The sequence below is a fragment of the Pteropus alecto genome, unplaced genomic scaffold (assembly GCF_000325575.1).
Source record: "Pteropus alecto unplaced genomic scaffold, ASM32557v1 scaffold3, whole genome shotgun sequence".
Classification (NCBI taxonomy): domain Eukaryota; kingdom Metazoa; phylum Chordata; class Mammalia; order Chiroptera; family Pteropodidae; genus Pteropus; species Pteropus alecto.
This window is the reverse complement of record NW_006442484.1, coordinates 4,141,866-4,213,954: the sequence shown is the minus strand read 5'-3', so window position 1 is coordinate 4,213,954 and position 72,089 is coordinate 4,141,866.

Sequence of the window (72,089 nt, the reverse complement as noted above, 5' to 3'; positions counted from 1 at the left end):
TCTGACTGGTTCTTTTTTATGTTTCTTATCTCTTTGTTGAAATTCTCATTGAGATCATTGAGCATCCATATAACCAGTGTTTTGACTCTGTATCTAGAAGATTGCTCTTCTCCATTGTGTTTATTTATTTTTCTTCTCTAGCTTCTATTCTGTTGTTTTATTTGAGACATGTTTTTGTGTCTCCTCATTTTGGCTGCCTTTCTGTGTTTGTTTCTATGTATTTGGTAGAGTTTCTCTGTCTCCCTGTCTTAGTAGAATGGCCTTATATAATAGGTGTCTTGTGAGTCCCATTGGTGCAATCTCCCTGGTGACCTGAGCTGGGTGCTTGAGGTGTTTCTTTTTGAGTTGTGTGTTCCCTCCCATTGTAGCTGAGTTTTGATTGCTGTTGGTACATCAATGGAGGGATTCTCAGGCTAATTGGTTGTGAAGAATATCATAACTACGGTGGAGGAGCTGTTGTTCAGGGTTTGACCCTACTCAGCGGGATTCACTTTTGTGTGACTCTTGTGCCTGCCCAGTCTTCCCTTTTGATGTGTTGTTTATCGTAATGATTAGGTGGTGCTCTGGGGTTGTCTGAAGCTGTACACCAAATGTGTTGTTTCTGGGCTTCTTGAATGGGGCTCTGGTGTAGGCCAAGTTCAGCCACTGCCTGGGGCCACTTGCTATAAGACACAAAGTGATCTGCAGAAGGTCGCCACTTGTGCTGGGATTGGAGGTGCCTGGGAGAGGCTAAGCTGCAAACTGAGGCTGGCTGCCCCTAGTGTCATGCCTGGAGCTGCTTAGCAAGAGATATTGGGCATGTTGAGGCCAGATGCTGCTTGTTTGTGGTTTATGAACATTTCAGAAGTTTTAGAAAATTCCATAGCTTGAGCAAAGACAAGCTATTTGTATGAAAAAGCCACTAAAAGTGGCTTGGATGAGCCTGCAAATTGGGTGGGGTGAGGTCTCAGGAAATCACCATAGCAGAGTGAAAGGATTAGGTAGGTTTATAGAGATTCAAATATGGCATCCTCTTTCATATATAGGATGGGTAGGAGTAGGCTCAACACAAAAAATAATGGCTTCTGCCAGCATTTCTGTCTGGGAGAAAGCTGGCCCTCCAGCTCTCTTCCTGAAGCCAGACAATGTAATTCCTTCCCATAAGTCCCCGGCACCTTTCAAGCTGCTGCCCCAGAATGAGTTCATCAGTGAATAAGTCTGTGAGTGGGTCCTTTATAAGGAATCCCTAGGACTCTAGCAGCACTCTATCTCACTCAGCCACAATCTTTGCTATTTTTCATAGCCAGAAGTCATGTGGACTTCTCTTCTTAGCACTGAAACCCTGGGTAGGGAGTCTGGTGTGGGAACTCTTTGCTCCTCAGGGAGGCCCTCTGAGATTGAGATATTCTTCCCGATTTCTAACCTTCACATGTAGGTGTAAGAATAGACCATTTGCATCCCCTCCCTTCCTAATAGTCTTGACATAGCTTCTTCTGTATATCCTTAGTTGTAAGACTTTTATTCAGCTAGACTTCAGATTTTCAATGATGGTCATTCTGTAGTTTTATAATATTGATTTAGTCATGGGAGGAGGCAAGCATAGCCTTTACCATCTTAACCAGATGGCAGTATTTATATTTCTCTCTTATTTATCATGTCCCTCTTTCATAAACTTCTAATCTCTACATTCAACGAAAAGTTCTTGTCATGGTTGATACTATATGCCAAGTCGGCTATGCCATGATACCATGTCTGAATGTTGCTGTGAAGATTTTTTTAGATATGATTAGCATTTAAATCAGTAGGCTTTGAGTAAGGCAGATGACTCTCTATAGTGTAGGTGGGCCTCTTTCAATCAATTGAAGCTTTTAAAGAAAAACTGACTTTATAGAGACAGGGAATTTGGCAAGCAGATTACTGCCTTTGTGCTGATATAAATAAATATAAATATAAATATAAATAATATATATAAAATACAAATGTAAATGTAAATATAAATATAAATATATATACACAGAATACACAGAAAATAAATAATACACTTATAAATAAAGAATAAATGATTTATCCTCTTTAAAGCAAAGAGCATTGATAAAGAGCACTGTAAAAGACTATTTAAAATTTTCTTTTACTTTTTTCTTCTCTTATTTTAAAAACAGTGGAAAAAAGTAATACGCATATAACATTGTTTGGTCTATAACATAGAGAAATATGACATATGTGTAATATACTTGCCAATAACAGCACAGAGGCAAATGAAAGCAATAATATATCGGGCTAAGAAAATAACTGCAGATGATAGTTATAATTATAGTAATATATCATTTGGTTTATAACATTAATAGATAATATATATAATATTAATATATGATATATGATATATGATACATAATAATATATAATATGCAATATACAACATACAATATACAATGTATAATATGTACTATATAAAATATACAATAAAACAAATGGGAAAATGTTATACAACTATATAGAAGTAACATTTATATTTTTGGAATTAAGCTGGCTAGCTTTTGGAATAAAGCTAATTCTGGTAAGTTAAAATGTATATGAAAAACCCTAGAGCAGACACTAAAAATAAAAATTAAAAAATATAGTGAAAAAATGAGTAAAAACTTAAATTGCTACACTAGAAAACATTAATAAATAAAAAATGTTGTAAATGTAGAATAAACAAAATAAATTAGAAAAATACAAAACAGAGTGAAACGACAGACATAATTCTACCACATCAATAACAACAGTTAATGAAATGTATTAAATAATTTAATCAAACAAGATTTTAAGACTAGAATAAAAAACATTATCTAATTATATGTTGCCCACAAGAGAAATATTTTATATTCTAAGATGTGAAAGATTGAAATAAATGCTTAGAAAAAGATATATCATGCAAAAGCAACCCTCAAGAAAGTTGAAGTGACTTTACTAATATCAGACAAAATAGAGTACCCTTATGCTTGAACTTCTTTACTCTCTGTTGCAAATTAAACCAGTTATTTTGGAAGAGATAAGGAGCTATGTGTTTTGCAACCTCTTTCTCCTGCAGCAAAATATTGAAACCAGAACTCTGGGGTAGGGTGTAGTGACAATGGTAAACTTTTCTCTGCGTGGCACTCCTGCTATAGGAGAGGGTTGGCAAGAGGTCTTTTCAGCTTTCTGCTCCTGGGATAAAGTGCTGCTTCATGCACCAGGGCAAGGATGATCACGTCCCTAGTCTTTTCAATATGTGCCCAAGAAGGCTTATAATGTAAGCATCTATCGTATGAATGGAAACTAGGCAGCAGGAGGGAATGCTCATCTTTTCACTACACTTACTCAGAACTTAGACTCAGAAATAGGAAGCTGTGGGCAGGGAAAGAAACATTGAAATTCTCTCTCTCCACCCCAGGAATAAAATCTTCTGATTGAGAGAAGAGGGTAAGGGAGGTTTGCGTTCTTATCTAAAGCAGCCTAGAGTGGAATCTTAAGTCATCGGGACAGAAGGGGAAAGAAAGTAGACTTGATTCAAATGCCACAAAATTTCACTTTTCTTACCATATTTTGTCAGTGTTCTTAAATAGATGTTTATTTTGGCTGTTCATCCTTAAGACCTTTTCCAGAGGCTTTAAGTTATAATTGTTTAAGATAGCTTTTATTAGTCCCAACAGGGAGAGAATCAGTGGAACCCTCAGCACGGTCATACCAAAGGTAGATCTATGGCTATATCTTTATAAACCTTAGTTTTACTACATATACATACTGAAATATTTTGGAAAAATAATATGGTGATTGAGAACTAATTAAAAATATTCTAGGATGTGTTTGGGAATGTAGGTGAAATAGGCTAGGTTTGGATATAATAAAACTGAGTAAATAAATTGTTTATCGAATTATTCTCTCTCTCCCTCTCTCTTTGTTCTTTTCTCTCCAAATGTGTGTGTGTGTGTGTGTGTGTGTGTGTGTGTGTGTCTTTGGTTTCAGACAGTATATAGAGGATATACAAGCAACCTTTAGCAGTAGCTGTCTCTGGTGTCTGGGGTAGTAGAGTGTATGAGAAAGCCTTATAGAACATATCTATTTCCCCCCAAAAAAAGTTTTAGATGATTCTATAGCCATATTTCCAATTTAGAGTCTATTAATATAGTGTAGTTTATTACTCTGTAAAAAAAAAAAAAAAAAAAGACCTGTATTATCTTGTAAAAGAGATCAAGCAGTAAGTTAGTTGCAGAGTTAAGATGAGGCTCTTGATCCTCGAAGACCTGGTTGCTAATCCAGAGTTGTCATGTTGCCTTCCTGATTTTAGGACAAGTTTATTCTATTCCTCAGATAAACAAGAAAGGATCCATTAACAGTTATTTGAAAACATGTGGTTATAAAAAATATTAAGAATATTTTGGAGGATCCAAATTAGTTTGTAACTGCTTCATGCAAAGTTGTAACTAAAGATTGACTTTGATTTAAATTACTTTGGAAGAAGAAATGTGGTGTGCACAAGGGCAGTAAATCATCTTATCAACATGAGCATACATTATGACATCCACTGATTGTGATCCATCTCTGCCTAGGTAACATATTTAACTTTGTCCTCCGGGGTAAAATAAATCTTTTTTTTTTTTTTTGTAATTTTTCCAATAATAGCAATAATAATGACATATATATTCATGAAAAATATAAATGAATTTTATGAAATCATGTATTATAAAATCACAGAGTGAACAAAAATAAAATGTTTAAAAACTTTAATAAATCTTAAATATTCCATAAAAGTTTTCATCTCTCTTTGCTCCTTAGACATCATGGCAGTGCTAAAATGTTTAACAATCAACTCTCTGGGTATAAAAAAAGGCTCTTATTTGTAGTGTTTACTAAATTCTGTGATATAAATACTGTGACTATGCTCAAGTTCAACCTATCAGTGGATTAACAAGTACCAACAAAATTGCTTAAAATTGAGCTATCAGGTCTCACATGATGTCAGTCCTAGCACACCCATTGAATATCACTGCCTAATGAGAGCATATGCATTTGAAATTAAACCAAATTTAGCACTAGATTTTTAAATACAAGCAATGACAAACTGAGAGTTTGAAGATATGATAACTAATTTTGTGTATCAACTTGACTGGGGCATGGGATCCCCAGATATTTGGTCAAACATTATTCTGTGTCTGTGAAGTTTTTTTTCTGGCTGAGATTACCATTTGAATTGGTGGACCGAGTAATTGACTTGATTCTAATGGGCAATTATAAGTACATAATGATGAAGTTTATTAATCAGGAGACATTTACTTTACCATATATTAAAATATAGAGATATAGGTCATTTATATGCAGACCATATTTTGAAAGATATCCTGTATATTAGTATATCTGGGAATATCTCATAAACTATATTTTATTTATATAAATGGAATAAATTCATAGAATGAGATCAGTGTATCTCACTTGCAGTATTTGTTTAGCAATATATTAGACAATATAAGAAGAGTAAAGAATGAAACTACAGTTTTTTGAGGCTATGACAATGAAAGAACTTACATAGGATAATCTTTGGGTCATGGATTTAAAGGAGCTGTACTAAGTCCATGTTTTTATATCATCTTGGATATGGCATATACCTGTTCTTTATTTTATTGGTAATGGCATAAATAAAAAATAAATAAAACAAAACAAAGAGTTGTGGACATATCTTGAATTGAGTTCTAGACTGTCAGTATTCCTGATATGATTGAACATCAAAATTACAGATTGATCACAGCAAGCTACTGCTTTAATAATTCTCCTTGACAATTGTCTCCATCAAAATTGTCTAGAGAGAGTAAGAGTTTAAAGAAGGGAGTTAAATACATAAACCCAGCTGTTCTAAAATTCACTAAGGTACTTAAAAATATTAATTTTTAACTTTGGTTTATTCTATAACTCATCTTCATTCATCTATTACTAGGGGAAAATAATCACATACATTTCTTCAAGTTATGGTGTAGATTTCATCATTACTGAGCAATCAAATGAAATTAAAGCGATTTTCTTGGCTTTGCAATTAGATTATATTAGCATATATTTCTCTCTCAGTAAGGTAGGAAAAATAATTTTTTATTCCATTTGACCTTTCATATGAGGTCATAAAAATAAATTGGAGCCAGTATTTACTGGTTTAAAAGCAAATGGAATAAAGAGAGGACTTTAAAGTATACAAAATATTTTTTCAATAATGTAGGTACCTGGTTGTATAAAAATATATATATATTCTTTTGAGCTAAAAAAGTTTTGAATTGGGCTGAGTGGGAGAAGTTAGTTTATAAATAAGACATAGCTTAGTGGCCATCTGAAATAAAATATAAAAATCAGTGAAAACTAATAGACTCACATTTTTCTCTCCAGATGTCAGTTCTGCAATGAATCAATGGCAGACTAGTCACTGACACCAGAGACTCATTGGTAGAATGTAGCTTAGGAGAACACATTCTAAATTGCTTTGTTGAAAATGTGCAAAGTGCCATATGTAAACATATGTTTTCATTTAGCTTTGGTATATACCTAAGAGTGAATTTTTGGATCACATGGTAAATTTATGTAAAACATTTAGAGAAATTTGTTGTGTCCAGAATAACCAGACCCAACTTGAGTGCTCTTAACCAGGAGACAGTTTATTAGCCGGCGGCTGTCCTTGCAAAGGAGCAGCCCCGAATTGCCAAGATACAAGGTTTTTAAGCCCCAAATCCCATTCCTCATTCTGTCTTAAACACAAAGGTCCATCTTTCTCCTATTCATTACCTGTCAACCCACTGGTCAGGTGTGCAAGCGGGAAGTACAGAAGCAGAAAGCTTGTTGTTAGAATGTTATGTTCCTATGGGTGATTGCCTATGTTCCCATGGGCAATAGCCAGTGTTCCCATGGGCGATGGCCAAACAGTAATTTTCAGCTTATATACAATTGATTATTTTTCATGCCACGCAAGCAAGCAGGGTTACACAGGCTAAAATTGGCAGTTAGCGTATGAGCTCATTGTTACAAGTTTCATGATTAACAGAATGTGGTTAGGGGTTCCAGAAACTAGGCCTAAGTTATAGACTTCCTTTGTCCAGTTTCAGGTTTTAATTATTCTTTAACCCTTTCACATTTCAGCGGGCTATTACAAAATTGTAGAAACAACTGCATCATTTTACATTCCCACTACCAGTATGTGAATGTTCTGACTTATCTGCATCTTTTGCAGCACTTATGATTCTGTTTTTTAAAAAACTTATAACCATTATAGTGGGTGTAAAATGGTATCTTCTTATGGTTTTGTTTTGCATTTTCCTAATGACTAATGATGTTGAGAAAATTTCATATGTTTATTGGCTGTTAGTACATCTTCTGTGAGAAATGTCTGCTCAGATATTTCACCCATTTTTTAAATTGCTATTTGTCCTAATTATTGAGTTTTAAGTACTCGCTATATATTCTAAATACAAATTTGATATTAGATATATATCATATGCAAATGTTTTCTCCAATTATATGTATTGCCTGTTAACTTCCTTTAGTATGTCTTCTGAACACAAATGTTTTTAATTTTGATGAAGTCCAACTTATCTATTTTTTTTTCTGTTGTTGCTTATGCTTTTGTTGTCAAATAAAGAAACCTTTCCTTAATTTAATGTCATAAAGATTTAAGCATATATTTTTCTAAGAGTTTTATAGGTTTTGCTCCTACAATTATGGCTTTGAGCCATGATGTGTTAATTTACTATAATGTCAATTTACTATAATGTGAATTAAGAGTCTAACATCATTTGCATATGGATCTCCAGTTGCCTCTCTATCATTTGTTATAAAGACTATTCTTTCCATATTGACTTTTTTTTGGTGACTTTGTCAAAAGTCAATTGAACATAAAGGGGAACAGCTTTTTTCTGAAATATTTTGGTAAGATTCCATTGATCTATATGTCTTATGTTGGAATCATTATTTCTTGATTATTGATTTTCTTGATTATTGTAGTTTTCACATGGGTAATATGAGTCCACCAAATTAGTCTTTGCTTATTAAGATCTTTGACTATTCTGGGTCCCTTGTTTTCCATAAGGATTTTAAAATCACACTGTAAATACTTATAAAAAGTCAGCTGGGATTTTATAGGGCTTACACTAAATAGACAAATCTTAGAAGTAATACCATGTTTCCAATATTAAGTCTTCCAATCCATGAATGCAGTATTCCTTTACAATTATTTAGGTCTTTAATTTTTTAATGATACTTTGTAAATTTCAATGTTAAAATTTAGAGTTTCTTTTATTAAATTGATCTTTATGTTAATTTAAATGTCCGATATTATTGTAAATATAATTTTTTTAAAATTTTATTTTCAGATTGTTTATTTATAGCATATGGAAATATAATTGATTTATATATACTTATATTTTATCATGCAACTTTGCTAAACTTTTTTATTAGCTTGAAAAGTTTCTAATTGGAAGTCTTAGAATTTTTTATATGTAAGAATAGGTCATCTACACATGGAGATAGATTTACATTTTCCTTTCCTATTTGGGTAATTTTTATTTCATCTTCTTGCCTAGTTGTCCTTTGCTAGAACATCTAGTACAATGTTGATTAGAAATGGCAGAATCAATATCTTACTTTGTTCCTGTTCTTTCTTTTACACTTAAGTATGATATTGTTTATAATGTACATGTACGGGTTTTTTTGTGTGTGTGTATGTTTTGTTGTTTTTTTTGTTTGTTTTTTCTACATGAACTTTATCAGATTAAAGAGTTTACTTTTTATTTCAAGTTTGTTGAGTGTTTTAATTTTAAAAGGGTGTTAGATTTTGGCAACTACTCTTTCTGCTTTTATTGAGATTATAAATAATTTCTAGTCTATTGATATGATTATAATTGATATTTATTTTAAATTTGACATTAATTTATTTTTGGAAGTTAAACCAACTTTACGTTACTATCACTTTATCATGGGAGATAATATTTTTATATTTTTTAGATTAAATTTTCCATTACTCATTTGAGAAATTTTATGACTATATTTATAAGATATATTACTTGGTAGTTCTTTTTCTTGAGATTGTTTTAATTTTGGTATCAGTGTAATACCAGACTATTGAATGAGCTATAAAGCATTTCCTCTTTTATTTTTTTAAAGTATTTGTAAAGACTTTATATTAATTCTTTATTAAATGTTTGGCAGAATTAACCAGTGAAGGTTGTTTTTCCTGGCCTTTTTGTGGTTAGTTTTATTACGAATAAAAATCTCTTTCTTCTTATATGTTTATTCAGATTGTCTCATTCCCTTTGAGTCAGTTTTTGTAGTTTGTTTTTTCTAGAAGCTAGTCCATTTCTTCTAAAATGTCTAATTTGTTGTTATATAGCTGTCCATAGTAAGTGTTCTTTTTAGTCTTAATTTTTCTGCATGATTGGTAATAATAATCCCTCTTTCATTTTTGATATAAATAATTTTAGACTTCTATCTTTTTTGCTTGGTCATTGTAGCTGCAGCTTTGTTTATTTTGTTGATCTTTTCAAAGAACCCTTTTGGTTTTGTCTGTATTTTTATACTTTATTTCATTAATTTATGTTCTGATATTTATTATTTTTTATTCAATTTTCTTCAAGTGTAGTTTGCTCTTCCTTTTTCCAGTGGCTTATGATTAAAGGTTAAGCTATTGATTTCAATTTCTTTTTTTTTTTTAATGTAGTGATTTACAGCTATGAATTTCTCTAAATCTAATTAGTTGCCTCCCATACTTTTTTAATAGTATGTTTTAATCGTAATTCATTTCAAAGTACTTTTATAATCTTCCCGCAATTTATTTTTTGACTTGTTGAATATTTTGAGTACGTTGTTTAATTTCCACATTCTTTATACATTTTCCAAATTTATTGTTATTTATTTCAAATTTCACAATATTGTGATTGAAAAAAATGCTATGTAAGATTTCAGTTCTGTGAAAATTATTGATCCTTGTTTTTTGGCCTAGCATATGTCTGTCCTGCAGAATGTTCCATGTGAACTTGAAAAGAATGTATATTCAGCAGTTTTTAGATGGAGTGTTTTATAGTTCTGGTTGTTTTATAGGTTTGGTTGTTTTATAGTTCTCAAATATTTATTTCCATGTTGATCTCTTGTCTGGTTATTCTACTTTAATAGGTAGAATTTAAGAATGAATTATTGAAGTCTACAATTATTATTACTGAATTGTTGATTTCTTCTTTAAATGATTTTAGTGTTTGTTTCATGTTTTTCAGCTATGTTAGCTACATATATGTTTATAATTGTTCTCTCTTCTTCATGATTTGTTCTTTTTATTATTATAAATGCCCATCTTTATCTCTAATATATATATTTTTGTTTTCAAGTAATTTTTGTGATATTAATATAACCACTTCCAGCATTTTTTATGGTTATTGGTTACATGACTTAGCTTTATCCACATTTTAACTTATTTATAGCTTTGAATCCAATGTTTTTACCTGTGGTTGGATCACTTTTTCAGTTTTGCATTCTCTACCTTTTTTTTGTTCTTATTTTATTTTTTATATGAGGCATCCTCTGGGAGAGGGATGACCTCTCAAGAGAGCCCCTACGAGGGTAGGCAGCAATAGGTAGAAGGGTGCCGAGATGGTCTGTTCCTTTGGCCCTGGGATTTGAGGACTGTAACACTGTTCGGGTGTTGCAGAGAGAGTAGAGCCCCAAATCCACTTTCTCCACCAGCCTACCCAGCCATCGTACAGCTGATTGTGGCTTATGGTGCACAATCACCATGAAAAGGAAACTTGCTGTGGCCAGTCACTGGCCAGAGGGTAATTTCTTGCCTCTTCGCCTTTTGATTGCATTGTTTAAACAACTCACGTTTAATGCTTTTTTATTTTTATTTTATTGATATTGTTTGATTTATTTGTGGCCTATTTCTTTTATTTTTATTTTATTGATATTGTTTGATTTATTTCTGGCCTATTTCTTTTCCCCCCATTTCAAGTTGATTTTTTCTCTATATACCTCTTTTCTTTGCTTTCTTTATTAAGTATTTGCTTCTTAACATAATATTTAAATTCTATTATTAAATTTAAATATTATTATATTCTTAAAGTTATTTAAATATTACTATATTCTTAAAGTTATTTTATTAGTTATTGCTTTAAGGGTTGCCATGTACATCTTAATGTATCAAAATCTAGTTGAGATTTTACTTAATTAATTCCAGTGAGTTAGAGAAATGTTATTCTTATATAGCTCTATTCTTTCTTTCTTTTTTATTGTATTATCATTGCATGTGGATAAGATACAAACCAATAATAGACTATATATTTATTATAATACATAATTTTATGTCTACCTAAAATGTCAAGAATGAAAGAAAAGTAATTATATATTTGTAGAATTTGTTATACTAAACTCTTTATTTATCATTTTTGTTTTTTTTTCATTTGTTCCTATGGATTTCTTAAACATCTAGTATCATTACTTTTCTTCAATACAACTCTGCTCCTAACTATCCAATTTGTACAATTATTGTCAAACATGTGACTTTTCTATATAAGCCCAGCAATACTAGTTTATATGTGTGTGTGTGTATATATATATATATATATATATTCCTTACAAAATCAGTTTATAGAAAAAAGAAATAGAATTCCTTACAATGTCAGTTTATAGAAAAAAGAAAAAAATACGCATTTTTTACTTTTTTTATAATTACATAATTACCTTTATCACTGTTCATTGTTTTGTTGCATGGATTTCAATTATCATCCAGTGTCATTGCTTTTAGCTTCAATAATATCCTTTAACATTTCTTGTAAAGCAAATCTGCCAGAAATAAATTCTTTCAGTTTTGGTTGACCTTGGCATGCCTTTATTTATTTCTAAACTGTCACATTTGAAAATCCTATTCCAGCTGAACCCTTTACAGCTGTCCTCAACAAGACACTAGATACATGAGTGCTGTCATCTTTGCTCCTTAACATAGGCCAATCCACTAGCTGAAAATTACTAGTGACTTCAGTGTTTGCCATGTGGACAGGATGCCTAAGGAAGTCATATAATGACTAATCCCTTCAATTAGTCATTAAGATTGCTAAAACAAAAATACCACAAATTGGGTAGCTTATAAACAATAGAAATTTACTTCTCACAGTTCCAGAGGCTGAGAAATCCAAGATCAAGGTGCCTGAAGATTTGGTTTCTGGTGAGAGCCCACTTTCTTGTTCATAAGTGGCACCTTTTTGCTGTACCCTCACATGGTGGAGGAGGAGAGAGATCTCTTCTATAAGAGCACTAATCCTATTCATATGGGTTGTGCCTTCATGACCTAATAACCTCCAAAGTTCACACCTTATAATACCATTATCTTGAGCATTAAGTGTTCAAAATATGGATTTGGAGGAGATATAAACATTCAATCTATATCATCTGTCCTCTAAAGAGAAGGAAAAGCTGAAGGGTTTTTTTTACTGGCTGTTGGGGACATGTTGGCTCTATGATATTCTGACATATACTCTTCTACTATCTATTTATCTATATATCTGTCTCTCTGCCTATCTATCTATCATCTATCTATCTATCTATCTATCTATCTATCTATCTATCGTTTATCATCTATCTATCATTTATCATCTATCTATCTACCTATCATCTATCTATCTATCTAATTATCTATCTATCTATCATCTATCATTTATCTATCTATCCTCTATCTATTTAATCTATCTCTCTATCACTTATCACCTAACTATCTAACCAACTCTTTCTTCTGTTTCTTTACTTCATTCTCTCTGCTAGACAGGAAACATCAAGGGATTTTTTTTTAGCTCATCAATTGATTATCCCCAATTTGCAAATACTGGTCTTGTCTATCCTAGGCCTTTGCTTGCTGTTTCGAAGGTAATAATAAATAAGATATGATCCTTATTGTATTTTAACAACTTGACACCGTTTAGTAAACCACTCTGTAAGTGTCTGAATTGTGAAGCAAAAGACCATTACTCTCAGGGGATAAGGACCTCAGATTTACATTTATTTATAGTTCTAACTTAAATTTTAGTTGTTTATATATGAATAGTTAAGAGTAAGGTTATGTCTTTAACTACTTAGACATCATTTCCCATATTTTAATAAATTTAACATCTCTTTTTCTCTGTATGACATTTAATTGCACTTATCTATAGCTTACAACTGAGTGTTTATTAGGGAACTATCTTGGCCTGACCTCTGAGGGCTGTTGGGCACACAATCTAATTCTTTTGGTGGAAAGAGAAGGTCCCCAAATTCTCCCTTGTATAATATCTACAGAGTAAAGGTCAGAGATAACATAAAGGAGATGAATGGGCATTGTCTTTTTTGTAGAAAAGAAAGAAATAATGTAAAAGTTTTGTTCCTTTTATTTATTTTTTTTATAACTAGAGAGGACTCGGGCATGTCTTGCTTGGCAGCAGAAGAGATAAGGGTTTATTACTGAATTTCTGGCTGGAAATCAAAAGTGCACACTTCCTGCAGCATTCCTTAAACTGTCTTGGCAACCAACAGTGATAGTTCTTGGAAAGTGACTTAACAGAGCAACTGCAGTTGGTTGAGAAACCACTGAACTCTAACCCCAAGAGATAGTAATAGAAGTTTTTTTATGCATATGTCTTATTTTTTCAGCTGTATTATAGAAGATTTTCCTCATGAACAAGCAGAAAGCAAACCATTATGATGTCTGAGAACACCTATTGAAAACTGAGCACACCTTCCTGAAACATTTATAAATTTGAAAGTTAAAAAACTCCCGCAAAATGGTGACTTATTGTATAAGAGTTTTGTGAGGAAGTGTAATTATGTTTTTAAGAATCTTTAGAAGTGCAATAAATGTTGCTTTTGAAATCTATTAAAGTGATATAAAAATCAAAATCATAAAACCACACTGAATGCTTTCTTTGGGAAATGAAGTTTTCTCTTTTAAGTAGATCTTTTTGTAGTCCAAAGGGAGAGAGATCTTTTACGTTCATTGTCTATGGACTAAGAAACATGCAACATTAGAAGTACTCGGAATCTATCAATAGAATTAGCGATTTGCCCAAGTTACACAACTTGTTAGCATGAGCGATTTGAACTCTTGATTCTTGATCCCAGACCAGTGATCTTTTGATGGTCTGTGTCATAAAACTCAAGTAAATCACCTTTATAGATAAACAAATTAGCATCAGTTAAGAGAGACATTGATCTGTAAGGTGATTTCTCATACGTATTCTGTGGACTTCCTAGTATACAAATGAGAAAACCGACCAAAAAATATTAAAAAGATTGCTCAAAATTAAACATCTAACATATCACAGAGTTGATGCAAGAGTTTTGGACTTCATGCTTTGTCGCCTTTTAAAATATCAGGCAAGAGTGTCTATTATTAGAGCTGAAATATTTAGTCCATACATAATTAAGACAAACAGAAGTTAGCACTATTGATAAAAATGTAATATCCACAGAACATAATTTGTTAAAATTGGTATCTTTTGGGTCGTTTTGCTAATTTATTTGCTGTATTTGAGAATATAAATTTGATTAAAAAATTAAAGTCCATTTAATTATATTAAAATTTTTGTTTACATAATTTGCTTTTAAAGACAAGGATACAATTAATATTTAAATTTTATTATGCCAAATCCACTTACCTATGCTAAATTCCAATTGCCAAGTGTATGCTTCTGATCAAATCTTGCCAAACTCATTGACTCAGGCAGCATCTGGAATTTAATTTTCTTTGCTTAGCTCACTAATACCATTTGCAGTATTTTGAAAAGTAGCCTGTGTTAGCTCTTCATCTAAATAATTGAGACAGGTAAGATTCAGATGAGTCCCTGAATTCACTTCCTTCACAAAGCATTAGCCATGGTAATTTTATTTTATTTCTCTGCAAACTTATTTTTCAAGTCGCTGACTCCCTTAGCAACTAGATTTAATAAACAAAGGTGAATAAAGAGTTGTGTTTATTTTATAAAACTTAAATTAAGCCTTCAATCTAATTTTTTAATGTTAAATGTGGTTTCTACACTTTTGAGCAACAAAAGGACTTTCTTAAAAATAATATTCCCTATCTTTGTAGTCTGGTCATGTTCATGATAAGCATAAGCAATGCTAGGAATGATCAATATTGTACTGATAAACATCTCCAGATCCTTACCTACACTAGTATGGCTTGCTTCTTCCAATCTACTTTAATACTATAACAAACTTTTTATTTCTTGTGACATAAAATCAATGTATGCTATTAAGGATGCTACCTTGTGAACAGTAATAGATTTTAGGCACAGTATTGCCAAACTTTGATTTTAACTGTGTGGTTAAACTATCAAGATCCATGTGAAAATTGTCAACTCTGTGATTTAAATAAGTATCCGATCAGGGCTTAAGGTCTAAGAGAGATTTGTAAGAGGAGTTAAAAGAAATATATCTGTTTCATTACTCTTTTGTTCCATTTATTTACTTGTTTGTTTTTAATGGCAATTTAAGATAACCAGTAAACTTAAAAATATATTTTTTTAAGATAAAACACTTAAAAGAAGATATAAAAATGTAGTCAAAAAAATGAAGCACATTTGTTAACTTCAACTTCTCCAATTTGTGACGATTAACTGTCATATTGAAAATGGATAACTTCATTATTTCACACTGGAAGAAGTGCCAAACAGGAAGATTCTGCAATTTATCCAAGGTGACATGGCATTTTAGTGTGAGCAACTCAAACTCAAAGTTCTTAACCACTATGAGTTAATGTAATTAAAATATACTGTGGATATTTAAACATAGAATGGCAAAATAGTTATTTGTAATTGTATATTTTTTTTCCTTTTGACTGTTTTCAAGTATAGAAACCAATTTTTTTTTTTTAAAAGAGTTTGGTATTTTTATTTCTTCTCATTTGGTTCCATTGCATTGGGCTTTGAAAAATACCTTAATAGATTCTTAGAACCTGGGGTTGCTAAAAAAATAAGTGCTTTATTTTATTGATTGCTATTCATTTGAAGTTTCTAAAGTATTGATGTTTTCGTCATATTCATTTTTGTCCTACATTCTTTTTCTCAATGCTGCTTATCTTCAGTATTCCCCTACCTCTCTAACTGCTTTGTCTTCTTGGTCACATCCTGCTTTGCCTGTCTTCAATGAGTATTGTTCTATGATACATTCCTTGAAAAGCTTTTACTTTACTCCATATTTTCTTGGTAACTTTTATTATATCATTTTATAGATATCCAATGTGCTTATGATTTCCAAATGTGCATTTGTCTCCATCATTCATCTCCATATATACTTATTTTTTTCTAATAAATTTCCTGATAGTTTATCAAAATATCCTTCTAAAAATCTTATTCATATCAAACCTGTTCTTCCTCTCATGCTCCCCATCTTTCTTGATCGAAGTAGCATTTTGATAACTTATTTGGAAAATTAAAGACATCTTTGACTTCTCACTTTGTCACAAACACCTATTCACCCTTTTTTCCTAGCTCTATTTTTCTCTTATCTGCAGATTTTTACTGTTCTATCCATGTATCTTCAGTATTCTCACTACTTTGTACTCTCTCACTAATGCTTTTAATTTCTTTCCTCTTTTATCATCTTTGCCTTTGAGCATCCTTCCCTGATTTAATCCCATTGCTTGGTCATTAATCACTTGCTTTTAAACCTAAGCTTCTGTGTGTGGCTCTAAAGATGGTTAGATATATGAATTGAAGCCTTTACATTTCAGGTTCCTTGGGAATTCTACAAACCAAAGAGAATGTTCTTGAGTTTCTGAAAATGATGACTTCCAGCATTCACCACATGGCTCAACATCCTTGATCATTCTCATTCTCAGCAGATGACTCTGGAATTTTATTCTTGAAACATTAGAGATCTTAAGGCAAAAGTTACCTAATCTTGTGACTACACCATCATAAATGTACTTAATACATCTATTCAACTCTGGTTCCTTTTCTCATTTAACACTTTTTTTTGGGGGGGGGGGGCTTTACAGGTTCACATACACAGGTTCCAAGCACACAGCAGACTTGCCAAAATTATTATCACAGATTTATAAATAGATTTTTCTGTTTATGTGTGTTCCTTCCCAAAAGTTTTAAATTATTTTGATGAATTAGGATTAAAAAGCAGATTTTTAAACTTCTCCTTAAAAACTAATCTCCATCATTCTATTTTATTGATGAATGAACACATTTTTAAAGGCATTTTAAGAAATTTTTAAAATTTAAAAACTGCTTGATATAGTAATTTCTGCTTATTATTGTTTACCATCTTTTCAAACTATTCCCATTATAAATGTAGTTTAGTTTGTTTTAATTCTATTAAATGGTAAGCCTGCATTGTTGTGGTAAAACTTTATTCTGTTTAGGAAAAAAAAAATTTTTTTTTTTGTAATACACAAATAAAATATTTGGCCAGATTTTACTGACCAAGTTCAAAATAAGTATATATTTTTTTACCAAAATAGATTCAATATTTATACATATAATGCTCAGAAGGACAAGGTTTACCACTTTTCAAATGATATAATTATAGTAATAGAGCGACATCAGAAGCATGGCAGTGTGAGGGAGTCTCCTTGATCTCTCTCCTTGAGACAAGTTAAACAGCTATAATCCAATGAAAGATTCACAGCCTAACATACAAACAATTATAAGATCTGTGCATCGAAGCATTTGAAGGTGGACGAATTGGTGAGCAAGTGAGGAAGAAAGGGAGAGGAGCAGAGACGGCTGTTGTGGTTACAACCTAGAGCTCACTGTGGGACTCGAGGAAAGGAGAAGAATCAGGTTGTAGCCCCAAACTTTCCTGCCTGAGTGATCGGCATATACTATGGAAGAACACAGTAATCGGATCGAAGATGGGATATAGAGGATGGACAACTGTGTTCTAGCAGCCCTTATTGACAGGCAGAAAACAGTCACAGAGCCTGGCCTCCTACTCCAAACTTCCAGAGTTCACCTCTGCACACCTTCTTAGAGCTGTCAGTGAGCACCAGGTGAAACTGCAGCAGCAAGTATTTGGGTACAGATCGGGAGGTCTGTAGCAGGAACCGAGAAGACAGATTCTGAATGGCAGACACAAATGAGGCTGGCCCCAGTGATAAGGGTGGAGATAGAGGCAAGACAGTTGAGGCCTCTTGGTTGCCATTATTGGGAGGAAAAGAGCCACAGGTACTGGGAGCCTCTTCCAACCCACCCCATCCCCACCCACTGAGGCCCATCCTGGCAGAGGTGCCGGGGACACCTCAGGCAGCACAACACTACATCTGGCTGCTGGGGCAACACCAGTATATGAGGGGCTCTTTAGAGGCTCAGATTCCCATCACCCACCACATTCTTCCATGGGGTCAGAGCCCTGGGACTGAGGTCGCCTAGTCATAGAGGAGTCATACACCTCCCCAGGGAATAAAGAGCATTATTATTATTATTATTATTATTATTATTATTATTATTATTATTTTGCCACACAGGAGAGGTCTGGAAGGCTTGGGCAGTACAAGAGACTTGTGCGTCACCTATTGAAAAACAAAAGAAAAGACTCTTCTTATCAACTGCTAAAGAGGGATCACTCTTAAAAAAAGACAGTTCATTCCCATGTGTCTAGATGGAGAAATAGTCTGTCATGAACAACCAAGGTAACAAGGAAGCTCAGAAAGAAAATGAAAAATCTCCAGAAAATAAACTTAAAGATATAGAAATATGTGATTTAAATGACAAAGAATTCAAGATCGGAGTTCTGAAAATAATCAATGAGATGTAAGAAAGCTCAGGCAGTTTCATGAACTCAGAAATAAAATCCATGAACAAAAGAAATACTTTACTAAAGAGACTGAAACTTTAAAAAAGGGACTAAATAAACTTCTGGAGCTGAAGAACTCAATAAAAGAGACAAAGAATGAAATAATGAGCTTAGGAAATAGAGCTGACCAGATGGAGGACAGAATTAGTGATATTAAAGACGGAAATGTGGAAATGATGCAGAAAGAAGAGAGAGACTTGAGAGAAAAAAATGAAAAATCTCTACAAAAAAAAAATCTGACTTCATTAGAGAGAATAGTATAAAAATAGTGGGAACACCAGAAAGAAAAGAGAAGGAGAAGGGAACAGAGAGCCTATTCAAACAAATAGTTGACGAGAACTCCCCAAACCTCTGGGAAGAACTGGATCCTTGAATCCAAGAAGCAAACAAAGCACCTAATTATCTCAATCTGAAATGTCTTCTCCAAGGCACAGGACAGTTTTTTATGTAAAAACTGTCAAAAATTAATGACAAAGGCAGCCAAGGAAAGGAAAAGGGTAAGATATAAATGAAAACCCATTAGAGCATCAGTCTCTAACCTTTTTGGTACCACGAACGAGTCATGGAAGGCAATTTTTCCACGGATGGGGCAGAGGGTGGTTTTGAGATGATTCAAGTGCATTACATTTATTGTGTACTTTATTTCTACTATTATTACATTGTAATATATAATAAAATAATTATACAACTTGCCATAATGCAGAATCTGTGGGAGCCTTGAACTTGTTTTCTGGGAATGATAGAGACAGTGACACCTAAAGTGACACCTAAAGAAAACCCTGCTTCACAAAGATAGAATGTTGGAAATGGAAGCAGGCTTTTCAGTGCTTTTGTGGCAATCTCAGAATATTACATTTTAACTTTAATCTAGAATGTATGGAGATTTGAAGTTGTCTCAAATATACTTTTAAGGCCACCATCATTTGTGATCTCAAGCAGTTGAACTCTTCTAGTATGGAAAAAGTCAATTCACCTGGCTTATTCACAAATAGGCCCATTCCTTCCTAGTTCGGGAGTCTTTTGTGGTTGGGAAGTAATGCTCAAACTATTTTGAAAGCTGAGATAAGTGACCATGCACCAGCTGGGAGGAAGAGGGCCCTGGCTCAATCTCTTTCAAAATCTCTGTTAATGTTTGAAACATGTCAAAAATCTCAAAATTCACTCATCATCCCCATAATTCCAGTTTGAATTTGAATACAGCCACTTTATCTGCTGACTTGTACACAGTTATCACTCTCCCCTGAAGTGGCAGATTGAATTGGTTAAGCAGGTTGAATATGCCACACAAGTAAGCAAGTTTTGCTACCTGTTCTGTGTCACTGAAATGTGCTACCGGTGGTGACTGTTTTTCTAAAAGAAATTTCTGGAGTGGCTCTCATAACTCACAAACACTGGCCAGTGATGCATCTTTAGAAAGTTATCTCATTTCTGTGTATAAGAGATGGGTGTGCTCTGTGTCCGTCTTCTCACAGAACTGCACAAACAGACGTGTTAAGGGAATATACTTTAATGTGGTTGATAATTTTAATCACGTCCTGCAAAACATTAAATTCAGGTGACATTTTAAAGCTAGCCAGCATTTCTTTATGGATGACATAGTGCATAGACTCACATTCAGAAACGACCTCTTTGACCCGAGTATTGAAACCAGAAAGTCGTCCAGTCATGACAGCCACTCTGTCCATGCATATATAGACACAAAATGACCAATTCAGTTTTCCTGATATGTAATCATTTGAAGATTTGAATAGTTCTGCAGTTATAATGTTGGCTGGCAACAAAAGTGCACATAACATATCCTCATGCACATCCTCCTGAAAAATATATTGCACAGAATCAAGCACTGTTGCCTTGTTGTCAACATCGACCTGGATTGTATATCATGATGACTCATTAATTCTCTCTAACAATTGTACATTAATATCTTCTGCTATTTCATTAATTCATCTGGTTATGGTGCTCGGTGAAAGAGGAACTCATGCCACCTTTTGAACTGCAGTCTCTCCTAAAAGTTAATGATGAATGTCTTTAGCAGCAGGCAGGATCAACTCTTCACCAATATTAAGGGATTCTTAGCTTTGGCAATGCAGTTGTTAGGTAGCTAGTCAGACATGGGCAACAAGTGAATAAAGGAGTAGAGGCTCAGCCCAGAGACCACCCAAAGAACACCCCATTGGTAGTTAAAGAACCCCTCTTGCATCCCAGGAGACAAAGGATGGGGGGGCCATAAAACTATAGGTGGTTTAATACAGCCTCAGATGCTTGCAAGTTAGGTCCTACCCTAACTTGCCCACAACTTCAGCCTTATTATACCATCATTATAATACCATGTTTACGCCCAGAAGTTCACGAATCTAATAATAGCAGACTGAATTCTGGGTGAGCACATGTGCACTAGACAAAGTTTTATAGCACCCAAGTGTTAATCAAAATGACCTCACATGCCAATCATCTAGGAACACCTTTGTAACCACACATAACAGCCTAAATATAATACAGACCTTCCCACTTCTGCATTGTTACAGCTCTCTTTGCTGAGAACCCACCCTTCCCTACTCTACTTTTTATCTTTTCACCTCCCAAATTCCAGAGTGCTACAACCATTCTTAGTGTGGCTTGTCTCTTTTTAAAATATACCTTTAATAAATCTTACTTTTTCTAAATCTCACTAACCTGTAGTCCTTTGCCATATCAGTGGGGAATAACTGAGGAAAAATGCTCATTGCACTTATCCATCATTATCCTCTCCATGCCACTGGGGAGACACCGAAGTTCCAATCGCCCCCAATACTAACACGGTTAAGGTTAGCTGCTAAGAAAGATGCTCTCAGTGCCGACACATTTGATGAAGTAGTGGCCTTCAATAACTGCTTCTGTACTTTGTGTTCATATTTTTTTCCTTTTGAAAAACTCCAAAAGCTTGTCTTTTAATGCAGGGTGTTTGGTCTCTGTGTAGTGAAGCAGTTTTGAAGGTTTTGTGGCTTCGTTGAATAGCTGGTCAACACATATTATATAAAGTAGGCTTAGAGAATGTGAATCATCTGTTGCAATAAACTCATAATTTAAGTAGGACTCCTGCTATTTTCTTTTAAATGCAGCTTTTTTTGTTGGCAGTCTTAGAGCCTTCTGCTGTCTCATCATTGGGTTTTTCTCTTTTTCAAAGAAGCTATCCAGTGATGTTTATTTTTCACCCATTTTGGCTAGAGTTAGCTTGCGGGTTTACTTTGCAATAAACTCATAATTTAAGTAGGACTCCTGCTATTTTCTTTTAAATGCAGCTTTTTTTGTTGGCAGTCTTAGAGCCTTCTGCTGTCTCATCATTGGGTTTTTCTCTTTTTCAAAGAAGCTATCCAGTGATGTTTATTTTTTACCCATTTTGGCTAGAGTTAGCTTGCGGGCTTACTAAAACCGTGACTGAGACAAGTGTGCAGTGTGGGAAAGAGGTGCAGATGGAAGTGGTAAATAAAATAGTGGGTGGGTCATGCACAGACTAAAATAATTATCCACTTCTGACTTAAATCCTGCCACCAGATGCAGATGTACAATTGAAGTACATCAACCTACTTGCCACTATAGATCCTGACACCAGATGTGGCTTAAAAGTCACTTGCCACTTACTGATAGGGTTTTGATATGAGTTTGAAAAAGTTTTTTTTTTTTTTTATATGGTCTTTGAGCAGTCAAACATCTTTGCTAATGTTAATCTGTATTTGTAGCTGCTCCCCAGCACTAACATCACTGCTTCAGCTCTACCTCAGATCATCATGCATTAGACTCTTATAAAGAGCACACAACCTGGATTTCTTACATGCTCAGTTCACAAGAGGGTTTGTGCTCTTATGAGAATCTAATGTTTATGACCTGAGGTGGAGGTGAGGCAGTGCTAGTGCTGGGGAGCAACTGCAAATACATATGAAACTTTGCTTGCTAGCCAGCTGCTCATCTCTTGCTGTGCGGCCCAGTTCCTGACAGACCACAGGCCAGTACCAGGTCAAGGCCCAGGCCTTGGAGACTCCTGCATTAGGTTATCATCAGATTTTTTTTAGCAGAAACTCTACCAACTAGGAGGAAGTTGAATCAAATATTTAAACTATTGAAAGAGAGAAATTGCCAGCCAAGAATAATATACCCAGAGAAGTTATTCTTTAGATATGAAAAACAAATAATGACCTTTTTAGATATATAAAAGCTAAGGGAATTTTCTCCCATAACCCTGCATTACAGGAAATACTGAAGAGAGTTATTCTACCCGAAATAAACGAACAAACAAAACTAAAAAGTTACGAAACAATGAGTAAGACAAACAGAAACAAGAAATTGCATTCCTTATTCAGAATATGGTATAATACACTTAAATATATAATGATTAAAAGAAGTAAAAACATTTTAAAAAGAGAAGACAATAGCTACTGAAATTCAGAAATGAACTCACAGCATAAATAGGGATAATTTGAGACAACAAAAAGAAAAAAGGGAGGAGAAAGAGGTCTGAATTTGCAAAGGGAAATAAAGACACACGCATAAGGAAAAGGATTACTGTATATATGAAATTTTCTTCTCCACAAACTCAGTGGTGACTACATACAATAATAATTCAGAACTGAGACATACAACATAAAAAAAAAGAGGAAACAGAAGGAAAAAATATGGAATACTACCAAACTAAAATAACAGACAGAAACATAAGGGCAAAGAAACAATGGATACTGAGTTACAGAAAACAAGAGATAAAATGGCTATAGAAAACCTCATATGTCAGTATTCACCTTAAATATAAATGAACTGAACTGACCAATAAAAAGGCACAGAGTAGCAGATTAGATCAAAAAACAAAACAATCATATGTTGCTTCAAGAGACACATCTCAGCTGCAAAGAAAATTAGACTCAAAGTCAAAGGGTAGAAAATGATACTCCAAGTAAATGTTATCTAGAGAAAAGTGGGTGTAACCCTACTTATATCTGATGAAATAGACTTCAAAATGAAAAAGGTGATGAGAGATAAAGATGGAACTTTGTAATGATAAAGGAGACAATACATCAAGAAGACGTAATATTTATCAATATATATGCTTCCAATCAGGGAGCACCAAAATATTTTAAGCAACTACTCATAGAACTAAAGGGAAAAACTGACAAAAACACAATTATAGTAGGAGACCTAAATACCCCATTGATCGCTATGGATAGATTATCCAAACAGAAAATCAATAAGGAAATATCAGCCTTAAACGACACATTAGACCAATTGGACATAATCGATGTTTACAGAGCCTTTCGTCCTCCCCAAACCAGATTATACATTCTTTTCTAGTTCACATAGAACATTTTCAAATATTGACTCTATGTTAGGACACAAAAGGCCTTAACAAATTTAAGAAGATTGAAATCGTACAAGCATATTCTTTGACCACAATGCTGTGAAACTAGAGATCAATTATAAAAATAAAGTGGGAAAAGCCACAAATATGTGGAGATAAAACAACATGCTACTAAGAAATGACTGAGTCAAAGAAGAAATAAAAGAAGTCAAAGGATACATAGAAACAAATTAGAATGAATATATAATACCAAAACTTTTAGAATACAGCAAAAGCAGTTATAAGAGAAAAAGTTATCCCATGGCCCATTTGTCCCAAGAATACTTGCTGGCAGCTCTGTGGCTGCAGCATTTACCCTGAGATAACTCAAGGATTATAGTCTTAACCCTTACTCCCAACATTTGTCACAAAATGTCTTGCTTTTATTATTGTTTTCGCTTCACTCTAGTATATTAATAGTCTTTGGAAACAAATAACATAATTCTATTACAGTATTCTGTTTTTAGTAGTGATATTTCCATTTACACAATATAGTAATTCTTGATCACTGAAAATGTCAAATCCTAGAAATGTATTATGTATGATGTTAAATTAATACTATTTATTTTTTCTAAACAGGAAAAGGGTTATATCATTACTGGCCTATTTTAAGAAACAAGAAAAATCCCAAGTAAACAATCTAAAATTACATCTTGAAAAACTGGAAAAAGAAGAATGAATAAAGGCCAAAGTTAGCAGAAGGAAGGAAATGATAAAAATTAGAGCAGAATCAACTAAAATTGAGAGCAAAAAGACAATAGAAAAAATTAATACCACAAAGACCTGGTCTTTGAAAAGATCAATAAAACTGACAACGCCCTGGCTAGACTCACTAAGAAAAAAAGAGAAAAGACACATATAAACAAAATCAGAAACGAAAGAAGAGAATTTACAAGAGATAACACAGAAATACAAAGGATCACACAAGAATACTACGAAAGATTGTATGCCATCAAATTCAGTAACCTAGAAGAAATGAGCAAATTCTTAGAAATATACAATATTCTTAGACTGAATCATGAAGAACTGGAAAACATAACTAGACTGATCAACAGTAGAGAAATTAAAACAATCTTTAAAAACCTTCTCAAAAGTAAAACTACAGAACCAGATGGCTTCACTAGTGAATTGTATCAAACATTCAAAGATAATTTGATATCTTTCCTTCTCAAATTCTTCCATATAATTGAAGAAGAGGTAATACTTTCTAACTCATTTTATGAGAGCGACATTACTCTGATACCAAAACCTGAGAAGGATAACACACAGGGACGAAAAACTTACAGACCAATATCTCAGGTGCAAAAATCCTGAACAAAATATATTAAAGATTATACATCACAATCAAGTGGGGTCAATTCCAAGGGCAAAAGGATAGTTCAATACATGCAAATCAATCAATGTGATATACCACATAAACAAAATAAAGGATAAATATCTTATGATCATATCAATAGATGCAGAAAAAGCATTTGACAAGATACAGCATCCATTTATGATTAAACACTTAATAATAAAATGACTGTAGAAGGAAAGTATTTCAACATAATAATGGCCCTATATGAGAAACCCTCAGTTATTTTCATACTTATTGTGAAAAACTGAAAGCTTTCCCTCTAACATCAGGAATAAGACAAGTATGCCGACCCTTACTACTCTTATTCACTATAAAATTGGAAGTCTTAGCTAGAGCAATCAGGCAAGAGAAATAAATAAAAGGCATCTGAATTGGTAATGAAGACTTCAAAATATCACTTTTTGCAGATGACATGATTATATAGAAAATCCTAAAGAGTTCACCAAAAAACTATTAGAAACAATAAACAAATACAGTAAAGTTGCAGAATACAAAATCAATGTAAAAAATCCATTGAGTTCCTATACATTAACAACAAAATTTCAAAAAGAGAAATGAAAAAACAATTCCTTTTGCAATTGCAACAACAAAAAATAATATACCTAGGAACGAACTTACCAAAACATGTGAAGGACCTGTATACTGAAAACTACAAGATATTATTAAAAGAAATTGAAGATGATACAATGAAGTAGAAAGATTTTCTGTTAGTTAATTGGAAGAAGCAACATAGTTAAAATGGCCATATCACTCAAAGCACTATACAGTTTTAATGCAATCCCCATCAAAATCCCAATGGCATGTTTTAAAAAAATAGAACAAAAAAAGTCATCAGATTTGTATGGAAGCACAAAAGACCCCAAATAACCAAAAGCAATCCTGCAGAAAAAGAACAAAGGTGGAGGTATCACTCTGCTTGACTTCAAATTATACTACAAAGTGACAATAATCAAAACGGCATGATATTGGCAGAAAAACAGATACACAGACCAGTGGAGCAGAATTGAGAGCCCAGAAATCATCCCCCATATATATAAACAAATGATTTTTGACCAAAGAGCCAAAAACATACAATGGAAGAAAAAAAAAAAGCCTCTTCAATAAATGGTTCTGGGAAAATTGGAAAGCCACCTGCAAAAAAACGAAACTAGACTGCTATCTGTCACCATACACAAAAGTTAACTCAAAATGGATCAAAAGTTAACACCTTAAACAATAAAATTCATCAAAGAAAACATAGGTGCTAAATTTATGGACCTTGGTTTTAGAGAGGATTTTATGAATTTGACTTTAAAGTCAAGGGAAGTAAAAACAAAAATAAATGACTGGGACTATACCAAACTAAATAACTTCTGCACAGCTAAAAAACCATCAGCAAAACAGAGGCAACCAACTGAATGGAAGAAGATATTTGCAAATAACCCCTCCAATAGGGGCTAATATCTAAAATATATAGAGAACTCATACACTCCAACAACAACAACAAAATGAACAATCCATTTAAAAAATGAGCAGAGGATCAGAACAGACACTTCTTTCAAGAAGACAGACAAATGGCCAACAGACATATGAAAGGATATTCACCTTCATTAGCTATTAGGGAAATGCAAATCAAAACCACAATGAGATACCACTTTACACCTGTTAGAATGGCTATCATCAGGACAAGTAATAACAAGTGTTGAAGAGGTTGTGAGTAAAAAGGAACCCTTATACACTGCTGGTGGGAATGTAAATTGGTACAGCCACTATGGAAAACAGTATGGAGATTCCTTGAAAAATTAAAAATAGAATTACCATATGATCCAGCAATCCTTCTGGGTATCCACCACCCAAATTGAAAACATTTATTTATAAAGATATATGCACCCCAATGTTCATAGCAGCATTATTCACGGTTGCCAGGACATGGAAGCAACCGAAGTGTCCTACAATAGGTGATTGGATAAAGAAGCTATGGTATATGTATACAATGGAATATTATTTATCCATAAGAAGAGATGGAATACTGCCATTTGCAACAACATGAATGGACCTTGAAATAATCATGCTAAGCAAAATAAGCCAGACAGAATAAGTTGAGAACCACGCGATTTCAACTCATATGTGAGATATAAAACTAATAGCAATGAATGAACAAGACAAAAAGAAAAACTCATAGATACAAACAGTTTAGTTATTACCAGAGTGAAAAGGGGGAAATGGAAGGTAGATAACAATAAAGAGGGTCAAATATATGGTGATAGAAGGAAATTTAACTTTGAGTGGTAAAAACACAGTGTAAAATACAATATATAATGTATTACTGAATTGTACACTTGAGATCTATATAATTTTGTTAAACAATGCCACTCCAATAAGTTTAGTAAAAATTTATGATAATGTATTTTTCTGGGAGAAAAATAAGTGCTTTATCATGTATGCAATATGCAGTTATTTTCTCCCAAATTGTGGCTTGTCTTTTCATTCTCTTAACAATATCTCCTGAAGAGTAAATGGTTTTATTATTGAAAAGTGAAATTTATCCATTTTTTTAATAGACCATGCTTTGGAGATAATATCTAAAACTCCTTAGTTACACCCAAGGTCTCTTATCTTTTCTCCCATGTTTACCTAAAAAAAAAATTAGTTTTGATTTTATATTTAGGTTTATTAACCATTTTGAGTCAATTAGTATATATGATGAGAAGTATGTTCTGTGATTTTTTAAAATTATATAAGTGTTTCATATTCTACCACTATTTATTGAAAAGACTATCCTTTCTCCATTAAATTATTTCAGTTTCTTTGTCAAAAAGCAGGTATTTATATTTGTGTGGATCTATTTCTGGGTTCTCTATTTTGTTCTATTGATCTTATAACTATTTTGTAAATATCACATTGTTTTGTTTACTACTGCTTTTTAAAATAAAATTGTATATATTTAGTGTGTACAATATTATGTTTTGCGATGCATCTAGTGAAACTATTACTATAGTCAAGCTAATTAACATATCCATTTCTTTATATAGTTCTTTTGTGCATGTGTGTGTGATAAGAGCACCTGAAATATATTCTCTTAGCAAATTGCCAGTACTCAGTACATTATTATTAACTATAGTCATCATTCTGTATATTAGATATCTATGTGTATTCATCCTACTTAACTGCAATTTTGTACCCTTTGACCAACATCTCCCCATCTTCACCACTTCCTCATCCCTAGTAAATACCTTTTAACACTTTGATGCTATGTATTCACCATTTTTAGAGTTTACATATAATTGAGAACATGCAGTAATTTTTTTTTCTCTGTCTGGCTAACCTAAAGGACAATATATTATTGCTACAAAGGATATCTTTTAAATAGGCAGTGCATGTCTTCCAATTTTGTTCATTTTCTACTCTATTCCTTTTTTTTTTTCTATATATAAATTTTAGAATCAATTTGTCAATATCTTCAAATTTTTTCTGGGATTTTGATTGCAAATGCATTGAATTGATTTGGGTAGAAACGACATCTTAATAATATAGAGTCTTCTAATTGATGAACACAGTATATCTTGCCATTATTTAACATTTTAAAAATTTTATGTTTTATAAGTTTTTATAATTTTCAGCATACAGATACTGCACATATTTTGTTAAACATATTATTAAGTATTTAACTTCTTTGGCACTATTGTAAATAGTAATGTTTTGGTAATTTCCAATTTGAATTGCTGATAGCTGGTAAATGGTAATACAATTGATTTTTCTATCCTAAGTACTTGCTAAACTCCTTATTTCTAGAAGCTATTCTGTAAACATTTTCTACATAGACCATATTTTATCTGTGAATAAAAACAGCTTTCTTTCATCTATGATAACATGTTTTTACAAAATTGCTGTACGCAGACTGACATATTCTCTGCTTCATCCTCCAAGGATAAATTTAAGAAATATATTATTACTCCTTCAATTTTACCATGCTGTTACCACAGAAATCATACTAAAACATAAATCTGATCAAACCATCTCATGCTTAAAACTCATTTATGACCCCATAAACCCCAGAATAAATTTTTAAAAAGTAATATGACTTACCTAGTTCTTCAAACCCAGTTTTTGCCTAATTGTCAATACCTCTTACCACTCCCAGCTCTTGTGACACTGTGTCTTACAGTATAGAAGTATCTATACACTTCTATATCTATGGTTTGCACATTTTTGGCTTCTTTTTTAGTAAAAGAAAGGCACACCTTCTCCAATAGTTATCATAAATGTTTTTAGGTGAATGAATGAATAATGAATTCCTTTTCTAAACTATTGCTTACATTCTCTGCCTTCATTCTTTCTCCACTATAATGTCTGTGTTTTGGGTACTCTTCATCAGTTGCATATATTAATGTTAACTTTTGGAGTGATCTGAACTTCGGTGTTGCCACAACTACACAGGGGGCGGGATAACACCACAGAAGTGTAGTTAGCATTTTCCTCACTTTTTCCTCACCAATGTAGTAAAGACTCACAGGTCAGTGAGATTTAGAAAAGATTTATTAAAAATATATTTTAGAAAGACAAACCTTGCTCCAAGGAGGACAATGATTTTAGCAATGAGAGCTGTAACAGAGTGTTGTAACAACAACCACCCCTGAACTATATTTGGGCCTTGATGGGTGGTTCCAAAGGCATTCCTAGGTGATTGGCACATGAGGCCATTTTGATTGGCACTCAACTGCTATATAACTGCTATATAACCCTTTGCCTAGTGCACACACACTTACTCAGAATTCTTCTACCACCGGGGTGTTCTTTGGGTGGTCTCTAGGCTGAGCCCCTATTCCTTTGTTCCCCTGTTGCTCATGTCTGACTGGCTACCTAACATTAATACTTGTCTATCTCCTTTCCTTTCCCCAGACTCTTGCATCACCATTTTATCCTTCCACCAAAAGAGTAATTTATTAATCTGAACCAGATTAATATGCTCTCTTTTTGAAAAGTATACACTAGATTACCATTACCTAAATAACTAATTGCAAATTTCTTGGCACTCCAATCAAAACTCCCACAATATAGTTTCAAACTGACCTATCAGTCTCAGCTTATATATTATTATGCTACCAAGATAAATAATCCTCCATGATTCCAAGTCCAAAGAAGCCAAAAGCACTCATCAGTTACATTAGCATTTATTCATCTTTATTATTGGTTATGTTAAAATGTTAGCATTGTTAGATTGCCATTCATTCTTCGAGTTGCATCTGAAATGTTATCTGCTTCCAAAAATGGCAAGTCTTCTATGAGTCCTCAGAGGGGTAGATATAATACCTGTTTCTTTTGTTTGGTTTTAATTCCATTTTATTATATAGATATTTGTTTTTATATCAGTCTTTCTACATATGAACTCTTTAAGGGATCTAGACTTATACAGCAGACTCTCTATTTAGAAGAATGACTAATACATATTCATTCCACATTAAATGTGGGAGACAGACTGTGGGCGCCAGGCCTAACTGATCCAAGGTCTGGCTGTGATCCAGGTTCCTGGCTAGGAATAGGACCCTGGGTTTAGAATGTTACATTAGTGTAGTAGGGCTCCTGCACCTAAAATATGTAAACATACTTCAACTTATTGTATCACACAAGTATTATATTGTGCTATGTGTGGAACTATGCAGGCCTCTGGAGAGCAGAAGGGGAGCAGAAGAAGGGGAGCAAAAATGCACGCAATACCACGCTCCCCCCAATAGAACTGCACTTCCAGAAACAGAAGTGTGCTCCGCACAATAAAGTTGATGCCTGCCGTTTCATTCTCATATCAGCCTCCTGTGTATTCTTCCAACTGGGCATCTCACCATCGAATCTTCCCTTCTTGATCAGCTTGGCGCTGACACAGAGAAAGCAAGACAGAGAGAGAGATGAGGAGAGAGGGCGACAGAGAGAGAAAGAAACAGAGAGACAGAGAGATAGAGCAAGATTAAGTCTATAAAAAGTGAAATAATAAATTCATTGAATTTTATATTATCTTAGAAAAATACTTTCATAAGCTTATTTAATTTAAATTTTATAACAACCCTGCTGTTTATTTTTCTTTATATAAAACCAAGATGTGAGGATTTACAAATGTAAAAAATATTTTTTCTGAGAATCTTTTTCCTTAAAGCATTCCTCTTCATTGTTTTTCCTCTCAACACTTCTGACACCAAATTTCTGGGTTTCCTTACACTAATTATCCAGCTCTTCAGACATCACATGACTGTCCTATAATTCAATTCAATTATGACACAAACTATCCAGTTAGTTGAGTTAGTTGAGACCCCACAGGTTTAGGGCTCAGTGCTCACTAGCCTGTCCTTGCTACAGACACCAATCACAATACCCAGCCACCAGTACTTCCAACTGAATAGTTAAAAGTCAGGAGGTTCTCACAACCCTCCCTTTAGGTTCAATAGTTTGCGAGAACAGCCCACAGATCTCAGGGAAACACTTTACTTACATTTGCTGGTTTATCATAAAGGCTATGACTTAGTAACAGCCAATCAGAAGAGATGCATGGGTCAAAGTATGGTTGAGAAGGGATACAGTCAGCTTTCATAATCTCTCCATGTGTGCCACCTGCCCACTAATTTGTTGTATTCTCTAACCTGGAAGCTCTTCACCAATCAAGAAGCTATCCAAACCCCACTGTTTAAGAATTTTTATACATAAGCATAATTAATTCAATCATTGGTTATTGGTTATTGGTGATTGAATTCAAGTACCCACTCCCTCTCCACTTCCTGGTGGAGCTAAAAGTTTCAACCCTCCAATCACATGGTTGGTTCCTCTGACAACCAGTCCTCATCTTGAAGTTATCTGGGGGCTCACCAAGGGTCATGATATAAGCATAAACTCAAGTATGATTAAAAGAGGTTTATTACAAAAAGATGCTCTTATCACTCTTATTACGCAGGAAATTCCTAGGGGTATGTGAGGTCTGTTAAGAACCAAGAATATAGACCAAATATACATTTCTTATTTTCATAATTGTTTAAACAATTATTAATTAAACATTCAATAATATTTGCCTATTTCAGTTCATCTTTCATCGTCCAAATTAATGTCTACAATTATAATTGGGAACAATAATAATAACATTAATAGAGGGTATTTCATATACCTCTTGTGGTAAGTCAGCTGTTGTAAGAGTTAAGTCATGGCTCTACAGCCATAAATTAAAACTGTGAGGGCTCCACCTCCCAGCCACTCAGGCCCCTTCCACTTAGGAAAAGCAGCACAGCAGAAAATAAGAGAAAGGGGAAAGGAGAATATCCATGTCTGCTTTGCTTGAGAGCTTATTCCTGAGAGAGATCACAAGAAACAGAGAGAAGTCATATTTTTAGTAAGTTCAGAGATCTTTTTATTTTTGATTTTTCACCTTGTGCAATAAGTCATTTCTGTATATGCTCTATATTGTAGAAGTCTCTAAATTCAGAGAACAAAGTTTATCTATCAATTTTTATGTTTACCAGCTTTTTCCTGCTTCTCACAAACTAGCAAACATAAAGGTTAGATTCCTTAAAGTTTTATAGAAACTCAAATGAACACGTTCATGGATAATTTGAAGTAGTAACTTTTAAAGTATTTCCAAAATAAACCTGTCTCAAATTTAACTCCCCATGCACACACGCAATTCTTGTTTGTATCACTAATATATTCATATGTATAAAAGATGCTAAATGGGATGATTATGCTTTTTCACAAAATGATGTTTTCTCCATAAAAAGTAACGTGTCCAGAAACCCCCACTTTTATGCAATGAGAATGAGTGTTAAGTGGCCCACGATTTTCAAAGAGAGCATTATATTAAAGAATCACTCTTAGAGGACTGTCCATACCACTAAGTAGTTGTGTAACTTGGTTAATCATTCTTCGTCTTCATATTAACTTCAATTCTCTCATTTAGGAAATCTGGGTGACTTGGTGGCATCTAGTGAATTTTTCAATCCTAAATGCTGTAACCCTATTATTCTAGTAATAGAGGGAAGGTCAGAATTCTAGGTACATACACTTAAGGATAAGGATGGGCAAGCACCTGAGGTCAGAAGAGGAACAATGTTCAGAATCCCAGGAAATAGATTCATGATTCACCTACCAGCGATGACATTCTAAAGCGAAGCTGACATTTTGGTTAGTCAGATCCTACTCTGGGGCAGTAGTAGAAAGCATATTGTGTCAGAAATCCTGGCTCCCATTCTATGTGTTTTCAAACGAGGGACTGGAGTATCTCAAAATCTCAGATTTATCATCCAAAACTTAGACACTATTCTTCCATGAAGAAAAAGCAAATGATAACATTATTTGTGATGCAAAAGTAGGGCCTGGTTTATAAGAAATGGTTTATAGGAAAGGAGCAGAACCAGGTCTTCTTCACTTATAGTTCACCACATTAAACATGAGAATATCTCAATTTTCAAAGAAAGACTTTGGTCATCTCTTGTCTGGAATTTGCAACCTTAAAAGTAGTTTCAGACTTTCTCCTTAAGGAAAATTTAACAAATGTAATTAGCCTGGACATTTGAATTTTATGTAAATGTACAGGAACAGAGAAGAAATATAGCACACTTTAAAGAACTGAACAAATTGAATCTCATAAATAAATGAATGCTTCAAAATCCAATATTTTCTACTTTCTTCCTTGCAGGAAGAGAATCATCCTTGACATTAAAGAGATAGATTATCCTCTGGCAAAAATCATTACTTTTTTAGAGTAAATAAAAGCTAAGTGTTTCCAATTAAAAGTTAAATAAGGGTGAAATAAAAGCTTGACTTTTACAATCCCACATTCACTGCATTTCATTTTGTCAGTTAAAGCAATTATAATATCACCTCATTTTCTGCAGCATGTCAGGTAACAGTTCATATGATTTTAAACACTGACAATGAGATGAACTTGAAAAAAACAAAAACAAAAGAATTGCTCATGAAGTATCAGGGCCTTTGTATATGATCAATAGTTGAGAAATTAAAAAGAATATCTAAAAATCATGAACACAATTAGCATCAGTCAATAACTCTTTTCTATTTTTCTCCATTCACTGGCTGCTCTAGCTGCCTCACACATCTCTGTCTCTCCAAAGAAGTTGTTCAAATGTCTACTTCTCTGTTGATCAGTCTCAGCCTACCCATCTCTCTTTCCTCTTGTTTCTATATTATTCCACCAGGCCTTTTTTCAATGTCAAAAATTACCTAATTTTTTGTAATTTTGTAATTTTCTGTCATTTAAGAGGTCATGTTGCATGAGTACTGTTCTCACTTGCCATTCTTCCGATGGTTTAAATCTCAAATTGCAATGAGGAAGTACCAGAATGTGGCAGGAGAGAAGTGTAGGCAGTACATGAATTCCAAAAGGGCTTAGCTGCTGACTTCCTCTAATTGCAAATAAGCTTAGGGTGCCATTCAAGTAAGAATAACATGATGTCTCTAAAAAGGAAGGCAATTTAATGCTCTGTAATTCTCTCTCCTTTCTGAGGATGTTAAATTCCATAGATTCATTTGAATGCAAAAGAAGGCATTAGGGAGGCAAAGCAGAGCCTCTCAATAAAGCCTCCTAAATTTAGACCTCCACATTTGAGCTGTTCAATCTCTCTTTCTCAAACAATTATATTTTAATCAAAAGAGATGATGATTTTACAGCAACTTCCCACTTTGCATCACCAGCCAAGGAAATTACCTTAACTTATTTATCCTTTCCACTTTTCTTTATTTGTAAATTCTTATACTAAATGATTGCTTGGTATAGAAAGTGGCTGCCATGGAAACGCTAAATAACTTTTCCTCTAAGTGGTGTTTGCATAAATTTTTACCTAAGAAATCAGTCACCAAAATGGATGATAAAAAAAAAAAAAATGGTAAAATGAATTGTTCTTCATAGGTAAGTTTCCTGCAATGTAAAGCAGGGATACCTTCCACATGACTCTAATCTCAACATCAGAACCAAATTATTTTCATTCATATATAGGCAGTGAGCCATTCATTTATTCCAGGGATATGACTCTCTTATCAGTTATTATAAATTGATCAAAGGAACCCCAGAAGTAACAGTGATTTTTATAGTTTCAAGGAATTTGAGTTGTCATGGAAACGTCATACTTCATCTGTGGCATCTTGTTACAGTTTTCACTAGGCCAGGACTAAAGAGCAGTGGGCCTACTTACATAAATGTAGCCCTTTATTTAATTCTGTGTAGGAAGGCCATTTTTGCCCTCATGTGTTTATTAAAGACTTGTTGAAAGTGGTCTTTGAGATGATACAATTATTGAATCATTCAGCCCTAGGCTAAGTTTTGATCCATATAAAAGCCTAAATCTATCTACTTAATACATTTATTAAGCAACAGAATCCTTTCTTCTATTATAAGAAGCCCATGTAAATCAGAAAAAATAAATTAAAGTTTTGGAGGTAATAATAATGGAGGCAACTCCACAAAACTTCTAGGACTTTTGTCACTGGTTTAAGTCATGTGCAATATATTTACACATGTATTTAGACATATGTAAGTAAATGTGAATTTCCTTGATTACAAAGATTATGAGATAATTCAAGCATTATGAGATTTAAGGAGTAAGAGGACTGAGATATTAAAACACGATAAAGACTGAGACACCATATTGAAAGCCTGGATTCAGGCAAGTGATGAGACCCTGAAAAAAATGCATGTTAAAAGTGCTCTGTTTGATTTCAATCTAAGACTAGATTCTATGACCTAGGTTGATGGGGCCGATACTGTAAACTGATCCAAGAAATGTCTTCTCTATCTATATCCCAGCTTTCATTTCTGTGTTGTATATACTATACCCAGATTCTGTTGCATCTAAATTCTATGGGTTCTACTCTGCACATATAGGAGACTTAGAAAGTGAATTTGAACAGTTTGATTTGGTGCCACAAACAAGGAGGCTAGATCTACAATAGAAACTTTTCATTTTCTAGATCAGCTATGGTAGAGTTTTACCCATTGTCCCCTAGCATCACATGTACCTAGAGTCAGTAACGAGAGGCATTTTTATTAGCACAGTCCCATAGTGTAGTTGAGCATTTCTACCAATTGCACTTTTCTTGGCTAGGTAGTATCCAACCTTGGTTCCATGACTCTTTAGTAATTTTGCAAACTACAAAGTATCCCAAAATAAATCTCTTTATTTTAAACAAACAATGATTCATTTCTTTATTTACAACTGAAAACATTTACCAGTATAATTGCCCTATTAAACTGATAATTTTTGAGTGCTTAGAACATTTGTCTTTAATAAACATAAATAGATGATTTCAGAGTTACTTGAGAAACATTTTCAAATGGCCTTCCTCTGTTCCCTTACCAAACTTCATCTCAATATTCTATTATGCCACTTGTATACCAAACCCTTCATTGATGTGACAGTCTTAGGTAGATTAAAAATGATGAACAGTTGATTCCAATATGCCAACATAACTAAGAACCACTGAAAGTCAGTCACCTAAATCTAGTTCACATTAGACTTTCATCAGAGCTAAAGCTTGTGAAACATATAGATGCCCATGATCTACTGAAACAGATTCTTTTAAGTACAGGCTAGAAATCTGTATATTTACTAAACTACTCAGATAACTATAATACTGCTAGCTAGGGACTTTCCCAAGACCCTATGTTTAAAAGCCACTGCAATATAAATAAATCATTTATCAGTGGTGTTTATTGTAAGTTCATTAAGACAACCTGAAGTTATTTATGAGAGTTCCAATAGATTACTTAGGCAAGGTAAAGTTGTACAAATCCTAAATCTAGATCTAGATTTTAGGAAAATATCTAGTAAGATATCTCATAATATCTTTGTAAAGAAGATGAATAAGTAAAACTGAATGCAAAAATTATTTGGATGGATTATTCGATGGTGCAATATCTATACATAAAAGATACTAATCAATAAAATAATATGCTTCTAAGCTAAAAGTTCCATGTGTGAAATGCTCAGTATAGTTTAAGTTGCATTATAGTGACAAAGTTTAATTTATTTTTCATGCTACACATCTAATGTTATATCTGTCTATTATATATTTTATTATATATCATTTTGATGTAAAATTGTGAAATGATTCACAACATTATGACTAGAAACATAAGCTGAAAGAATGTCCACCATATGGAAAACCTCTGTGAAAACTGGGCAGATAATAATAGATAATAGCAAGTTTTATACTGAACTAAAGGATAACTGTTTTTTTCTTGCTCTCAACACTTCTGACACAAAATGTATGGAGTTTTATTTTCTTACACTAAACAGTTCTGAAACTAACTACCTCATGTTCACATAGGCCACACTGTTTAATGAGTCAGTCTCACAGGATTGTCCTCTGCTTCAGATGCCAATCACAAGTCTGAGCCATCTGTTCTTTTGACCAACCAGCTACAGGTCAGGGGTTCTAACAACCTCCTCCTTGGGTTTGATAAGTTGTTAGAATGAACCACAGAACTCAAGGAGACAGTTTACTTACTATCATAAGTTAATTATAAGGATGACTATAAAGGATACAAATCAATAGCCAAATGAAGAGGTACATATGGTGAAGTCTGGAAAGATCCCAAGTGCAGAAACTTTCTGTCCGTATAGAGTTTGGAGTGTGCCAGCCTCCTGGCATGTGGATGCATTCACAAACTCAGAAGTTCTCAGGATCCTGAATGCTATTATTCAAGTTTCTATGGAAGTTCTTTATCTAGGCGAGATTAAATCATCAGCAATTAGTGATTAACCCAGTCTCTAGCCTGTTTCCCCTCCCCCGAGGTCAAGGGGTCATACTGAAAGTTCAAATTCTCTAGTCACAGAATTAAATCCTCTGCAAACTAGTTCTCATCCTGAAGCTGGCTAGGGGCCCACCAAGAGTCCCCTCATTAGCATAAACTTAGGCATGGTTGGAAGAGCCTTATTATGAAAAATAGAAGGTGGTTCTCATAGCCCTATCATTAAAGAAATTATAAAGATTTTAGAAGTTCTGTCCTAAAAACTGAGAACAGAGACCAAATTTATTATTCTTATTATATCACAAGCCAAAAGAGATTTATGCTTTTTAATATTTGTTCCACTGAATAAAGCAAGTACTATGGCCATGTGTAACTTAAAGGGGTTGGAGGAAAGCAAGTCTACAATGGGTGGGAGAAGAACTGAAATATGAGAATTTTTTATAAAATAGATGAATCATATCTATATTTTAGTATTATTCATTGAGACAAATGATTATTATATGTATTTTATTATTTTTGATTCATATCCAATTAAAATACTAAATCTTGACTATCAGAACACTTATCTGATACACTGGATTAAGTGTGGTGGTGAAAAAAGAGTGAATAAAATGTCAATTAAAAAAAAAAGAAAGTATTTTGGAGGATTGGACTGAAGGACAAAAGTTTTATTTATTTTTCTAGATCAATTTTTACCAAATGGGCTGCACATTAGAATTGCCTGAGGAGTTTTAAAAATTCAAATGTCCTAACTATACTACAAATCAATTAAATCAGAATTTCTTGGAGTAGGACCAGACATCACAATTCTTGAGAAACTCCCCAGGTAATTAGAATGTATGGCCAAAGTTAAGAACTACTGTTATAGATCACTAGCTCTTAAACTTGTGTACATAAAGGGATCATCTGTAATGCTGTGGAGTGTTGTAAATTATAGATGCCTATCAGCCCCCATTCTAGGCTCTATGCAAGTTATAAAGAAATAAATTTCAGTTGAATATCAGAAACATTTTTCAATAGAGAATGGTCCAGAGATGAAATGAATTCTCTCTGTAGACAATAATTAGGAACAGGCTGAGTAAACTACTTGGTAGAGGCACAACAGGAAAGTGTTTCAAACACATCTGAGGACTAGACCTGCTATCCCTGGGAAACTGGTCTCTTCTGGCAGTACGCTCTCATAAACGAACATCAGTTGTTGCCCATGCTTTGTGAGAAAATCTGAGTCTCCAAAGGAGCTGGGGTGGACCAGGGGTAAAGAGACATCATACAATACTATCCTCTCTAAATGGAACCCTCACTTTTGCCAGGGCTATTTTTAGGAGGTGGGAACACTCATGGGGATATGCCAGTATGTACTCTGCTCTCTTTAGCTCATTTGCACATTTTTGTATCCTTTAGTTATATTATAAAAACTTTTATTTATTTAATTTTTTTTTTTGCATAGAAAATTTGGTGTTCCTCTGCATCACTGTCTCACTCTTGGACAGATAAGTAGATGCTGTGGAGGGAATCCAAATATTCTGTTTTACTTGATGATCTAGAAAATTTGGTGTTCCTCTGTCAATCACTGTCACTCTTGGACAGATAAGTAGATGCTGTGGAGGGAATCCAAATATTCTGTTTTACTTGATGATCTTTGAATCTAAAACTAATGTTAATTAAACATTTATTTTTAAAATTCTGATTTCATTAGCATATATAAATTTTCCGTCTTTACCTATAATATAGTAGAAAACTAACAACACGTGTTAAATCCAGCTTCCATCATTAATAAACTTTATTATTTCAATCACTTAACCTTATTGGTCTCCTTATTTATAAAATGTTGGTTATAACATTTAACAAACAGAAACACCATACCAAATATAAAAGATGTTTTTGTGATCTGGGTTTAATAGGTATTACTTATTTTCATTTCTCGTGTTGTGCCATTAAAAATAACTCTATGAGTCATTTACTAAATTATGTTTTCTTCCAGATTGTTAACGTCATGAAAACAAGTGCTTTCCATTTTCACTTTTATGTTATTTGTGTGGTATACAAATAGTTTTGAAATATTAAACTTCAATCCCACTCCACCCCCTTTTCCTACCAGTCATCATTATTATAATGATAATAACATCATTATTGACTTAGCACTATGCATTTATTTGTTAGAGGAAAATAGTGATACAACAGTACAAAGATATAACAAAGTATCTAATTGCTTATAAAGTTCAAGAGCTTAAGCTTAAATATAGAGAAGAATTTTGGATGTATCAATCATGAACCAAAGTAAATCTTTCCCACTACATATGATATCCTGGATGGGGGTAACAGGCAAACCAGAGAAAAAAGCCATTATGATTTAGATACTAAACAGGTTTTAAAATACTATTACATCCCTGAATAGTCTAGAAATAGTTGATTCCACTAGAGAACTAAGCCTTAATGTCTTATGCATCTAGAATGGTACTAATTATGTAGCAGTATTGGAAAAATGAGAAAATAGACACTGAAGTCATTTATTGGTATATAGTTTTGATAAAGAATCCTGATTGAGAAAGGCTCTTCTGGGTAAATGAACAGAAACAGCCTCGAAGAATTTCCTATAGCTCCAAAGCAGCATGGGAGAATAATCCCACGTGGCCAATAGGAGCAAAAGCAAATCTTACTGGGAGAAATCCAGACCTGTGGAGTCTTGACATTGACATGAGGAAGAGCTCAGGAATGGTATCTGTGAACTGACAATTAAAGTCTGATGGGAACACTGGGTATCCAAAGAGACACCGTGGTGAATAAATGATGAACAAGGACTAAAGCACCTTGCCAGTGCCAAGCCTCATCCCTCTGCAAGAAGCCTCCACACCTCCTAGAGTCTGAGAAGGTAAAAGAAGACACTTTATGTATTTGTAAGTCCAAAGAGGGAGAGTAGGAGAGAGTAGTCAAAAATAGAAATTAAAATTTAGACAGAAGAAGTTATTTTCCTTGAGTTTGTAGACTGGGATTTTTGCTGCTACATGGAATTTTGTATTACTCATAATTGAAGTCAATATTTATTACAGTATTAATTGAATTGATTGGTGTAGAGGTAAAAAGCCATCTTAGAATCAAGTTTCTCAAATAGTTGGTGTTTTCCTGTATCATACAATCTAGAAACCCTTACTTCATCTCAAATATAATAAAATTATAGAAATATTTTACCCATAAAAATTAACATATAGGTGTACAATGATGGTTAGTGGGAATAAGGTATTCATATAACAGAGTTTATTTCATAAATATTAAATTAAAGGCAATTTTATAAAAATGATATTTTCATTTAGTTCTTTATTTTTTACACTGAAAATATAAAATATAGAGAACTAAAAAGAATTAGCATCAGATGAATTATATTTTTGATTTTAGAAATCAAATATAAAATTAAAATAAGAGCTTTATTAGTACTTACAGGGATATTAAACACCCTTGGCTATAAATCATAACACATTAATGACTAATGTTTGCAATATCTTCCCTCATGTCATATTTGAAGTAAAATTGATTTAAGTGAAAGTAAAATTATGAAGTATGTGCAATAATTACTGAACTTATAAGAAAAATAATTCAGCAGTTGGAGAATTATTTAGAGCATTATTTCAGATTCTTAGCAGTCTCTCCTTCATTGATTAGAAGCATTGAGTCATTAGTACATTTCTCCATAAAACTGATTAATTTCAATATATAGGATACATTTTATGGTTTCTGATTGTGTGACACCTCAAGTAAGCTATTTCCATTAGAAATCTTGACTATTTTCTTTTCTTCTAACAATTAAATTCAGAATTCTCAAACCTCATCATCATTTAACATCAAATCACTTCCTTTTTCACTTTCTATCCTCCTGTCTTATTACTTGTTATTTATGATTTGTGGCCAGTCTTTATTTTTTTCAGTTTAAATCTTCTTTGACTGCCACCTCACAGTATTTTCCGAGTTCATAAAAAGTTTTGAGTTCAGTGTTTTTTTTTAATAATAGTGTACAATACTGGCCTCACACGTTCTCATTTATCAACAAAGGGCATAAAGTGGTCATAAGGAAAAAGTGTTAATAGCAATACATATCTGGGCTCTTGTTGAATTATGTTCTAGAACTAATATTCAATAATTGTTTAGGATTGGTACTAAGGAGCTTGGATGCTTTCCTGAGAAAAGAAGAATTTAAAGAAATCCAGTTTAAATATGAACACACATCTCTGGTCATTATTTCCTCGAGAGACACAGTATGCTGTCTAACAGTTGAAAGTGTTAAGAGAAACAAACTGAGGCCCTTTGAGGAAGAGAGAATCCTGCCTCCAGAACACCTTCAGACGTGAACCTCAATATCAGCTTTTTCCTAGATCAGCTTGCCAGCCTAACTTGCAGATCGTGGATTTATTAGCCTCCTCAATCACGTGAGTCAATTACTTAAAATAAACACCCTCTCCTCTCCCTTCTCTCCTGATATACATTTTACTACTAAATGAAAATTCAAGTGCCTTATATAACATGAATAGACTTTGCGAAGCCTAAATTCATTTCAATTAGACATAAAGAAAGTACAGTGGAAAACAAGAGAGGGAATAGTTATAGTAAATATGATTTTAAAAATGTTGGAACTTAATGAGATGAGCATTCTAATAGACTGTTGGTGGTATATTAAGTAGAAAATAAAATGAGAATAAACATATGTATTATTTTAAAAGTTAATATTCTTTGGTACCACTTTCATTTTCTAAATCTAAGAGAAAACTTAGAAATGTATACATAAGTTTCTACTAGTTTGTTTACTTGTTTGTTTTTGGCAAAAAGTTCTTGACAGTATTATCTAGTTGAGAAAAGTAATAAACAATAAGCCAAATATCCAAAAATAGATATTTTTTAAATAATGATTTATGTGGATAATGGAACAGTTTATGGATATTAAAAAACAATTTGAGAAATAGTTAAGGGCATGGAATAATATTGATAAATTTAATACAAATTGAAAATAAAAAGCCGAAATGCACAAACACTAAGAACACGATTCTATAGGTTTGGTAATATGAACTTAAGCATACCCAAAGTGCTAGAGGGTTATCCTTATGTACACAGATAACATTTTTTAAAATTATAATTTTTCTTTTGTAAATTATTTACGATCAGCAATTCAGAAATTAAATAATATAGTTTTCATTAAAAATAAGAAAAAGATGAAGGAATTTAGAGTGAGTTAAGAAAAGAAAAATTAAAGAGGTACAAATGGAATGGAGTTGGAGAAGGGAGAAGAGACAATAGCCTCAGAGCTCCCTTGGTTAATTGCGTTCCTCATGTTGTATCACATGCAGAATCTAGTATTGTAAGGACACTGTGAACATAGAAATGTTGATGTGATTTTAAATGAACATACTTTAGCTTGCCTACTTCCATTTCTAATAGAGAGAGAATATTTTGATCAAATGCCTAATGTTTCAGTGTTAAAGTCAATATTCAGCCAAATTCAAGACCAAAGCTAAGGCTGCATATCATCATCAAAATTAAACTTCTGGAACGCACACATAAATTCTAAATTTCATTTAATAATTATTATTACGCCATTGTTATTACAATTTTAAAAGTCAAGCTATCAACATTTGCTACCACTTTATAAGCACTGTCAGTGGCTAGATGGCTCCTGCATTGTTTACATGGTGCATTTGTGAAACTAAATGAAATTTCTACTGAGATTCGTGGGAAGCTGAGTATGGTGTCTTAGCTCTGCTAGTATGAGACACTGCAAATGTTGGTGTTGTCAACCAAATCATGAAACTTTTCTTCCTCTCTTATTATTACTGACTAAAATGAAGACTAATTTACTTTTAACTCTTGGATTTGAAGATTTAGTCAATGATTGTCATGTGATTTCATTGAAACCATTCTACACATAGAAGTTTTGTATACTGTTTGTATACGTTGGTGTCTGAATATTTATAGAAGCAGAGTTAAGATTATTGCTCTCATTTTTTTTTCTAATTTATAGTATTTGTATATACCGTTGCTGCTTCGCAGTGACTTAAAACAAATTTGTCTTTAATCCTTATATCTAAAAATGAGGATGGAGCAATGTAATTCATACCAAAATATTGCCTCTGAATTTTCATCATCTCAGCATTCATTGCATGGCACCAATTTCTGCTTCTCCCTGGAGTAGAATGATTTATTCATCTTTACAGCACATTTTCTGTAAGGAATACTTGCACTCATGAAACACAGCAATTTGATTACTTATTCAGCAGGTTACAGCAAATGAACTTCTTTCTCTGTACACTCTGCATTATTGTTATCTGCATAGTACAATATTAAGATTTTCTTTTGTTCAAACAGCCTTTTAAAAATGTAATTGCTGCCATTCCATATTGGTTAAATATTTTGCATGCTATAAGGAAGGTTAAAAATCATATAGTTCGTCTTTGACAAGAAAAATGACAAACATGATCACATAAATGCATTTCCATTATGGTATTTCGTTTGTATTAGGAGTACTAAACACACAATGAAAAATGTAATGGAGACAGTGTACTCTTGGGATTCCTAAATTAGTCAGAGCCTGTTTCATTGTCAATATCAGTGTGTAGCATATTAATCTCTCAATTTGCCATTGTAAAGCATTTCATCAAATAGTCACTATGTTGCTAGTTGCTTGTGATCCTGAAATTTTTTGCCAAACTAGGAAACCAAAAGCATAATCACTAATTTGCTCTAAATTTTTTTGAAAAAAGGTTTTTCATTGTTTTCTCTCAAATATCTGAGTAGACAGATATAGCACACTTGTCCTTTGTGCACAGTATATTATCATTAAATAAAAACATTGTTTTACTAGCATGTTTTACCTGGGATTTATGCCTTGAGCAAAACTAAAAAAAGAATTCTTTTGTCTTTATTGAAAATGTTCGGCAGTTCTTTAATAATTATTTAATCAAACTTTCAATTTAAATACTTAGACTCAAAGGTATAAGTATGATTTACTATAAGTATGAGTTTGGAGCTTTTACAATACTGAAATTTTATGGTGGAGCAATTTTTATTGTAAAAATTCTCAGATACCTTTTAAAATTATTTGATTCCTGATTTAAATGGAATCTAACAACCATAATAGAAATATAATTCTTCATCATTATTTTGGTAAAAGTAATGGGATCTAATTCACATTCAATTTTATATACGTTAAATTATAAGATTACTTATTTCATACTTTCTTATTCTATACTATTTTAAATGTTTACAGAAATATTTGTTGGCTCAAGAAGAACAAAATATTTTTTCCTAAAGTTATCAGTTCAGCATAAACTCTTGATGACTTTAATAGATTAATAGTTTTAATAGATTTAAAAGTTTTGAAAGAAAATTCAGCTGTCAATCTTTTAACCACATTGTAAGTATTTTAAAATTCTAATGACTCTATCATGTAAATCTAACAGCTTTTACCATAATTATTAATGGTTGAGCTATTTTCCTTTGCAATGATAAATAATTCATCTGACTGATACTCTTTCTCCATAGAAATCACATAAAAATACTTCATTTAAGGTTATAGTATGGTGTTTTCCTTTGTTTAAAATTTAATATTGAGATATTAACAATAAGTCAGAATGATATGCTTATTTCTAATCTTGACATCATGGCAATTAGATATAGTGTTGCCTACATTATCACGTAATCATTTATCACATAGAATCTTAGGAATGCCTGCCAGGTGATATTGGTATCAGGCTGTTTGGCTTTCTAAAGACCAAGAGAGAAGCTAAGGCTGAAAAGCTTGTAAAGGGGTGAAACCACACTTAAGTGTATTTAAAATATGTACCTTGTGCTTATTCACAGCAAAGAGAAGATGAGACTTGCATTCATGGGGATATGTATTTAAAAAATATTACTGGACATCTATATGCCATGTGACATGCTAGGTGCTATAGAGGCATGGGTGACTTCCAGATCTAGCCCTATCCTTTCACTGATCCTTGTGTGATGGGGAAACTGTATGGTGAACTGATCATAGCTAGTCTACATGCCAAGTGCCACCAGAAAGGTGTTCACAGAGCAGCTGTAGAGGGCCAGGCCTCAGCACCACAAAGATAAGTTTAGTTGGGCAAAAATAGATGCAAAGGCATTCCTTACAAAAACAGAGCCCACAGCCCAGCATTGTTAGGGAGCTGAAACTATTTTAATATGGCTTGAGATATGGGGCAAGAAGGGGAGTGATGAAAGTTGAAGTGGGAATGTTACCAGAACCAGATTGTGCAAGGTATACGATGTCATGCTATGGATTGATTTCAGAAATGACTGCTAACCCAGTTGACCTAGGGTGAGATTAATGTACTTTATTTTTAACAGGCAACATTGCTGTAGGTAATAAACTATGGACATATTTTAAGTGCAGAAAATCTGTGATTGTATTTCTCCTGAAAGATCGCTCTTGTACTAATTAAAGGATAAATTTGATAGCTGAGTAAAAGGGTAGAAATGAGGGAATGGGGGCCAGTGATAACCACTGGACTGTGACAGTTATCCAGGTGAGATCTGAACAGGTGTGGTGATGATTAGAGTGATGAAAAGGAGATGGATTCCAAAGATATTAACAGGGTAGAATTGAAAGAAATATTGGAGTAGGTGAAGGAGGGATGTAAGGTAAAGGGAGAGTCAATGGTGAGTTCAGCTATGTATGTTCAAGGTAATTTTGAAGAGCCTGTTGAAAATCCAAGGGAAATGTTAGAGTAGAAAATGGGATTTGTGAGTCTGGAATTTAGTAGAGAACACTAGCCATGATTGGATTTTGTTGTCAGTGGTTAAACATGATTAGATGTGAGAGAATAAGATAATCTAAAACTGGGGTATAGAAAGAGAATAAAAAAGAGATGAGGTCTTTAGATTTCTACCTTGGGCACTACTCTGAACATTACCAATGCTGTTGAATCATTAAGACACAAGGTCATCAGGCAGAATGCAGATCAGATCCATATTTGTAGCTCGTATACTTACAAGGTGCCTACTCTGCCTCTACAACCAAATGCTCACTAGTTACCCCCATTAGTTTCCACTCCAGCACATTTTATACTTTCATGTCTCTCTTTATTTTTCTCAGAAGCTTCTAATACTTGCTTTTACATAAATAAAATGTACATGAGGAGGGGGGCTTGGAGTATGATTTACTTGGCCTTGTTTATTGTCTAATGATTATACCTTTTTTTCTCCCTTCTGTGAGAGTTGAAAATGATCTGTTCTGAGGGGAGCAAAGTTATTTGACTTAAATGACTTGCCCTAGGATAATTTCAAAAGCAATTGTAAAGATACTGGAATAAGGCATGAAGCCCAAAAATAAGAAACTAGCCTACATTTCGTATACCTAACTTTGTTCTTATGAACATGGCCACACTTCCTGTCACAGAGCAAGCTCAGTCTCCAAAGTAGGGAAGTCGCGAGAGGCTTGGTGTATGTGCTACATCTATATTTCCTCAGCATTCCAAATTGCACACTGAGAAGTGTACCATTCTTTATGGGGATAAGTACATTGAAGCTTAAATTCACTCTGCCTATTTAAGTTCTCACAGCCCACAACTCTTCTGTACAACTTATTTTCATAGAGGCCTGGCAGCTGGCCCAACCTACTGCCTTCTGAAAACTGTTCCCCTTTCTACCTGGGGCTTCAAGGGCACAAAAGTTTCTCTCAAGCTCTGAATATCCCTGAGTCAACAGGTTTCCAATTTTGACATTGGTATTTTGTAATGCTTAATTGGAATTCTTTCTAGGGGCCTCAGGGATAGTCATTTCTAATCAAGATAAAAAAGAAATTAGTGGGCATGTGAGGTGGGGAAAAAATAGAAATGCCTTTGACCCATTTGATATAGTGTTTATATGTGGTAATAACTTAATGTCTTCTTATAACAAATTCATTTCTTTAATTAACAAACTTAAGACTATAGTTTATGTGACAATCACACAAGAATGGCCTGTTCTCAAATCCAAATGAAGACTATAAAGTCAGGAGACATAAACCCAATTTAACAGCGCAGACTTGCTAGTGCAGTGTGAAGTTGCCATGCGCAGATTTCCCTTTCTGGTTAGATTAGTGAGCTCAACTCTTACACTTCCATGAATGGAAAACTTCTGTTCTCACACCAATTTTGAAAGCATTTAGTTTTCCCTGACTGCCTACAGGATGTTTCAAATGCCTCAGTGTAGAACAGAGGACCTTTTACATTTTTTCACTTTAGCCCCATTCTGTTTCATCTCTAACTGAAACCTCCACATAACTGGGCTAATCATATACTAGGTGCTCTTCAAGTGGCGTCTGTAATCATACCATCCTCTTTTCTGAAAATCCTCTTTCACTTTCTCCACAGTCAAAATTGGATTGCTCTTACATGCTACCTTCACTTTGACATGCTCTCCAGACATGATATCATTTAGATCAACCATCCTTTTCTCTATGTCTTTGCTTACATCTATTTTGTAGCACTATATGTTCTTCATTTGCATGCCTCTTATCTCACTAGGAGAGTTTCAGCAAAGCTCTTTGAAAGCAGGACCAAGTATATCTATATATATTAAGTCTACAAAGAGATTTATTGAACTCAATTGAGCAGATCAAACCAATTCCTGTTTCAGCAATAGCAGGAACATACTAAATGAAAATGATAAGGGAGTCAAAGCTCATACAATTTATTTTAAAATTCCATTTGTTAAAATTTTGTTAAGAAAGTACTATTTTTCAGCTATGGTTCTAGTTCCTTAGGCTATGTCAGTGAACAAAATGCCAATGATCCCTGGCCCTTTGAAGCTTTCAGTTTAGAAACAGAACAGATCAATAAAAATAAAAACAATAAATTGGGAATTGGTTAGTATGTTACGGGGTAATGCATGCTATGGGCAAAAAATAAAGCAATATAATGGTATTTGGGAGCATTAGATGTGGCGATTGACTGTAATTTTAAATAGATTGGTCAAGACATGTCTTGCTGAGCTGGTGGCATTGGATCAAACACTTTAGAGAAAAAAAGTTAGGCATAATGATACTTTGATGATCTTTCCAAGTATAGGCCACAGCAAGTGCAAGATATATGAGGCACTTTTGAGGTATAACATGGAGGCCAGTGTGGCTAGAGCAGAATTCGAGTAGAGAAAATTGATATCGGAGAAGCACTAGGTGTGTTGTGGAGGGAGGTTCAAGGAGAATCGGTTGTGTGAGGCCTTGTAAGCCATTTTAAAGGTTTTGGCTTTGATGGTTAGGGAAATAGAGCACCACTGCAGAATTTTGGAAAGAAAAGTAGCATGATTAATCTTGTGCTTTTAAAGAATGCTGTGTTGAGAATAGACTGTAAGTAACCAAGGATAGAAGAGTTTATTAGGGGCTGTACCTGAATCTAAATGAAAGACACTAAATGCTCAGAGTTAGACAATATCAATAGACATGGTACAGATTTGGAATATTTGAAGATAGTTACTTAATGTGATAGAGATACTTAATGTGAGGTGAAAAATAAATAGAAGGGGCAAGGATGACTCTAAGAATTTTTCCCTCTGAGCAATTGGAAGGATGGATTCACCATTTACTGAAATGAGAAAGCCCATTTCCTTCCAAAAGAAGGAGGATGAAGAGTTCTGCCGTGGATGTACTTGGTTTGAAATGTCTACCAGGTGTCCATGTAGAGTGTCAATAAAACAGTAGAAATATGAGTCTGAATGCCAGGAGAGAGATATGAGATAGAAGTATAAATTTGAGAGAAATCAGCATTTTCATGGCATTGTAAACTATGAGGTGTGAAGAGATCGCAAGCAAGTTTACTATAAATAGAGAAAAGAAAAGAACCAAGCATGATCTGAACCCTGGGGAACATGAACAAAAAGGTTGAAGGGAAAAGGAAGGATCAGCAAAATGAGGTCAATATGAAAATGAACTAATTTGAAATGAACCCTCTAGGGAAGTCAGTCAACCAAGCAGAGGATGTGTGTTGCATGCATACTACTACAAAACCTGTGCCTAGAGAACTGAGAGATGCAGAACTAGAATTGCTTTTGCTCTCAAGGGATTTACAATCAAATTAGATAGTAAGACAGATGTACATATACAGGTAAGTATACATACGGGAAATGTTATTAGTAATGTCAAAAGTCAAATTAATTATTAACAGGATATGTAATATTTTTATACAATGTCAGAATATCTGCTTTTCCAAATGAAGTAGAATTTGATTTGAATCTTGAAGGAGGAGTTTGATTCTCAAATAGAGAGTACATTCAAGCAATGGAGAAGGCATGAGCGAAGAAGTAGGTTTGCAAGGCTGTGACAGGTGAGAGCTTAGAACAGACAGTATAGGTGTAAAGACTTGATCATGACAGTAAAGGATGTTTAGCTTCTTTTTGAGCTTGGCTGTTCCTAATAAAAGCAGAATGTTTGAAGATATAATTGATTGTTCCCCATGGGTCCCATGTCCTTCTGCAAATTTTAACATTTTATTTTTAATTTAATCAGTTGACTGGCCTGAATTATCTTCCTATCTTATGTCTCTTCTTCTTGCACCTTTTCTTTGGTGATACTAGTGACCAACAGGAGTGGGCAGGATTCTGAACTGGCTTATGAGTGAGTAAATTCACAAAGATGTTGCTAACATTTTTCCAAAAGGTTTTAATTCAAATTTCTCCAACTTAAATTGCACAGCATAAATGGAATAAAACTTTCCATATCAATTCACTTCGGTTTGAAGGGAATTTATTAAGCATCTACTGTAAGCCTAGAGCTGTGCTCTAGTCATGGGACAAAAACAATAAACATACATGGTCTCAGCTTTGATTTTCCACTGTCAATATTCTGGAAACCAATGGACTCAATATATTATGGGATAGGACAACACAGAAGTATGCATAGCTAAAAATGACAACCCAGAGGAACAAGAACCTTAGGCTGGAGAAAAGTTACCTGCTGAAGGTAATATCCATTCACTCTGTTTTGAAAGTAGCCAGGCAAATTGATATATACTTGTCAGTAATGAATATATATGGTGGGTGAGATTTTAGGTGTCATGAGGAGTCTTTCCTTGTTCTATTTATATAAATCTTAAAGCATTCTTTATTTTAATTTTACTTTTTAAATATAATGCTGTCAGGCTTCAAAACAGAGAGAAGAAAGTTGAAATCCTTTAGAGTAGCCACTACATTACTTACATGACAAATTTGATTATATTTACAATTTTAACTTCTACTCCAGACTTTAATAGAGAGAGAGGTCATTCCACAAAGAAATATGGAGAAGAGCTTCCTAGGCATCCAGAACAAAAGCCTGAGCAAAAGCCTGGGGGTAGAGAGAAGCATGGAGTACACCAGAAGTTATTGTAGCAGTGGGCCAGATGTGATAGAAATTGGTGCCCAGGGAATGGGGTTGTGGGATGAGTTACTTGGGAGACCCTTTTGCATCAGAAAAGAAGCACAGCTTTCAGTCTAGCTGCTACTTTTCACTATCATATATTCTGGGGATAATTATTTAATTGTTTAATTTCTCTGTCCTCTTACATGGAAAGCACATGCTTAATAAACACTGATTCATTACTCAGGCTTTTTTCTCTTTGTCTTTTCAGAAAAAAACAATATCTTGGAATAATAAAACTCAAAGGAAAAAGTATTCATATTTTATCAGAAAAAATAAAATCTCCTGTGGTGGAATAAGAAAAGCTAGTTGTTAACTCTAATCCATTCATTCTGTTATAAATGAGAAGTGTTTGTGTTTTTGCTTTCTATGACCTGAACCCAAGTCTAGAGATCACAGAATGCACTGATAGTCAGCTGAGTGAGTCATGGCTGACAATTTCAGGAGAACCCCTCAAGATAATCAAGCAAATAGCTTCACTCAGGAAGACAATGAGTCCCACATTTTACCAGTGCCATTAGCTCACCTAAATTATTAAATATACTTGAGATTATTGACATCTTAAGCGGAAACAAAGAGATAAAAATAATAAGATTTACTCTTGGGAACTGAGCTCAGCATTACTAAATTGGACCAGAAAGTGATTGTGGATGTGAGTATAAGCACACCCCTATACTGTCCCCTCCCCTCCACACACAGGATTTATAAGAAAGCAACATTGAATAATGAAATAACAGCTTTAATAAAGTTTTTAGAAGTTTTGATTATTATTCAAAATATTGAAGTTAAAATGTTTTTTATTACCCTGACACTGTGGTATATGGTATCTTAGACTGATTTCCCTGGAAAGAGACTCTGAAACCAGAAGTTTCATGCGAAGACTTTACTGGGGCAAACTCTTGGGTGAATCATTTGCTTGGAAAGGGAGAAGTCAGAGAGAAGCTGAATCATACTGGAGCTGCAATTGAGGTCCCTGAATACCCTACAAGAAACTCTGAATGTGGATAGTCTTGTAGAGGTGTTCCCAATGGGAGCATGGGACGGGGGCCTTCGTATTTCTGTATCAGCTATTCACCTGCTGTGGGCTCCTCCTAGGCAGGACCCTGACACTGAGGGTTGTAAGCTTTCCGCAGTGAATATTCCAGCAGCCAAGGGAAAGGTGCATCAGCTTTGAGAAGAGGATCTGGGAAGTGGCGATGAGACCAATTGCACAGATAGCCCACCATTGAGTTGATTATAATCATACCTAGCATTGAAAATCATGATGAGAAAATTGGCAAGTTTCAGTGTTTGCACAAGTATGATTTAATCTGACCTGATTCGATGGGTTATCATATTTGGAATCCCTATAGAACCAAGGTGGAAATTTAAGTCTAAAGTTTTATTCTATTTGGGGTATTTCACTGAAAATAGTTTCAGACATTTTGATAGATGTTTCTTTGCTTTGGAATATCATTCTTTTGATCAGAGGGAAAAGGGAAAAGTGCAGCAAATGGAGGAAGCAGAAATGGGAAAATGGAACCACCTAACAGGAGACCTGCTTGGCATTAGATTTAACTCCACTCAGAAGGTTAAGAGATTCTATTTATAAATTTGTTTACTTTGTTCTCAGCTTTGTTCTCAGTGCTGGGTAGAAAGGAAAGAAATATTAGCTTAGAGTCCAGTTGAGCTGATACTACTTTTATGCACAGAATAAATAGAATGTCAGAGCAAATGTGGCCAGTTTTGTAGATGAATGAGCCATGGATGTTATATTGGGTGAGGGTTAAAGGAGCACTAGAGAAAAAAGGTAGAAACCTAGGCTGGAGATTTGAGGGTCCTCTTGTAAGAACTTTGGACTAATCATGCTTCTTGGCCATGTCATCTCATCCAATGTGCCTCAATTTATTCAGTAGTTAAATGGGGACTGGCTTAACTCACAAGGTTATTATGAGGATAAAAATATAGGTCTGTGTGTAGGCTTGGCAAATTATAGACACTAAGGAATAATTAATGGGGAATAGAACTGTAACTGTGGGGCTCAGTTTTAGAGGGTTGAAATAATAGATCGGGAAAGTCCAAATTTTTAAAAGAAACTGCAGGCCACTAAGTGTCACCTCAACACACACACACACACACACTTATTTCAAATAAATTCCTGAGATGACAATCTATGGAAAAGGTTAAGCACATTGCCCCCACACAAAAAGTAGCCCATGAACACTGGTATTCTCTATTTTGTAGTCAGAGACCTGGTCCAAGGTGCATTGAAACATGTAAATACTCATTCAGGAAATTGGGTGCTTATTGGGCATTAAAGTAGTCAACATGGTCTTTAACTTTTTTTTCCATTCTCCAGTAAGACCCCCCCAGATGAGTTGATATATCAGAATCTCACTCAGGGGGAGTTCTGTCAAGATTAAGTATGTCCTTTTCTCTTTAACAGACTAAAGTGATACAAAATAAAGGTGATAAAAGGAGCACAAGAGTGTTTCTTTGAAATACTGCTCTCTTCAAATCCAGAAGTCTAGGGTTTCTTATACTCATATGCAACATACTTGCTTTTTAAGAAAGTATTTCTTAAAAAGTGTTTATGTTTAGTATCAATGATATATAATTCTCATGAATTGGACAAATGAATAAGACTTGTAAAACAGCAATGTCAGATTGAATATATGTTATAGTTTTGATTGAGGAAGAGCTCCTCTCTTCATAACTTGAAGACTTTACATACATATTATGACATTGGTTATTCAAAGGAATTGAAAGAAATCTCAGACAATTATAGACAGAGCTTCTGTTGCTAGTGCCATAATGTCTTCTGGAAGATCAGCTTTCTCTTTAACTGTTAATAAAAGTGACCTCAGTTTACTTAAAATAAATGTCAATGGACAGACTACCTGCTCACTTATGTTCTAAATGGAAGTCACTTGGCATAAACACAATGGCCTAAAAAAGCAGTGAAAGACAACACATTTGATTGACAAATACTAAGGGAGGAAATCAAACATGCATTCTACGAAAGCAGTGGTAGCACATCATAAGCATAATAAACAAATGCAGATGAAAAGGGAGTTCATGAATAATGGATGAGGGATTCATTGAACACTATTAAAATATGCAGACTCTGGGTGACCGATAGATTCCAGATGGAATAGGTCCAAAGGACAGGTAAGTGAAAGATAAACCACTGACAATAATAACTCATCATTTATTAAAGACTTAAACATAAGAACAGAACCCGTAAAACTCCTAAAAGAAAACATAGAAAAAAACTCTTTAATATTGGATTTGACAATTTTTTTAATATAACACCAAAATCACAAACAACAAAAGCAAAAATTAATAAGACCTGATTACTACAAACTAACAAGCTTCTGTACAGCAAATAGACAATAAAGAAAATGAAAAGACAACCTATTAAATCATAGAAAATGCTTATAAATCATACATTAGAATTTTTCATCTTGAAAATTGTAACTCTGAATCCATTAAGCAATAATTTTCCCTCCAAGTTTCTAGTAACCACCATTCTATTCTCTGTTTCTATGAGTTTAACTATTTTAGGTATCTTATATAAGTGAAATTGTATAGTATTATTCTTTTTATGAATGACATTTCACCTAGCATAATGTCATCAAGGTTCATACATGTTGTGGCATGTGTCAGAATTTCCTTTCTTCATAAGGTGAATAATATTCCATTGTGTGTGTATGTGTGTGTGTGTGTGTGTGTGTGTGTGTGTGTGTATTTCTTGCATGTTTTTATTCATTCATCCCCTGATTGGGTTACTTCCACTTTTGGTTCTTGTGAATAGTGCTGCTATAAAGGGGAGTGTAAAAGTATTTGAGATCCTGCATGGAATACTTTTGGATATATAACTAGAAGTGGTATAACTGCGTCACATGGTAATTCTACTTTTAATTATTTTAAGAAACCTCTGCACTGTTTTCCACAGCAGTTTTACCATTTTACATCTCCACAAATGGTGCAAAGTGCTACAGTTTCTCCACATCCTCTCTAACACTTGTTATTTTCTGTTTTTATTTTTTATAATATTCATCTAAATAGTTATGATGTGATATCTCATTATGAATTTAATTTGCAATTCCCTGATGTTGAGAATCTTTTCATATGCTTATTGGCCATTTGTATGTTATCCTTAGAAAAATGTCTATTCATGCCTTTGGCCATTTTTAATAGAGCTGTTTCTTTTTTTGTTGCTGCATTGTAGGAGTTATTTGTATATTTAGATATTTACCTCTTTTTCTGCTCTTTTCTGTAGAACTAATTCTGCAGGTTCTGTGTCCTAAATTTCCATTCCAAGTGGTTTCTTACTGGGATCTGCCAGTGAGAGGCTCTGGTGAAAGACTAGGCAGTGAGAGGAGAGAGAAGCCAGGATATTTCTATGACCTCTTTCTGCCTTAGATTATGTGTCTAGCAAAGATTCTATCTTTTTTCTGCTCCAACACCAGTGTCAAAACCTCATTGTGTCCAAGTTTCCACACAGGGATTATCTCTCTCCAATCTAGATGTAGAAGTGACTTTTGGTTTTGTATTTTTGTTTCCTGTTTGGTTTCTCGGAATTTATATCACTTGGGCAAAAAATTCTCTATGTTAAATTCTCTCTCTCTCTTTTTTTTTTTTACTATTTATATATAATGTCTCTTTTCCTTTTTGGAGCTTGATAAATCAACACAAAATATAGTGTTTTTTTCTTTGTATTAATGACATTTTTTAATGTTTTACAGAATTTTATCAGTCCTTATATACACTCTGTATATTTTTTAATTGAGATAAAATTTACATATAAATCCAGAAATTTTATTTCCAATTTATTGATTTGATAAATATATACATCTTTATAATCACTACCCTCATTGTTATATAGAACATTTTCTTCACTTTTGGAAGTTTTGGAGTTTCAAGGCTCTGTAGATATACTCTACATGTACTGAAATCAGCATAACTGGTGAAAATTATTTTAAAGCTAACCACATAAAGTCTCTGAAATTGTCCTAAGGACATAATGATAATGAAGAAACGCTTATTCAAGAAATCCATTAAAGCTCGATAAAATACCAGGAGTCTGTGGTATTTACACCATAATCCGAGCCCCCTTTTTTTTCCTCCCAAATCAGCATGATAGAAACTTCGCTCCAGGTGGGCACAACCAAGAACACAATTCCTCTGCCCCCAGCTCCCAGTCAAGAGATACAGTATCTTTTCCAGAAGAGCAGCCTCCCCAAATTTTTCTTCCCTGCAACTCTGAGTTGCAGAGGCTTGATTCAAGGCTAGTATGACTGAACGGTTGGGGACTCCTTTCTTCTAGGCAGCTTCCAATCAGGTGGCAGTAGTTCCACCCAAGGCATAACGGGGAGGCAATTCTGGAACACTAATCATTCCCACCTTAGTGCATTTGTGGAGCACTTAGTGGATTCATAGGGCACTTTGCTATGCAAGGAGAAGAAAGCCAAAAAGGGCAGAGGTTACTGTCTCTACTTTAACCTGTGCCTGAAACAGAATGTCAGTCAGAAAGAAGTATGTCATTGTCCTTGAAATAAGCTCCAGAATTCTGGTTCAGATATTTTGACCAAGAGTACAGGCAGGCAATAAAATAGAGAGCTCTGAAGTTCTGCCCTCAGGAGCCGAACTTATTTAAAACAGAACAAGGAAAGTTTCTGGCCTAAGAGAACGATAAAAAACAATAGGTGTTTAGATAGTAAGCAAACTGAACCATAAGAAAGCCATTTTACCAGAGAGAACAAGGAAAATAGAGCTAAGAGTCCTCCAGAGGTAGAACTAAGCACAAAGACTGATCTCAAAAATTACCCCTGTAAAGGATGCCAAACAGCCTATGGAACAAGTTATGCCCCAGGGTATTGTTGAAAATAATAGAGCAATCAACTGGCAATTAGTGGAATTTAACTGGATGTGGTCATTAAATGAGAGGAAAGAAGAGCCCTATTAAAACCACTGTCATCCCAGGGTGAATCTACAAATATCCCAGTGTATGTACTTGGAGGAGAAACAGACTGCAAGAGAAATAAACATCATTAAAATAGTTCAGCCAGTCACTAAATGAATAATAAAAAAAGTAAGCAAAAATAAGAAGACAGAAGTGGGAGACAAAAAATCAAAATTGCTACAATATGTTATCTATAATGTTCAGATTTCAAAATAATATGAAGTCTACAAAGAAACAGAAAAGTCTGACCTAAACACAGAAATAAAACAAGCAACAGAAACTATCTGTGAAATAGTCCAGATATTGAAGAAATAGACAAAGATTTCATAGTAGACATTATAAATATATTCAAATAACTACTAGAAACCATGCTTAAAAATGAAAATTTATGACAATGTCTTATTAAATAAATATATCAATGAAGATAAAAATTAATAAAAATAAATTCTGGAGTTGAATGGTACAACTACAATTTTAAAAGTAATTACTAGAAGGGGCTCAAGAGGAGATGTAAACTGGCAGAAGAATCGGTGGAGATTATGCAATTCAAAGAACAAAGAGGAAAAAATGAAAAACAGTGCAGACTCAGAGAAATGTAGGTTATCAAGTTCATCAACATATTTATAATGGGGGTACCAGGAGAGGAGAAAGAAAAAGGAGAAATAAATATTTAGTAGTAGTTGTTAAAATCTTCCCAAATGTGAGGAAAAACATTAGAGAATATATCTAAGTATCTTAACAAACTCCAGGGGGAATAAACACAAAGAAATCAAAACAAAGACGCATCTTAGTGACAATGTTGAAAGCCAAAGGAAAAAAGGAAATACCGAGAACAGCAAGAGATAGCAACTTTTCACATACAGGAGAAAACAAAATATGAACAATGACTTCTAATCAGAAACAATTGAGACTAGAAAGTGGTGGGATGACATTTAAAGTGCTGAAATACTAAAAAACAAAACAAAACAAAAATCAGTCAGTCCAGATTCCTATAATCCACAAAGCCATTTTAAAAAAATAAATGTGAAATTAAGATTTTCAAAGATAAACAAAAACAAAAAAAACCCAAGAAGATTTATTGCTAGCAGATTAACTTAGAAAAAGTACTAAAGAAAATTCTTCAAATTAAAAGCAAGTAATCTCAGTAAGTAATTAAAATACACTCACGTTAATAAAAGGGGCACTAGTAAAAGAAATTATGTAATTATAAAAGATACTATGTATGCATATTTCTTCTTTCTTTTCTTAATTAATTTAAAAACAATTGTATAAAATCTATGTGTACAGTTATTGAAGGACCTATAATGTACAGATATGGAATATATTTACGGATAACATCACAAAAATGTGGGTGAGAGCAAAGTTGTCTAAAAGTTAAGAAATTATACTAGATGATAACTTTAATGTACATGAACAAAAGAAAAGAAATAGAAATAAGGTTAATATAACAACCACTGTACATATATACTTGTTCTTTTTTCCTCTCCATTTTTAAAGGATGTAAATTTATTTAATATAATAACCTATGGAGATGTAATATGCATATCAATTATAGCACAAAAAGGGGGACAATATAGAGCTAAAAAGGTCTAATGATTCTTTACCTCCCTTGAATTATATCAGTATAAAGATAAAGTAGATTGTAATAAGTTAATATGCATTTTGAGAGTTCTAGATCAGCAACTAAGAAATCAAAAAGAAAAATATCATTAAGGAATTAAAATATTAATATAAAAATATTCACTTGAGTTAAAAGGAAGGAGTAAAGGAGAAATAGAGGAACAAAAGAGACATTTGGAAAACAAACAAAAAAAGTAAAATGCCAGAAATAAATCCAAGTATATCAATAATAACATTAAACTAAGGGAACTATATTTCAACACTTTAAATGTCATCCCACCGCTTTCTGGTCTCAGTTATTTCTGATTAGAAGTCACTGTTCATATTTTGTTTTCTCTTATAGTGACAAGTTGATATCTCTTGCTGCTCTCAGTATTTTCTCTTTTTCTTTGACTTTCAACATTGTTACTAAGATGTGTCTTTGTTTTGATTTCTTTGTGTTTATTCCCCAAGGAGTGGAGAAAATAATCCAATTAAAAGGCAGAGGTTTTAGAAGGGGTTAAAGAACAAAACAAAACACTTGATCCAACTGCATGCTGTCTAAAGGAGACATTATAGTTTAAAACATAACAAATAGGATGAAAGTAAAAGGATAAAAAAAGATCGTGAAAACAACTATAAAAATGTGGAGTAGCTATACTAATCCAATATAGTAGACTGAAACAAAAAAGGGACTATACATAAAGAGGGACATTTTAAGTAATAAAAGAGTCAATCATTTCAGAAGATACAATAATTATCAATGTGCCTGCACCTAAAATGGTTTTAAAATGCATGAAGGTATAACTGACAGATTAAAAGAAGAAATAGGCAATTTAACAATAACAGTTGGCGATTTTGATACTCCACTTTCAATAACGATAGTTCAACTAGTTAGAAGACAAACAAGGAAGTAGAGACATGAATAAAATTATAAACTAGTAGATCTAAAATACATTTCTGGAAAACTCCATTCGACAAAACATATTTTTTTCAAGTGCACGAGAAATATTCTCAAAGACAAACCATATGCTAGATCATAAAGCAAACCTCAATACATTTAAAAAGATTTAAATCATGTAAAGTAGGTTCTGACAACAATAAGATGAAATGAGAAGTCAATATCAGAAAGATTTTAGGGAAATGAATAAATATATTGAAATAAACAGCACACTTCTATGTAACCAATGTGTCAAAGAAGAAATTACAGGAAAATTAGAAAATGTTTTGAGATGAATGGAAATGAAAATGTAAGATCACATACAAATTGTTTTTCTTTATAGAGCAATGATAAAATAAACATAAAATTAAGGAAATGCTTTCATTTATAATGGAAATGAAACCAAATAATTTATAATAAATTTAATTAAAAACGCAAAAATTTCACCCTGAAAATATTTTGAAAGAAATTAAAAAAGATCTAGATAAATTAAAAAATAGGTGTTGCTCATGAATTAAAAAATATAATAGATCGAAGTAGCAATACTCCCCACACTGATAAACAGACTCAATACAATAAATACCCAAGTTCCAGATGGCTTCTTTGTAGTCATTGAGAAGCTGATTCTAAAGGTCATTTGGAAATCTAAGGGGTGCAGAATGGCCAAACTCATCTAAAAAAAAAAAAAAAGAATGAACAATTTTGTGAACTTATCTCAATTAAAAAATATATTATAAAGCTACAGTTCTCAAGACAGTGTACTACTGACATAAAGATAGATATATAAAACAATGGAATAAAATTGAGAATCCAGAAATAATTTCTCAAATTTATGATTAGTTTATTTTGACAAGGGTGCCAAAACAATTAAATGGGAAAAGAATAGGCTTTTTAATGAATGGTGCTGTCACGACTAAATCTTCACATATGAAAGATTTGTCTTGGGGCTCTCCTTTACAAAATGTAAAATATTTAACTCAAAATTTAGCAAACATTTAAATGTAAGAGATAAAATTATAAAATTCTTAGAAGAAGTAAAAGAATAAAATTTCAATGCCTTCGATTTTGTAATGATTCTTAAATATGACGACAAAAGTCTATGGCAAAGAATAAATTCATAAATTGAACTTAATTTCATATGTTTGTTTCAAAGATGCCCCTGAGATAAAATCCAACTACATGCTGTTTAAAGACCATTTTCTGAACCAGACACAATATTGAAAAATCATGTATCTGATATGAGACTTGCGTCTCATACACAACATATGAATAATTCCTGTGACAATAAAAAACAACAACAAGGAGATCAATTTAAGAATTGGCAAGCAATCTAAATATACATTTATCCAAAGAAAATATGCAAATAGCTAATTAGCAAACAAAAAGACTTGCAACACCATTAGTCATCAAGAAATGAAAATCGAAACCCAAATGAGATACCGCTTTACACTCACTAGGATACTTAGAATTGAAAAGATAGCTAATAACAAGTGTTGGCTATAATCAAATAGACAGATAGTAGCAAGTGTTGAATTGACAAAGATGTGGAAAAAAATGGAACCCTTTTGTGCTACCTGTAGGACTGTAAAATGATTCAGCTATTTTGAATAACATCTTGCCATTTCCTTAAAAGTTTAAACATAGAGTTATCACATGACCCAGCAATTTTACATTTATGAATATTGCCAAAAAATAAAACATATATCTATACAAAATCTTTTTCATGGCAGCATTATATATAATAGCCAAGAAGTTGAAAATTATTCCAATTTTTATTAACCAATGAGTAGATAAAGTAAATATAATATATGCAAGAAACAGAGTATTATTTGGCAATTAAAAGAAATAAAGTATTTGTGTATGCTACTGCATGGATGAACCTTGAAAACATTATGGTAAATGAAAGCAGTAAGTTAAATAAGTCTACATATTGTATGATTCCATTTAAATAAAAAGATTAAGTATAGAAAAATTAAATCAGACTTTTAGTTCAGTCAATCACAGCCCTCCATAAGCAACTACTGCTCTGATTTATCACCATAGATTATTTTTGTTTGCTATGAACTTTAAATAAATTGAATTATACGTTGTATATTTTTATGGTTTTAACTTAATATAATTATTATGATCTTTGTCCATGTTGTTGCATGTGTCAGTATTTTATTTATTGTACTGCCAGTAGAATTTCATTGTAATAATATACCACAATTTGTTTATGCATTCTTCTATTGATGGACATTTAGCTTTTATTTATTTTTTATAAATCAATTTTTAAATTTTTTAATATTTAGTGTTTTTTGTCTAATAAAACTTTTCTGCCCATTGTCTCCATAAACTTTATTCTTTTTACTTTATATTTTGATCTATACTCTATTATAAATTATTGTTCATGTATGTTAATGTGAGAGCATTGATGTTCATTATTTTCCACATGTTTATATAGTTCTTATAGTACAATTTGTTGAAAGATGTTCCTTTCTCTTTTGAATTATTTTATATTCTTTGTTAAAAATTAGTTGATAGCAAAACTGTGGATCCAGTTTTTTATCTCCTTATACTGTTACATCTACTTATTTATATTTTCTCATATCAGTATAATACTGTCTTGATTATTTTGAAATCAGATAGCACTCCAACAGTTTTTTTTAACGATTGATTTGATTTTTTTAGGTCCTTTTCATTTCCTGATGATTTTTAGAATGTTCTTGTCAATTTATATATATATTTAAAACTTCCAATTAATGTTTTAAATTGTGTTTACAGATGAATTTGTGAAAATCTGACCTCTTGAAAAGTCTTTCATTTCACTTTACATTCTTATTCAAATTAAATTCTTCAATTTCTCTCAGTAACAGATTGTATTTTTTAAAGCACAGGTATTGCCTGTTTTTATTAAAAATGTCCTAATTATTTTGAATTGTCTAAATAATATATTTGTTATATTTTATTTTCTAATACTTTTAGTATAAAAATACAATTATTATTTGTATGTTGACTTCATATCTTGTGACATTGTTATATTTATTAAATATTCCTAAATGTTGTTTTGTAGATGTGTCAAGATGAAAACTACATGTAACCTTCAAAAAGCAGTTTTAATTTTTTAGTTTCAAATCTTAATGCATTTTGTGTTTTTCATTTCACTGATAAGGATCTCAAGTAAAATACTGAATAAAAGTAGTAAGAAGAAAAAGTACTCAATATTTCTTCCCTAACTATGGTGTTAGTATAGACTTTTATAGGTACCCTTTATTGGATTGTGGAAGCTCCATTTGTTCCTTCCCAGTTGCTTAGAATTTTTATGATAAATAGGTGTTGAATTTTGTATAACATTTATTTTCTGAATATTACTGTTTAAATAAAAATTAACATTTGCAATATTCTTTTTTCAAAGTTATATTTTTATTATGTTGAATAATGTAATTGATTTTTAAATGTTAAGCCAAACTTGTATTCCTTGTATAAACTTCAAATGGCCATAATGAATTACTTTTTTTTTACACATTGTTAGATTTTATTGCTAATGTTTTGTTAAGGATTATTGTGTTTATGTTCATAAGAAATATTGTTCTGTAATTTTTTAAAATAATATCTTGGTTAGGTTTTTGTATCACAGTTATACTGCTTTTATAAAATAAGTTGGGATTGCTTTCTCTAATTAATTCTATTCTCTAAAAGGACTTGTTTAAGATTAGTATTTTTCTTGAATATTTGATATAATTTACTGGCAAAACCTGTGGACCTTTAGGTTTTATTTATTTAATAATAACTAAAATTTGTTGTTGTTCAATCTGCTCTGGTTGATCCAAGTTTACATTTAGCGTTGCTTGAAGCTCTCCTTTTGCAGCTCTTTTATGTAAAAATTAATTTATTCAACATCATTTTTGAAGTATGTTGTTACTGAATATAGAATTTTTTCTCAAGTCTTAAAAAATTTCTATCAAGATGACAGGTTAGGTAAAAGCAGGGTTCACCTGCTTCCATGAATGTGCTAAAATACAATCAAAGAAACAAAAAACATGGGGAACCACCAGAAGTCTAGCTGATCATAACACATACATCTGAGGATATAAAGAAAAAGCCACGTTGAGTCTGGTAGGAGGAGCAGAGATGCAAAGTGGCTGCTGCTGCACCCACGTGGCAGTTTAGCAGCAGGAGAGAGAGTGCGGCTGTAGAAGCACCCCCCTCCCCAAAGGAACAAGGTGCCCTAGTCCCACATGGGGGCTTCCCAGCCCAGGATTCCAGTCTTGAGAAGAAGAGTTTCCATAAAATCTGAATGTAAAGATCAGTGGAGATTCTGGGCATCTATATGAGATGAAAAAAATCTGAAAATCTAGATGTTACATTAAAGAGTCTGTGCACAGACTCATTCACTTGTAGACACTTACCCACTCAACTCCAGTGGTGGTTGGCAGCTCAAGAGGCACAAGAGATGTGCAGGGAAAGACTGTATTGAGTGGTGCCAGTGCCAGGAGTGGAGGGACAGCCACCATTACTCCCTTGTTGAGCTACCCTCCGAAGAAGTCTACAAGTGGATGCCATTTTGCTTGAATTGAACCATCCCCTGGTATGGCCAATTCTGAAGTTGCATTGGCCCAGTAAGACTGGCCCACCCTACCCCATGTCTCCCTGGAGCCCTGACTCACCCAGTCCACAAATTGCCCTCAGTTCATGTGGCCTGTCTGAAACACACATATTTCTGGGGAGACTTATTATAACTAAGACTTAGCTACAATGAGAAAACACACACAGCCACATGAGGAACACACCCAAAATCCCCCCCAACACTCACATACATTGTAAGTGTTCAGGTAGACTGCACCACTGGGCTGCACAGGACACCAACTATGTAAGGCCATCTCATCAAGGCTGGGAGATATAATAAACCTTCATAATACATAGAAACAAACACAGAGAGGCAACTAAAATGAGAAAATAAAGAAACATGCCACAAATAAAACAACAGGAGAAAACTCCAGAAAAAAAAATTAAATGAAATGGAGGCAAGTAACTTACCAGAGACAGAGTTCAAAACACTGGTTATAAGGATGCTCTGTGAACTTAGGGGTAGAACATATTATCTTAGTGAGGACTTCAACAGAGAGCTAGTAAATATAAAAAAAGACATAGAAACCTAAAGAAAAAACAGTAAGAAATGAAGCATACGCTAGAAGAAATCAACAGTAGGTTAGATGAAGCGGATGATCAAATCAGTGAGTTGGAAGACAAGGAAGCAGAAAACACCCAATCTGTATAGCAAAAAGTAAAAAGAATAAAACAAACAAAAAAAAAATGAGGAAAGTTTAAGAGACCTCTGGGACAACATTGAAAATATCAACATACACATAAGAATACCAGAAAGGGAAGGGAGAAAACAAAGGATTGTGAACCTATTCGAAGATATAATGACAGAAAACTTCCCTAACCTGGTGAGAGAAATAGACATATAAGTCCAGGAAGTCCAAAGAGTCCCAAACAAGAGGGATCCAAACAGACCCACACCAAGACACATCATCATTAAAATGCCAAAGTTTGGAGACAAAGAGAGAATTCTAAAAGCAGCAAGAGAAAGAGGGCTAGTTACTTACAAGGGTACTCCCAAGAGGAGAGGCATTGCGGGGTTGAGAGAATAACGTGAAGGGTTAAAGAAGTACAAATTAATAGTTGATAGTTGGGCACAAGGATGGGGAGCACGGCAGAGGGAATGCAGTCATCATTAATATGATGGCTAAGTGGAGGACCAGGGGAGGGAGGGAGCAATTGGAAAAATCATTTTATGAACAATATAGATGTCTAACTAATGTACTGTATACTTGAAACTAATTTAAATAAATTATAAAAAATGGAATGTGAGATAAAGAGCTTCCCAGACATAGAAAAACTAAAAGAATTTATCACCAATAAGCCAAGATTACAAGAAATGTTAAGGGGAATTTTGTAAAAAGAAAGGGGAAAAAATTCCAAGAAATATGAATAATAAAAGGGCAATAAATATATACACATCAATAATGACTTTAAACATAAATAGATTAATTGCTTTGATTGAGACATAGGATAGGTGAATGGATAAGAAGACAAGACCAATACGTATTCTGTCTACATGAGACCCACCTCAAACCAAATGACACTCAGACTGAAAGTAAAGAGATGGAAAAAAGTATTTCATACAAATGGAAATTTAAAAAAGCTGGGGTAGCAATACTTATATTAGACAAAATAGACTTTAAAACAAAGGCTATAACAAGGGACAAAGAAAGGCATTACATAATCATAAAGGGATCAATACAACAAGAGGACATAACCCTAGTAAACATATATGCACCCAGCGTGGGAGGACTTACATAAAGAAAGCAATTATTGACCAACACAAAGAGAGAGATTAACAGTAATACACTTACAGCTAGAGACTTTAACACCCCATTGATACCAATGGACAGATGTTCCAGACAGAAAATCAATCAGGAAACAGCAGCCTTAAATGACACACTAGACCAAATGGATTTAATAGATATTTTAAGAGCATTTCACCCTAACGCAGTGGAATATACATTCTTCTCAAGTACACACAGAACATTTTCCAGGATAGACCACATGTTAGGTCACAAAACAAATCTCAATAAACTTAAGAAGATTGAAATCATATCAACTGTCTTCTCTGACCACAATAGTATGAAATTAGAAATCAATTACAAAAAAAACCCTGGAAAATACACAAACACACAGTTGCTAAATAACATGCTACTAAACAATGAATGGATTAACAATGAGATCAAGGAAGAAATCGAAAGATACCTAGGGACAAATGAAAATGAAACCACAATGGTGCAAAATCTTTTGGACACAGTGAAAGCGTCTTAAGAGGGAAATTCAAAGCAATACAGACCTACCTCAAGAAATAAGAAAAATTTCAATTAAACAATCTAACCTCACACCTAATGGAACCATGATAAAAAGCAGCAAACAAAACAAAACTTAAACTGAATTGAAGGAAGGAAATAATAAAGATCAGGGCAGAAATAAATGAAAAAGAGTCTAGAAAAACAATACAAAAGATCAATGAAAACAAGAGCTGTTTCTTTGAAGGGATAAACAAAATGGATACATCTTTAACCAGACTCATCAAGAAGAAAAGGAAGAAGACCTAAATAAATAAAATTAGAAATGAAAGAGAAGTAATTACAGAAGCCACAGAAATACAAAAGATTATAAGAAAATGCTATGAACAATTATATGCCAACAAATTGGAAGAAATGGACACATTTCTAGAAATATACAATCTCTCAAGACTGATTCAAGGAGAAACAGAAAAATCTGAATCGACCGATTACTACCCACAAAATCAAATCAGCAATAAAAATACTCACAAAAACACGAGTGTCTTGGTTCAAATGGCTTCACAGGTGAATTTTTTAAACATCTAAAGAATAATTAACACCTATTTTTCTCAAATTTATCCAAAAAAGTCAAAGGAAGGAAGCCTTCCTAACTCTTTTTATGAAATCACCATTACCCCGATTCCAAAACCAGGCAAAGATAATACAAAAAAAGACAACTATAGGCCAATATCCCTGATGAACATTGGTGCAAAAATCCTGAACAAAATATTAGCAAACTGAATTCAGCAATACAAAATTGAAAATATTATACACCATGATCAAACTGAATTTATTCCTTGGATGCAAGGTTTGTTTAACATCTGTAAATCAATTAACGTGATATTCCACATTAACAAATTGAAAGACCATCATATCAATAAATGCAGAAAAAGCATTCACCAAAATACAGCATTCTTTAATAATAAAATCTCTCAGCAAAGTGGGAGTAGAGGGACTATACCTCAACATAATAAAGGCCATATATGACACACCTGCAGCTAACATCATACTCAACGGGGAAAGGCTAAAAGCATTTTCCTTAAGATCAGGAACAAGACAAGGATGCCCACTTTTACCACTTCTGTTCAACATAATACTGGAAGTCCTAGCTATAGCAATCAGACAAGAAAGAGAAATAAAAGGCATCCAAATTGGAAATGAAGATGTAAAACTGTCATTATTTGCAGATGACATGATAATATATACAGAGAACTCTAAAGATTCCATCAAAAAAAAAAAAACCTGTTATCACTAATAAATGAATTCAGTAAAGTAGCAGGACACATAATTAATATTTGGAAATTAGTTACATTTTTATACACCAATGATGAACTATCAGAAACTGAAATTGAGAAAACAATCCCATTTATAATTGCATCAAAAATAATATACTACTTAAGGATGAAACTAACCAGGGAGGTAAAAAATCTGTTCTCAGAAAAATTATGTCACTGAAAAAGAGATTGAAGAATTTACAAATAAAGGGAAGAAGATGCCATGTTCATAGATAGGAAGAATCAACATCATTAAAATGCCATACTACCCAAAGCAATCTACAGATTCAGTGCAATCTTGACCAAAATATCAATGGCATTTTTCACAGAACTAGAACAAATAATCCGAAAATTTATATGGAACCATACAAGATGGCCTTGGCCATCTTGAGAAAGAAGACCAAAGTTGTAGGTATCACACTACCTGATATAAAACTATACTAGAAGGCATAGTAATCAAAACAGCAGGGTACTGGCATAAAAAAACAGACACATAGATCAACGGAAGAGAATAGAGAACCCAAAAATGCCTATACGGACATTTAATCTATGACAAAGGAGGCAAGGATATACAGTGAGGTAAAGACAGTCTCTTCAACAAATAATGCTGGGAAAACTTAGGAGATACATGCAAAAAAAAAAAACCAAAAAACTGAAAATGGACCACCTTCTTATATTATTTACAAGAATAAACTCAAAATAAATTAAAGACTTAAATGTTAGACCTAAAACCATAAAACTCCTAGAAGCAAACATAGGCAGTAAACTCTTTGATATTGCTATTAGTAATTTTTTTCTGATATATACCTCTTTGAACAATGGAAACAAAAGAAAAAGTAAATAAATGGGACTACATCAAATAAAAAACTTTTGCACAGCAAAGGAAGCCATCAACAAAATGAAAAGACAACCTACTGGATGCGAGAAGATATGTGCCTACAATACACCTGAAAAGGGGTTAATATTCAAAATTTATAAAGAACTCACACAACTCAACAACAAAAAAAACGAACAATCCAATTAAAAAATGGGCAGAAGATCTGAACAGATACTTCTCTAAAGAGGACATACAGATGGCCAATAGACATATGAAATGATGCTCAAGGTCACTAATCATCAAAGAAATGTAAATTAATACCACAATGAGATATCTCCTCATACTTGTCAGAATGGCTATCATCAATAAATGAAAAAACAACAAATGTTGGCAAGAATGTAGAGAAAAAGGACACCTCGTGTATTGTTGGTGGGATTGCAAATTGGTGTAGGCACTTTGGAAAACAGTTCGTAATTCCTCACAAAATTAAAAATACAACTACCTTTTGACTCAGGAATACCACTTCTGGGTATTCATTCAAAGAAAGCAAAACACTAGTTTATAAAGATCTATGCACCCCTGTGTTCATGACAGCATAATTACAATATGCTGATATGGAAGCATATCTTGAATAAATTATGCTGTCATGAACATATATATAAATATAAAATATATAATAATACAATATTATATATATAATAAAATATTACTCAGCTATTTAAAAAATGAAATCTTATCATTTGCAATGATGTGGATGAACCTAGAGGGTACTCTGCTGAGGGAAATAAGTCAATCAGAGAAAGACAAATACCATAATATTTCTCTTATATGCAGAAGCTAAGGAATAAAAGAAATGAACAAACTAAACGAAAACAAACTCACAGATACAGAGGACAAACTGGTGATTGCCAGATGAGAGGATGTTTGGGGAGCTGGGTGAAAAAAGTGAAAGGATGAAGTACAAATTAGTAGTTATAAAACAGTCATGGGGATTTAGAATATTGCATAGGGTATATTAAAAAAAGCTGCTGCATATATTAATATCAAATAAAGTAAAATTTAAAGCAAAAGCTTTCAATAGGACAATTATTTCATTCTAATAAATGTAGATTCTATAAGAAGCAAAACATAAAAATAAAGAATATCTATGTACTTAATGGAGCCTTGAATTGAACAAACCACCAGCAAATCAAATTTTTTAAAAAAATGACAAATCTAGAAATACCATGGAAAATCTTAACATATTTTTACCTTAAATATATAGATAAAACAGACAATACATTAGCAAGTATATAGAAATATTGAACAAAATAATTAATAAGCTTGCTCATTTATATTGATAATGTATATATAAAAATAATGTATAACATAACACATCACACAAGTGATCACAAATAATATTTCAAAATATATCAAAGAATTGATGTAATGCAGATCACCTAGTGTTACCACTGGTTCAAATATTCTATATTTATGCTCTTTCCCACAGCACTAGCTCTCTATGGAGTCCATAGAAGGACTCAGACATTGGATAATCTGAACTGGTGACCTAAAATATACATTAAATTCTAGATCTCAGTTTTGCTGTTTTCTATATATGCAGCTTAAAAACTCCCCGTCAACTCATGAGTCTTGCAAAGTAAATAGAAGAAAAAATGGAGCAAAACCAATCTTTCACAATATAAAAAAAAGCTATCTTTTCATTCTTTTATTTTTTTCAGTTATACTGAAAGTTCTTGAAACAACTAAAATTAGTAAAAACAAAATAACTCAACTGTTTCAAAATTATAATCGACTAAGTGTTCTTAATTAATTATTAATTAATATTAAATTGTTCTATTTAATATTTAAGCACTTTCATATTCATCTGTTCAATAAGAACCATCGATTTTTTTTATTATTAAAAAAGAAAAAGCTTGGTTAGCCATCAGGAAATGAGATGGTAGCTGATAAACATTTCAAAATATATGCCCTTTGAAATCTCAAAAAAAATTCTCTTACATGGTTTATAGATGTAAATATCTAGGGAAAAAAGAAAGGCTGGCTATTTTGAAAAGAAATAAATATTTTATCTATAATATTTACATTGGAGACATATTGTATCTATACCAACATTATTTGATGTGTGGTTAACATCAGTTTATTTTTAGAAACATCTGCTAATCACAGATCATCAGCATAATTATTGTTCTACTTAGATACCCTTTATTATATGAAAGAGAGACTCACTCAGATATCCTTAAGAATAAATCTGCACCTTCGTTGCTCCCTTCCTTAACTCATTATCAAAGGCATATCAACATTTGTCCCGCTATTTTTAATATAGTATTTTTAATATAAGGGTGCTTATCAACTGAACTCAAATTGTAACTGGAAATACCTTGGAACTGAATCTGCTCTAGGGAATAGCAGTTTTCTCCATTCCACTTTTGTGACTTATTGCTTATGACATTTCTGCTTTCTTAGTATTTGCTTCATTCTTCTGTCTTCATTTTCTCTTAAACAACTTCTTAGGTTGGTTATAGTTTGTATTTCCTCAAAGCCTGCACTTACAATGAATTGATGGGCAGGTCAAAAAAATATAGAAAGGAAGAAGGCATTATAGCAAAGTGTTTAATGAATTAATTGAGAAAAGAGATATAAGTTCTTATATTAGCATATGGCATGTAAGTGTTCAATAAATGGTAGTTAAACATTAGCAACTCTATTATAATTTTACTTATTATGAATATATTCTCATTATGCACATACTTTGACAAGCAGAATAGAGTTTGGGCTTTTGTTATGTCTGATTTTGAAAAGCAAAGATAATAAGATTATATCCTAAGTGTTTTATTTAAGTATTTCAATTTTACAAATATCCAAAATACTATATTTTATATAAGAAAAAATTTTTTCTCCATGAAGAATGACTAAAGAGAAAAGTGATACTATTTATTCTAAGAGTTATCATTCATGTTATATAGGGCCTTTCCTGAGGCATTTAAAAGTGTGTTTTCATCATCAACTTCATTTTAAAATGAACAAACTTAAAAAAGAGAGAGGCATTGCTTGAAGATC